At 50.1% G+C, this 70114-nt stretch overlaps 1 long non-coding RNA gene and 8 other non-coding genes across 9 annotated transcripts; 4 read left to right on the top strand and 5 right to left on the bottom strand.

The window, feature by feature from the left end:
• Window positions 1-31306: 31306 nt before the first annotated feature.
• On the bottom strand, window positions 31307-31379 carry TRNAF-GAA (transfer RNA phenylalanine (anticodon GAA)). Its single transcript has one exon. It is a non-coding gene; the product is annotated as a tRNA-Phe (tRNA).
• A 1511-nt stretch (window positions 31380-32890) lies between these two features.
• Window positions 32891-32978, top strand: TRNAY-GUA (transfer RNA tyrosine (anticodon GUA)). The gene is given in 2 exon segments: window positions 32891-32927; window positions 32943-32978. It is a non-coding gene; the product is annotated as a tRNA-Tyr (tRNA).
• A 270-nt stretch (window positions 32979-33248) lies between these two features.
• On the bottom strand, window positions 33249-33321 carry TRNAF-GAA (transfer RNA phenylalanine (anticodon GAA)). The gene has a single exon. It is a non-coding gene; the product is annotated as a tRNA-Phe (tRNA).
• Window positions 33322-34576: 1255 nt separating this feature from the next.
• TRNAF-GAA (transfer RNA phenylalanine (anticodon GAA)) lies at window positions 34577-34649 on the bottom strand. The gene has a single exon. It is a non-coding gene; the product is annotated as a tRNA-Phe (tRNA).
• Window positions 34650-36160: 1511 nt separating this feature from the next.
• On the top strand, window positions 36161-36248 carry TRNAY-GUA (transfer RNA tyrosine (anticodon GUA)). The gene is given in 2 exon segments: window positions 36161-36197; window positions 36213-36248. It is a non-coding gene; the product is annotated as a tRNA-Tyr (tRNA).
• Window positions 36249-36518: 270 nt separating this feature from the next.
• Window positions 36519-36591, bottom strand: TRNAF-GAA (transfer RNA phenylalanine (anticodon GAA)). The gene has a single exon. It is a non-coding gene; the product is annotated as a tRNA-Phe (tRNA).
• Window positions 36592-37856: 1265 nt separating this feature from the next.
• Window positions 37857-37929, bottom strand: TRNAF-GAA (transfer RNA phenylalanine (anticodon GAA)). The gene has a single exon. It is a non-coding gene; the product is annotated as a tRNA-Phe (tRNA).
• A 1511-nt stretch (window positions 37930-39440) lies between these two features.
• TRNAY-GUA (transfer RNA tyrosine (anticodon GUA)) lies at window positions 39441-39528 on the top strand. The gene is given in 2 exon segments: window positions 39441-39477; window positions 39493-39528. It is a non-coding gene; the product is annotated as a tRNA-Tyr (tRNA).
• Window positions 39529-61370: 21842 nt separating this feature from the next.
• Window positions 61371-65524, top strand: LOC132244842 (uncharacterized). The gene is made up of 6 exons (XR_009456693.1): window positions 61371-61459; window positions 62233-62286; window positions 63158-63238; window positions 64050-64103; window positions 64688-64778; window positions 65302-65524. It is a non-coding gene; the product is annotated as an uncharacterized LOC132244842 (long non-coding RNA).
• Window positions 65525-70114: the final 4590 nt, after the last annotated feature.

Here is a 70114-nt window from a genome sequence, read left to right as displayed (position 1 = left end):
AAACAAATGAAAACTAGGTCAATATTTCTGAAGTAGATGGGTTACAAAATGTAGAGCAGAACTGAAGGAACTTGATAGCTCATGCTTGTATATATTTCTGAGATTTGCGGCCAGTTGACAAGCAAATGACAAAGCTAAGTGTGCAATCTTTGCAGAGCACTTCAATCAAGACTGCTGAAGCGTGGTAATTACCATGCTCCAGCAGACTCCAGCATCACATGTATCCGTGTCCTGGTGCTGAAAAACATCGGAAGGGTGCCCATTCGATGAGCTTCAGTTCAAAGTCTCCTGGCGCCATTTTTCATCATGGGGATGCTGATACATGTGCTGCTCCAGGCGCTTTTGATTAGAGCAGCCTTTGGAGATGTGCAAATTAGAGTGCCCCCCACCCCCCTCTGTAGAAGCACATGTATAAATGCCCTATAATACTTGCTGTGTCTATGCTATATGTCCCTGGTAAAATGGAAATACAATGGCATGGCCTTTTTGCCTTCATAACTTCATGCTCAGCTACTTGTGGGTCAGACTCGGGCACTGACATTCATGAAATGATAGGATTTGAACATCTCCAATGATGGAGATTTCAAAACAGCTCTAATCAATCTAGTCCACTGCCCCATTGGTCCATCAGTGAAGACGTTCTCCTGATACCCAATCTGAACCTACTTCACTGGTGTTTTTGATTTTCTCTCTTCTCCCCTTCTGTACTCCCCTTTGTCCTGCTTCCCTCCAGCCCTTGCCCCCATTCCTTCAGATCTCCAATGTTAGCATGTATGTGGACATCATCCCACTTTTCCCCCAAGCTAAGATCAGTATGTGTCAGCCTCACCTGCTCGTCTACCACTTGCTACCATGTCATTGGTCCCTCTCTTTCTACCCATGCCTCCACCTGGGCTTGTGTGCTCTCCTCCACTGCAGTACTTAGGATGAAAGAGCAGACAATCCACTGAAAACTTCTCCATTTTCACAGACATGGGAAATGCATAAGGTTTAATAAGGGGGCATAACAAGGTCTCTGCAAAAGCACTAGGACAATACTTCTCCTGCCCACTTTTTGGATGCAATGTGATGATATTCTGAAGTGAGAAAAAAAAATCATGAAAAATGTAGTCACTTTAGAAACCCTTATCTTTCATCAGAAAACTGCCTTTCAATTGAAAATAAGGAGGCCCTCTAAAAATGAAGTTATGCACAATTGCAGACAGAAATAGTGGGGTTTTTCTCTTGTGTGCTCTTCTCCTGATACAGTCATTCCCTTTCCCCCCACAGGCATCCCAAAAGGCACTGTGGATGATGACGTCCAGTTGCACCGCGGTGACTGAGTTCCTGCTCCTGGGGTTCTCCGATGCCCTGGGATTGCAGATCTTGCACTTGGCCACTTTTCTTATAATATACCTGGCAGCCCTGATTGGCAATCTCCTTGTTATCACACTCATAGCTGTTGACAGCCACCTCCGCACCCCGATGTATTTCTTCCTCCTCAATCTGTCCATCCTCTATATCGGATCCATCTCTGTCATTGTCCCCAATCCATGGCCAATTCCATAATGAACACCAGGCTGATTTCCTATTCTGGATGTGTCACCCAAGTTTTTTTAGTCCACTTTTTCATTACAGCAGACCTCTTCATCCTCACCATTATGGCTTATGACCGATACATCGCCATCTGTAAACCACTGCACTATGCGACAGTGATGAACAGGAGAGCTTGTCTGCTAATGGCAGCCGTGGCCTGGAGCGCTGCTCTTCTGTACTCTGCCCTGCACACGGGGAACATCCTTAGGCTGCCCTTCTGCCACTCCAATATCATCAACCACTTCTTCTGTGAAGTTCCCCAGCTCCTTAGGATCTCTGGCTCGGAGGTGTTTACTAGTGAAATTCAGATTATTATCTTTAGTGCATGTTTAAGTGCTGGTTGCATTGTGTTTCTATTTGTGTCTTATATTCAGATATTCACTACTGTACTGAGAATCCCCTCTGAGCAGGGTCGGCACAAAGCAGTTTCCACCTGTCTTCCCCACCTCTTTGTTGTCTCATTGCTGGGAAGCACTGGGATGATTGCATATATGAAGCCCACATATGGGTGCCCATCAGTCCTCGACCTTGTGGTGTCTGTTCTCTATTCTATGATCCCACCAGTGATGAATCCGGTCATCTACAGAATGAGAAACAAGGACATCAAAGCAGCACTGTGCAAACTGGGGAGATGGAGGTGGTTTATTCCTAAGAAAATGTCAGTTATTCTCCAGTGACTGTGGTTTTACAGACCATTTATATAGGAACTTAGTTATTAATACAAATTAACTCCACCAATGTCAGTAGTGGAGCTTTAATAGAAACAATCAACTGCGTTATTAATACAGATTAATTGAACCAATGTCAGTTGTGCTTCTGTAGGTTTACACCATTTAAAATAATTTATCTAATTTTAAGCTTGTCTCCCTGAACTAGTTGGTCTCTAAGATATCACTCTGTCCTAGCTAATCTTGTCTCTGTTAAATTTTATCTATGATGCTGAGACTGTCATTTGTTACAGAGGTATTGCAACACCTTGTACATACCTTCAATGTTTGTAAGATTCCCTCGTGGAGAAGATCACTGGATCTTTCTCTTTTCTGGATTAAAAAGTTTTCTTGAGGTTTGACTATTTGGGTTCTGGAAGGACGGTATGAGAAGGTTTCAAAGGGAGCGATAATGGTTTTTAGATAGTAGGTGTCAGTCATTACTCAGAGGCTGGTTCTTTCAGTTATGTTTTCCTTGTATGGGTTTTGCAAGAGTGCTAATGGTTTTATTACCCACAACACTGAAGGGATGGAAATGATTTCCTGTAGGTGTGTACACACTAGCGCTCCTGTGCACGTCATGACTGCAGTGATGCTGGATTTTGGCTGTCCTTGTATTCCATTATAGGGAACCTGTAGATAAGTAAACCTGGGGATTTAGGCAGCTGATTTAAGTATATCAAGCCCAAATGATGTTCACGCTGCTAGTTCCTAAATTCTTTCAGGACCAGTAGCATCTACTTTCACCTTCCCAACAAACAGCCTATGCCAAGAACTTCAATAATGCAAATCGAAGATTGAGCAATTGGTGATGGACAGGGGGGACAAGGCTGAACTCCTCAACGAGTTCTTTGCCTCAGTCTTCCTAAGCGAGGGGCACGACAAGTCTCTCACAGGGGTTGTAGAGAGGCAGCAGCAAGGTGCCAGACTACCATGCGTAGACCCTGAGATGGTGCACAGTCACTTGGAAGAAGATGCCTTTAAGTCGGCAGGCCCAGATGAGCTCCATCTGAGGGTGCTGAAGGCACTGGCCGACATCATTGCAGAGCCACTGGCGGGATTATTTGAATGCTCGTGGCACACGGGCCAAGTCCCAGAGTACTGAAAAAGGGCCATGTGGTCTCCATTTTCAAGAAGGGGAGGAAGGAGGACCCGGGCAACTATAGGCCAGTCAGTCTCACCTCCATCCTTGGCAAAGTCTTTGAAAAAATTATCAAGGCTCACATTTGCGAGAGGCCGGCAGGACAAAATATGCCGAGGGGAAACCAGCACGGGTTCGTGGCAGGCAGATCGTGCCTGACCAATTTAGTCTCTCTTTATCACCAGATTACTAAACGCCTGGACACAGGAGGAGGGGTTGATGTCGTATACTTAGACTTCAGGAAGGCCTTCGATACGGTATCCCACCCCATACTGGTGAACAAGTTAAGAGGCTGTGACTTGGATGACTACACAGTCCGGTGGGTGGAGAATTGGCTGGAGGGTCGCACCCAGAGAGTCATGGTGGATGGGTCGGTTTTGACCTGGAAGGGTGTGGGCGGTGGGGTCCCACCGGGCTCGGTCCTTGGACCAATACTATTTAATGTCTTCATCAGCGACTTGGACGAGGGAGTGAAGTGTACTCTGTCCAAGTTTGTGGATGACACAAAGCTATGGGGAGAAGTGGACAAGCTGGAGGGCAGGGAACAGCTGCAAGCAGACCTGGACAGGTTGGACAAGTGGGCAGAAAACAACAGAATGCAGTTCAACAAGGAGAAATGCAAAGTGCTGCACCTAGGGAGGAAAAATGTCCAGCACAACTACAGCCTAGGGAATGACCTGCTGGGTGGCACGGAAGCAGAAAGGCATCTTGGAGTCCTAGTGGACTCCAAGATGAACATGAGTCGGCAGTGTGACGAAGCCATCAAAAAAGGCAATGGCACTTTATCGTGCATCAGCAGATGCATGACGAATAGGTCCAAGGAGGTGATACTTCCCCTCTATTGGGCGCTGGTCAGACCGCAGTTGGAGTACTGCGTGCAATTCTGGGCGCCGCACTTCAAGAGGGATGCGGATAACCTGGAGAGGGTCCAGAGAAGGGCCACTCGTATGATTAAGGGCTTGCAGGCCAAGCCCTATGAGGAGAGACTAGAGAACCTGGACCTTTTCAGCCTCCACAAGAGAAGGTTGAGAGGCGACCTTGTGGCTGCCTATAAGTTCATCACGTGGGCACAGAAGGGAATTGGTGAGTATTTATTCACCAAGGCGCCCCCGGGGGTTACAAGAAATAATGGCCACAAGCTAGCAGAGAGCAGATTTAGATTGGACATTAGGAAGAACTTCTTCACAGTTCGAGTGTCCAAGGTCTGGAATGGGCTCCCAAGGGAGGTGGTGCTCTCCCCTACCCTGGGGGTCTTCAAGAGGAGGTTAGATAGGCATCTAGCCGGGGTCATCTAGACCCAGCACTCTTTCCTGCCTATGCAGGGGGTCGGACTCGATGATCTATAGAGGTCCCTTCCGACCCTAACATCTATGAATCTGTGAATCTATGGAATAGTGTGGCTTTCTTTAGAATGGATATGAAAGGAAATTCAGTAGAGACCCCAATCTGTTACTGTACAACTGTATTGAAGTTGGGACTTGTATTCCTTGGGAGATCCGGTCAAGGTATGAAATGTGTTTTTCTTTCAAATCAGAAAGAATAATCCACATTTCCCAGAATGCCCCAGAGGACAGCATCCTAAAAAAAGAAAAAAGAGAGAGAAAAATATCAGCTCCAGTTAACTACTTCTGAGAGTTTAGGTAACTGTCCAGAATTGACACCCAAAAGCGAATTTTGAAAGGTATGAATCAGTTAGTTTGACTCATACTGACTCCTACTGTTGAGCAATTTGAAGCTAGTTCAGGCAACTTGCTTTTCATACAAGAAACAGAAGCAAGGAGAAATCTGCGTTGAGCTGAAAGACAGAGAGGTAGCACAATCTCCAACCTCGGAGGGTCTTAAGACTGGGCTAGACCAAGCCATGGTTGGCATGACCCAACTGGAGACAGTCTGTCTTTGACTGCAGGTATAGGGATTTGGCTGACCCAGAGTGGTGGGGCAAGACTCCCTAGCACATGATCTTGAGGCTTTAGTTTGAGCAGGAGCTTCGGCATATTATTCAAAATCCCCAACCTTGATTTCAGCCAACATCCGATGCTGGACTAGAAGACACCCTGAAGTCTCATCCATCCCTAATTATCTATGCTTCTATCATTATATGAGAGGAGTGGTGTTGGAAAACTCTGAGGGATTTTTTCCCTGTAGCTAATGCTGCTCTAAACCAATGACTAATCTTAGGGTCATAGAAAATAAGGGTTGGAACGGACCTCAGGAGATCATTATGTCCAACACACTCCTCAAAGCAGGGCTGCCCTAAACTTGATCATCTCACTCAAGGCTTTGTCTATCTGGGTGTTCAAAACTTCCAAGGATGGAGCTTCCACCACCCCTCTGGGTAGCCTGTTCCAGTGCTTTACCATCCTCCTGATAAGATTTTTTTTTCCTAATATCTAAACTGAACTTGAGACCATTGCCCCTTGTTCAATTATCTGCTACCATGGAGAACAATAGGGCTACATCCTCTTTGTAACCACCCCTGAGGGAGTTGTAGGCTGCTATTAAACATCATCTTGGTCTTCTCTTCACCAAACTAAAGAAGCCCAGTTCCTTCAGCCACTCCTTATACCTCATGCAACCTGGCCCCTTATCCATTTTTCCTGCCCTCCAGTAGACTCTCTCCAGTCTGTCTACATCCTTTCAGTAGTGGGAGGCCCAAAGCTGGACACAGTCCTCCAGATGTGTTCTCACCAGTGCCAAACGTGGGGGAAGAATCACTTCCTTTGATCTTGTGGTTATGCTCCTGGTAATGCAGCCAATTGCCATTGGCCTTCTTTGCAACAAGGGCACAGTGATCCACATTAACCCCTTGGTCCTGCTATTTAGACAGTCAGTCCCCAGTCTGTACCAGTGCATAGGACTGTTCCATGCTACATGCAGGATTTTGCGCTTGTAGTTGCTGAACCTCATGAAATTGCATTTGGTCCAATCCTCCCATTTGTCGAGGTCCCCCTGACTCATAGCCCTGCCCTCAAGCATATCTATTACTGCCCCCAGCTCGGTGTCATCTGCAGACTTGCTGAGGGTGCGCTGTATGACATCTTCCCAGTTATCAACAACGATATTGAAAATAAACTGGTTCTGGACCCAACCCCTGTAGCCACTCCACTTGATATTGGTTGCCAGATAGACATGGTGGAAGGGGAGGGGGATGGGGGGAAACCTGCTTCTTACCTTTCTAACCATAGGTTGAAATTCCTTCCTGATCCCAAGTACAGGGTTTTGTCTGACCTAGAGTGGTGGGGCACTGTCTAGCTCATGATCTTGGGGGTTTAGTCTGACAGGAGCATTCGCATATCAGTCAAAATCCCCAACCTTGATTTCAGTTAACACCCAATGCTTTTAAAGGTGGAAGAAACCCCCCACCCCATGATTCATGTAGCAAAAGGAGAGGGAAGAAAATCCTTCCTCAGCCTGTACAGCAAACAGCAAAGACCAGAGGAAGTGGAAATAACCAGAGACGAACATGGATGTAGCTATTCCTGGATCATGCCTGACCAATGCTCATTCATCCCCTTGAACACCTCCAATGATTGAGATTGCACAACATCCCTAATCAGTCTAGTCCACTGCCCCATTGGTCTATCAGTGAAGACATTCTCCTGATAACGAATCTGAACCTATTTTATTGGTGTTTTGGATTTTCTCTCTTCTCCCCGTCTCTACTTCCCTCTGTCCTTCTTCCCTCTGGCCCTTGCCCCATTCCTTCAGACCTCCTATGTTAACATATATGGAAATTATTGCACTTTTCCCTCAATCTAAGGTCAGTATGTGTCAGCCTCATCTGCTCGTCTACCACATGCTACCATGTCATTGGTCCCTCTCTTTCTACCTATGCACCCACCTGGGCTGGTGTGCTTTCCTCCATTGCAGTACTTAGGAAGAAAGAGCAGACAGGACTCTGAAGAGGCCAAGACTGGACATTAGGAAGAACTTCTTCACAGTTAGAGTGGCCAAGGTCTGGAAGGGGCTCCCAAGGGAGGTGGTGCTCTCCCCTACCCTGGGTGTCTTCAAGTGGAGGTTGGATATGCATCTGGCTGGGTTCATCTAAAGCCAGCACTCTTTCCTGCCTAAGCAGGTGGTCGAACTCGATGATCAATTGAGGTCCCTTCTGACCCTAGCATCTATGAATCTATGAGGAACGCAATCTTGCTTCCTAGGGAAGTCTTAGTTAGAGTCCAAACCTGGGAGCTGAGCAGGGGACGGACCGATGTACAAGAAAGAGCAGGCAAGACTGTAAAGATGAACACCATTTGGCTCCATGAGAAAGTCCTAGTTCGTCTGTCATTTATCACACTTGCCTTGAGCATGGGACTGTTCCCCAATCAGTTGCTCGGTTTGGACTCCAATAGAAAAATAGGACCGGAAGCAGCTTCTGGAGGTCCAGCCTCCTGCTCAGGGCACGATCTCACCTATCCAAACTATCACATATGTAACCTTGTTTGAACTGGTTCTAAAACTATGCAGTCACCCTATCCCACTATATTGCCCATAAGCAATATTGCCCACACTAAGCTATATTGCCCACAAGCGCTAAATCTACCAAATCTGCCGCAGGTAAAAGGAAGAGACAAAGCCTGTCAGTGTCCTGCTCCTGCAAGTGTTTATAAATGCATTCAGGATATACAAAGAACGCTGCTAGCCCCCACACTTACAGAGAAACGACGCTCCTTCCCCAACAAGTCTCTACGCACGTGTCTGTACAGTAAACTTCCTTCTGGCTCCTAAATGTGGTGATTGGCAGGTCCCTGCGGGGACAGAGAAAACCCTTTACCCTGGGCTGCAGCCAACCCCCCGTGCTGCTGTGGCTTGCAGGTTTGTCGGGAGATGGGGGTCCTGACAGCCTTAGCAACAGGAGGGGAAAAATTACTCCTATCCCACGTTGCGACTAGCAAAGCCTAGGCACATTGGCCCTCTGATAGACGCAGCCTGTTACAAGCCACAGAGAGATTCTCTGACATGTGGTCAGCAGTAGGTCTAATGGGAGGCTCTGGACAGTCCTTCTGGCTTCAATATCTGTGAATCCTGCATGTTTCCCATGGGCTGTGCTTCTGAGCTGTGCAGGGCTCTAGGGAAACAGTCCCACAAGACCTCCCAACATACACATACACAACTCACTGACTGCAACTTCAGTCTCTTCATTGCAGTAAAGCTCCAAGGCAGGTGCATGCCCAGCTCTTCTTCAGGGACTCATCATTTTGGATCTACTCCTCTCAGTTCTCCTGCAGAGTGAGGAGTGCACGCCGCCAAGAAACCTGTAACCCTGGCATCTAGATAGCACAGTGATGGGGGGCAAGAGATTGGAGGCAGGAGTAGATGGTCATCAATCAAAGTTTCCTGGAAAATGCATGCAAGCATTTAATGTAGGAAATGGAAGACAAATCCATTAAGATGAGCGCAGTAAGTAATATATTCAATAATTCAATAATGTTTGGGTTTTAAGAAAGATGAACATTTGGAACAGAATAATGAATTATAATTAAAATTATTTAAGATCTTTATCTTCCATTTAATAAAATACCTTCTTCAGGTATATTGGGAGCAAAAAAGAAAGGTCAGGATAGCATAGGACTTCTACAGGACAAACTTGGACAATTAGTGACAGATAGGGGGGACAAAACTGAGCTCTTCAATGAGATTTTTGCCTCTCTATGTCTCATCTCGGAGCAAGACAAATCTTCCCATTGGATCACAGACAGGAACAAAAGGGATACCAGCCCACCAACTCTTAGCACCCACTTAGTGAAAACACACTTGGAAGGGCTGGACGTGTTTAAGTCAGCAGCCCCGGGTGATTTTCATTGACGGGTGCTGAAGAGATTGGCAGTGTCATAGGAGAGCCACTGGCATGGCTGCTTGAGCACTCTTGGTGCTCAGGTCAGGTCCCAGAGGACTGGAAAAGGGCCAATGTGGGGCACAATTATCACATGAAAGGATAGGGATCAAATGCAGGCGGATCTGGACAGTTTGGGAAAGTGGGTGGAACAGAAGAGGATGCAGTTCAATAAGGTCACTTGCAAAGTGCTGCACCTAGGGAAAAGGATTCACCAACATGCTTCCCGGCTCGGGGATGACCTTCACAGCAGCAGAAAGGGATCTCGGAGCTGTTGTTGATACCAAGATGAACACGAGTTGACAATGTGAAGAAGCAATCAATGAAGCTACTCGCACTTTATCACGCATTAGCAGATGCATGACAAACAGGTCCAGGGAGGTGATACTTCCCCTTTATGCAGCATTGGTTAGGCTGCATTTGGAGCATTGGGTCCAGTGTTGGGCACCAAGTCACATGGACCTGCCATGGACCTACACCTCATGTGAGCTGGCATGGCCCCTTGGTCTAGAAAAGAGCTAGCCTAGTGTATGCCAGTGTGACAGTGCACTGATAATTTCTCCATTTTCACAGACGTGGGAAATGAATAAGGTTTAGTCAGGCATTGAAACAAGGTCTCTGGAAAAGTACTGGCAAAATACTTTTCCTGTCTGCTTTTTAGATGAAATGTCTCACTATTTGATTTTTTTAAAAAGGTTCACAAAAAATGTCATCACTTTAGGAACCCTGCTTTTTCATGATTTTCTTTTTTAGACAGCCACCTTATTTTTCATTGAAAGGCAGTTTTCACAAGTCCTGTATTACTGTGGGCAGAAATAGTGGGGTTTTTATCTTGCGTGCTCTTCTGCTGACCAGAGTCATTCCCTTTCCCTCCACAGGCATCCCAAAAGGCACTGTGGATGATGACGTCCAATTGCACCGCGGTGACTGAGTTCCTGCTCCTGGGGTTCTCCGATGCCCTGGGATTGCACATCTTGCACTTGGCCACTTTTCTAATAATATACCTGGCAGCCCTGATTGGCAATCTCCTTGTTATCATGCTCATAGCCATGGACAGCCGCCTCCACACCCCGATGTACTTCTTCCTCCTCAACCTGTCCATCCTTGACATCGGATCCATCTCTGCCATTGTCCCCAAATCCGTGGCCAATGCCATACTGAACACCAGGCTGATTTCCTATTCTGGATGTGTCATCCAAGTTTTTTTCTTCCTCTTCTTCATTACAGCAGACTTCACCATCCTCACCCTCATGGCTTACGACCGATACATCGCCATCTGCAAACCACTGCACTATGCGACAGTGATGAACAGGAGAGCTTGTCTGCTAATGGCAGCCACGGCCTGGAGCGCTGCTCTTCTGTACTCTGCCCTGCACACAGGGAACACCTTTAGGCTGCCCTTCTGCCACTCCAACGTCGTGAACCAGTTCTTCTGTGAAGTCCCCCAGCTCCTTAGGATTTCTTTCTCAGAAGTGTTTACTAGTGAAATTCAGATTCTTATATTTAGTATATGTTTAGGTCTTGTTTGCATTATGTTTATATTTGTGTCTTATATTCAGATATTCACTACTGTACTGAGAATCCCCTCTGAGCAGGGCCGGCATAAAGCAGTTTCCACCTGCCTTCCCCACCTCATTGTTGTCTCATTGCTGGGAAGCACTGGGATGATTGCCTACATGAAGCCCACATCTGGGTCCCCATCAGCTCTGGACCTCATGCTGTCTGTTCTTTATTCTATGATCCCTCCAATGATGAATCCGGTCATCTACAGCATGAGAAACAAGGACATCAAAGCAGCACTGTGCAAACTGGTGACATGGAGGTGGTTTGTTCCAAAGAAAATGTCAGTTATTCTCCAGTGACTGGTTTTACAGACCATTTATATAGGAACATAGTTATTAATACAAATTAACTCCACCAATGTCAGTACTGGAGCTTTCATAGAAACAATCAACTGTGTTATTAATACAGATTAAATGAACCAATGTCAGTTGTGCTTCTGTAGGTTTACACCATTTAAATAATTTATCTAATTTTAAGCTTGTCTCCCTGAACTAGTTGGTCTCTAAGATACCACTCTGTCCTAGCTAGTCTTCTTGTATCTGTTCAATTTTATCTTTGATGCTGAGACTGTCATTAGTTAGAGCAGTATAGCAACACCTTGTATATACCTTCAATGTTTGTAAGATTCCCTCATGGAGAAGATCACTGGATCTTTCTCTTTTCTGGATTAAAAAGTTTTCTTGAGGTTTGACTATTTGGGATCTGGAAGGAGCGTATAAGAAGGTTTAAAAGGGACTGATAATGGCTTTTAGATAGTAGGTTTCAGTCATTCATCAGGTGCTGGGGCTTTCAGTCATGCTTTCCTTGTACGGGTTGTAAAAGAGCGCTTAGGGTTTTCCTCCACACAGCGCTGAAGAGATGGAAATGATTTCCTGTAGGTGTGTACACACTATCGCTCCTGTGTACATCATGACTGCAGTGATGCTGGATTTTGGCTGTCCTTGTACTCCACTATAGGGAAGCTTTAGCTAGTTAGACCTGGGGATTTAGGGAGCTGATTTAAGTATGTCAAGCCCAAATGACGTTCATGCTCCTAGTCCCTAAATCCTTTCAGGACCAGTAGCATCTACTTTCGCCTTCCCAACAAGTGGCCTATGCCAGTAACTGCAGTAATGGAAATAGTGTGGCCTTGTTTAGCATGGATGTGAAAGGAAACTCAATAGAGACCACAATCTGTTACCGTACAACTGTATCAAAACTGGGACTTCTATTCCATGGGAGATCTTGCAAGGTATAAAATGTGTTTTTCTTTCAAATCATAAAGAATAATCCACATTTCCCAGAATTTCCCAGAAAATGGCATCTTCCAAAATTAAAAGATACTAAATAACTTGAGCTGATATTTTTCTCCTAATGAGAGTTCAGGAAACTGTCCAGAACTGACACCCAAAAAGGAAATTGTGAAAGTAATGAATAGGATTATTATAAGTGATAGTGATTCACACTGCTGGGCAATTTGAAGCTAGCTCGGTCAATGTGCTTTTTACACATGAAACAGAAGCAAGGAGAAGTCTGCATTGAGCTGAAAGGCAGAGAGGTAGCACAATCTCCTTCCATGGAGGGTCTTAAGACTGGGCTAGACCAAGCCATGTTTGGCATGATCCATCTGGACATGGTTTTGCTTTTAGTTTTGCTTTCAGTTGGATTTGGACTAGATGACCTCCCGAGGTTCCTTCCATCCCTAAATTTCTATGCTTCTATTATTGTATGAGAGGAGTGGTGTTGAAAAAATCTGAGGGATGTTTTCCCTGTAGCTAACACTGCTCTAAACCAATGACTAATGTTCGGGTCATAGAAAATTAGGGCTGGAATGGACCTCAGGAGATCATCTTGTCCAACACACTCCTCAAATCAAGGTCACTCACATCTTGATCATCTCACTTAAGGCTTTGTATAGCAGGGTCTTAAAAACCACCAAGGATGGAGCTTCCACCACCTCTGTGGGTAACCTTTTCCAGTGCATTACTACCCTCCGGATAAGATTTTTTTTCCTAACATCTAAGCTGAACCAGAGACCACTTCTCCTTGTTCTTTCATCTGCTACCATGAAGAACAATAGGACTCCATCGTCTTTGCAACCACCCTTGAGGGAGTTGCAGGCTGCTATTAAACATCATCTTGGTGTTCTCATGCCAAAATAAATAAGCCCATTTCATACATCCTCTCCTTATACATCATGCAACCTGGCCCCTTATCCATTTTTCCTGCCCTCCAGTAGACTCTCTCCAGTCTGCCTGCATCCTTTCTGTAGTGGGAGGACCAAAACTGGAAACAGTACTCCAGATGTGCTCTCACCAGTGCCAAACATGGGGGAAGAATCACTTCCTTTGATCTTGTGGTTATGCTCCTGCTAATGCAGCACAACTGCCATTGGCCTTCTTTGAACCAAGGGCACAGCATTGGCTCATATTCACCTTCTGATCCACTTTAACCCCTAGGTCCTGCTTCTTAGCCAGTCAGTCCCCAGTCTGTACCAGTGCATAGGATTGTTCCATGCTACATGCAGGATTTTGCACTTGTCCTTACTGAACCTCATGAAACTGCATTTGCTTCAATCCTCCAATTTGTTGAGGTCTCTCTGAATCATAGCCCTGCCCTCAAGCATATCTATTACTGCCCCCAGCTTGGTGTCACCTGCAGACTTGCTCAGGGTGCACTCTCTGCCATCTTCCCACCTGTTGACAAAGATATTGAACAAAACCGGATCCAACCCCTGGAGCACTCAATTCTGGCTGCCAGATAGATATTGAGCCATTGATTACTATCCCTTCACTTGTATCCTCAATCCAGTTTACTGTCTACCTCACAGTCCATTCATCACCCCCATACTTCCTTGACTTGCATGTGAAAATATTGTAGTTTACTGAACTGTCATATACCGTTATTAAAGGCCTTGTGAAGGAGACGATATATCATGTCCAGTGCTCTCTCTGCATGCACACTGGCACTCATGTTGGTCATGCAAGACTTGCCCTTGGTGAACCCATGCTGACTGTTCCTAATCACCTTTGTCTGCTCCAAGTCCTTAGAAAGGGATTCCTTGAGGACCTGCTCCACGATTGTTTTACAGACTGAGGTGTGGCTGACCTGTGTGTAATTTCCCAGATCCTCCTTCTCCCCTTCTTCACTTTCTTGAAGTTGGGCAGTATTTTTGGCCTTTTCAAATATCTTGGACATGCCCCAGTCACCATGAGTTTTCAAAGATAAAGGCCAGTGGCTCTGTATTCACACAGAGGGATTACTGGGACTCATCCAGCCCTCTCACTACTACCTCATATAGTTCATCTGTGTGGACCAGAATGATACGGCCGGGGGTGATCCTGAGCAGAACAAATGGGATTACAGGGCTCTGGGTGCAATGGTGAAGGGTTAAGGGTCTCGGGTGGTGTTTTCCTTCATCGTCCCAGTCAAGGGGAAGGGCCCAGGCAGGAGCAGATACATCCTGCAGATCAATGCATGGCTGTGCAGAAACTGTCCCCAGCAGAGTTTGGATTCAGTGACCATGGGATGTTGCACCAATAAAAAGATAGCAAGGCAGAGATGGGATCTCCCTGACAAAAAGAGGGAAGAGCATCATTGCAGACAGACTACCTAACCTAGTGAGGAGGGCTTGAAACTAGCTATGCCCTGCAATGCGAACCAAAGCTATGATGTAAATGTGGAAGTGGATGAACTGGAGGAAGCACAAGCAGAAGGGAACAAAAGGGGAAGCCTTCTAATTCCCTTTTGAGAAAGTAGGATAATCAGATAGTTATCTCACGTGTCTGTACATGACTGCATGGAGGCTGGGAAAGAAGCAGGAACAACTGGAAGTCTTCACTCAGTCATGGCACCATGACATGATTGGAATAACAGAGACTTGGTGGGAGTTCACATGACTAGAGAACTGTCATGGACGGGTACAAACTGTTCAGGGAGGGCAGGCAGGAGAGAAGAGGAGGAGGAGTTGTGCTATATGGTAAAGAGCCCCCTGATTGCTCAGAGCTCCAGTATGAAACTGGAGACCAGGCCTGTTGAAAGTCTCTGGGTTAGGGTTGGCAGGGATCAAGAAGGGTGATGTCATGGTGGGGGTCTGCTACAACCCACCAGGCCATGAGCAGGAGGTGCATGACGTTTTCTTCAGACACCTAAGAGAAGTTTCCTGATCACAAGCCCTGGTTCTCATGGGGAACTTCTTTCACCCTGACATCTGCTCGGAGGGCAATACAGTAGCACACAGGCAATTCAGGAAGGTTTTGGAAAATGTTGCTGAGAACTTCCTGGAGCAAGGGTTGGAGAGACCAAGTAGGGGCTGTGTTCTTCCTGAAATGCCACTCAGACACAGGGAAGAAGTGGTGGGGAATTTAGTAGAGGATTGCAAATGGGGCTGCAGTGCCTATGAGGTGATTGAGGGTAGGATCCTGAGGAAATGAAGGATGGAGAGAAGCGGGATAGGGAAAACAGACTTTGACTCCATCAGGGAACTCCTGGCTGGATGTACTGGGAGGCCAGTCCTGAAGGAGTCCAGGAGAGCTGGCTTTGTTTTAAGGAAACTTTACTGAGGACACCGAAGCAAAACACCCCAATGTACATGGTAGCTGGCAGGCATGGCAGAAGACCAGCATGGCTCAGCAGGGAACTCTTCAGCGTCCACCAAAGGAAGCTGCAAGAAGAGGACACTTAGATCAATGACTAGGGAGGAGTATGAGAGTACTTCTCAGGCCTGCAGGGATGATATCAGGAAGGTCAAAGAGAGCTGAAGTTTCTGCTAGTTCGGGACATGAGGGGTAACAAGAAGGCTTGTCCAAGTATGCCAGCAACAAGAGGAAGAGGAAGGGAAGTATGGGTTCCTACCTGGATGGGGGAGGCAAGCTTGTGACCAATGATGTGGAAATGGCTGAAGGACTCAATGCCTTTTCTACCTCAGCCTTCACAGGGGAGGTCAGCTCCCAGACTACTGCACCGGGCAGCGCAGTTTGGGGAGCAAGTGAGCAGCCAACACTGGCAAGAGATCAGTTTAAGATCTACTTAGAAAAGCTGCATGTATGCAAGTCCGAGGGGCTGGACAGGAGGCACCTGAAGTGTGGCGGGGAGCTGGCTGATATCCAGAGGTGTGCAGAAAAGACCAAGCTTCCTCAGGTATATGAACAAGGGGGGGGAAGTCCCAAACTTGTAGTTGTAGAAAGCACCCAGACCACAAATGTTAGAAGCTGGAGAAGGAGACGGCCCTCCTCACTTCTCACAGAATCAGGGGAAGTAGACCTGGAAGGGACACTGGGATGTCATGTACTCCGGGTCTAAGGGCGGAAAAGATGGCACACAATCAGTGGAAGCAAAGGGCTGTCATCAAGGAGGATGACACCTCCATTGCTTGTGATTGCAGCAAGGTGGTTAGGAAGGCCAAGGCAGAGGTGGAGCTAGGGCTGGCAACCAGAATTAAGGATGACAAAAAGTCCCTTTCCAAGTGCATAGGGAGTGAGAAGAAGGCACCGGGTAACGTGGGGCTCCTACAGGACAAGCTTGGAAATCGCAACCCAGTAACAGACCAGGGGATGGCCCCTTGTACAACACAAATGTGATAAATTGTAGACTAAGAGAAAATTAGCGCTGGGAGCAGCTTCTGGTGATGTAGCCCCCTGTACAAGGCACGGTTATCCCTTTGCAAACTACCCCATACAAAACCCTTTTCTAACCTTTTTCTGAAAGTATGCAGTCACCCTGTCACACCACGACAACACAGGATGTACAAAGAAGGCGGCACCACCGCCCCATTACAGAGAAAGGACCCTCATCCCCCACAAGTCTGGACCCATGTGTCCGTACTGTAAACTTCCTTCCTTCTCCCAAATGTGGTGATTCGCAGGTCCCTGGGGGGACAGGGAAAACCCTTTATCCTGGGCTGCAGCCAACACCCTGTGCTGCTGAGGAAGGCAGGGTTGTCGGGAGAGGGGGGCCCTGGCACAGTTAGCAACAGGAGGGGAAAAAATTCCTCCCGTCTCCACCTTGTAATTAGGAAAGCCGAGACACATTGGCCCAATGATAGAAGCAGCCTGTTACAAACCACAGCGAGATCTTCTGACATGTGATCAGCAGTAGGGCCAATGAGAGACTACGGACAGTCCTTCTGGCTTCACAATCTGTGAATCCTGCGTGTTTGCCCATGGGCTCTGCTTCTGAACTGTTCAGGGATCTAGGGAAACAGTCCCACAAGACCTCCCAACATACACATAGACAACTCACTGACTGCGACTTCAGTGCCTTCACTGCAGTACAGCTCCAAGGCAGCTGCACGCCCAGCTCTTCTTCAGGGACTCGTCGTTTTGGATCAACTCCTCTCATTTCTCCCGCACAGTGAGGAGTGCACGCCCCCGAGAAACCTGCACCCCTGGCATCTAGATAGCACAGTGATGGGGGCACAAGAGATTGGAGGCAGGAGTAGATGATCAGTAATCAAGCTGCCCTAGGATTTAGCATAGGAAACTGAAGACAAAAGCATTTAAAAGAGTGCAGTAAGTAATATATTCAATTCCATAATGTTTGGATTTTAATAGAGAGGATCTTTTATACAAATTATAATGAATTAAATTTAAAATTATTTAAGAATTTATTTTCCATTTAATAACATTTTGACAGTTGTCATAAAAATTATGCATATCGGTATTCATGTGAAAAAAGGGATATTTCTGTCGTGAAATTTTTACCAATTATACCATAATTTAACTGCGTGGGGAACCAGGACAGCAGCCCAGGGCACTGCCTTTGTGGAGCGGGGAAATAGCCATGACCACAGGTCGGCAGCATGGCAGGCAGAGCTGCCCTGTGCATCACAGCCTGCCCTGGCCTTGGAGCTGCCGTGCTAGCATGTCTCCGTCTTTATCAATAACCACGAGTGCCAAGAGTTATCTAGTTTGCTGGCCACCGAAGATTTTCAGACTAAACAAATAAAGAAAAGGTCAAATAGCTTTGAAGCAGATGAGTTACAAAATATTGGGAACATTAAGGGATGTTGACAGATCATGCTTATCTATATTTCTGAGACTTGAAGCCAGTTTGAACACACAGCCTTGTGCACATCCTGCCAGCCATTTGATTGCAATCTTCCCAGGTGACTTAGAGCCCCCACACAGCCAGCATCTTAAGCTCTATGTCCCTAGGAAAATGGAAATACTATAGGATGACCTTTTTGACTTCTAATTTCATGCTCAGCTGCCCGTGGGTAAGATTCAGGAACTGGCATTCATAAAATGATTGGATCTGGGGTTGTAATGATTCCCTTTTCCCACGTCACATGGACTTACAATGGACCTGCACCTCATGTGAACTGACATGGCCACTTGGACTAGAAAGGAGCTGGAGCGGTGCACTGACACCTTCTCCACTTTCACAGACATGGGAAATGTATGAGCACTAGTGAGTGGCAGTGACAGGGTGTCGGCAAAAGCTCTGATAAAATACTTTTCCTGCCCACTTTCTCAATAAAATGCTGCAATTATACAATTTTTCTTTTTAATGAATCATGAAAAACATTGTCCTTTGGGAACCCTGATTTTTATCAGAAAACTCCTTTTCAACTGAAAATCAGGTGACCTCTAAAACAATCAAGTCAAGGAGAATTGTGGCCAGGAAAATGGTGTTTTTTTCTGACACATTCATTCCCTTTCCCTCCACAGGCATCCCAAAAGGCACTGTGGATGATGACGTCCAATTGCACCGCGGTGACTGAGTTCCTGCTCCTGGGGTTCTCCGATGCCCTGGGATTGCACATCTTGCACTTGGCCACTTTTTTAACAATATACCTGGCAGCCCTGATTGGCAATCTCCTTGTTATCACGCTCATAGCCGTTGACACCCACCTCCACACCCCAATATACTTCTTCCTCCTCAATCTGTCCGTCCTCGACATCAGATCTATCTCTGTCATTGTTCCCAAATCCATGGCCAATTCCATACTGAACACCAGGCTGATTTCCTATTCTGGATGTGTCACCCAAGTTTTTCTCGTCCTCTTTTTCATTGCAGCAGACCTCGCCATCCTCATCATCATGGCTTACGACTGGTACATTGCCATCTGCAAACCACTGCACTACGCGACAGTGATGAACAGGAGAGCTTGTCTGCTAATGGCAGCCGCGGGCTGGAGCGCCGCTCTTCTGTACTCTGCCCTGCACACGGGGAACACCTTTAGGCTGCCCTTCTGCCACTCCAACATCGTCAACCAGTTCTTCTGTGAAATCCCCCAGCTCCTTAGGATCTCTGGCTCGGAGGTGTTTACTAGTGAAATTCAGATTCTTATCTTTAGTGCATGTTTATGTCTTGTTTGCACTGCGCTTATATTTGTGTCTTATATTCAGATATTCACTACTGTACTGAGAATCCCCTCTGAGCAGGGCCGGCATAAAGCAGTTTCCACCTGTCTTCCCCACCTCATTGTTGTCTCCTTGCTGGGAAGCACTGGGATGATTGCCTACATGAAGCCTGCATCTGGGTCCCCATCAGCTCTGGACCTCATGTTGTCTGTTCTCTATTCCATGATCCCTCCAATGATGAATCCGGTCATCTACAGCATGAGAAACAAGGACATCAAAGCAGCACTGTGCAAACTGGGGAGATGGAGGTGGTTTATTCCAAAGAAAATTTCAGTTATTCTGCAGTGACTGTGGTTTTAAAGACCATTTATATAGGAACAGAGTTATTAATACAAATTAACTCCACCAATGTCAGTAGTGGAGCTTTCATAGAAACAATCAACTGTGTTATTAATACAGATTAATTGAACCAATGTCAGTTGTGCTTCTGTAGATTTACACCATTTAAAATAATTTATCTAATTTTAAGCTTGTCTCCCTGAACTAGTTGGTCTCTAAGATACCACTCTGTCCTAGCTAATCTTGTCTCTGTTAAATTTTATCTATGATGCTGAGACTGTCATTAGTTAGAGCGGTATTGCAACACCTTGTATATACCTTCAATGTTTGTAAGATTCCCTCGTGGAGAAGATCACTGGATCTTTCTCTTTTCTGGATTAAAACGTTTTCTTGAGGTTTGACTATTTGGGTTCTGGAAGGACGGTATGAGAAGGTTTAAAAGGGAGTGATAATGGTTTTTAGATAGTAGATGTCAGTCATTACTCAGGTGCTGGGGCTTTCAGTCATGCTTTCCTTGTACGGGTTGTAAAAGAGCACTGAGGGTTTTCCTCCACACAGCGCTGAAAAGATGGAAATGATTTCCTGTAAGTGTGTACACACTAGAGCTCCTGTGCACGTCATGAGTGCAGTGATGCTGGATTTTGTCTGTCCTTGTATTCCACTATAGGGAAGCTTTAGATAGGTAAACCTGGGGATGTTGGCATCTGATTTAAGTATATCAAGGCCAAATGATGTTCACGCTGCTAGTCCCTAAATTCTTTCAGGACCAGTAGCATCTACTTTTCCCTTCGCAACAAGTGGCCTATGCCAGTAACTCCAGTAATGGAAATAGTGTGGCCTTGTTTAGCATGGATGTAAAAGGAATCTCAATAGTGACCGCAATCTGTTACCGTACAACTGCATCAAAAATGGAATTTCTATTCCATGGGAGATCTTGCAAGATATAAAATGTGTTTTTCTTTCAAACTGAAAAGAATAATCAATATTTCCCAGAATTTCCCAGAAAACAGCATCTTCCAAAAGAAAAAGATAGGAGAAAAATATCAGCTCAAGTTATTTACTAATGAGAGTTTAGGAAACTGTCCAGAACTGACACCTAAAAGGTAAATATTGGAAGTAATGAATAGGATTATTTTAAGTGATAGTGACTCATACTGTTGGGCAATTTGAAGCTAGCTCAGTCAATGTGCTTTTCACACAAGAAACAGAAGCAAGGAGAAGTCTGCATCGAGCCAAAAGGCAGAGAGGTGGCACAATCTCCTTCCTTGGAGGTTCTTAAGACTGGGCTAGACCAAGCCATGGTTGGCATGATCCAACTGGAGATGATTTTGCTTTTAGTTTTGCTTTTAGTTGGGGTTGGACTAGATGACCTCCCAAGGTTCCCTCCACCCCTAATTTTCTATACTTCTATTATTGTATGAGAGGAGTGGTGTTGTAAAAATCTGAGGGATGTTTTCCCTGCACCTAACGCTGCTCTAAACCAATGACTAATCTTAGGGTCATAGAAAATTAGGGTTGGAATGGACCTCAGGAGATCATTTTCTCCAACACACTCCTCAGAGCAGGACCTCTCTCAACTTGATCATCTCACTCAAGGCTCTGTATAGCAGGGTCTTAAATACCACCTAGAATGGAGCTTCCACCACCTCTCTGCGTAGCCTGTTCCACTGCGTTACTACCCTCCTGATAAGATTTTTTTTCCTAATATCTAGACTGAACCAGAGACCACTTCTCCTTGTTCATTCATCTGCTACCATGGAGAACAATAGGACTCCATCGTCTTTGTAACCACCCTTGAGGGAGATGCAGGCTGCTTTTAAACATCATCTTGGTCTTCTCTTGGCAAAATAAATAAGCCCTTTTCCTTCAGCCTCTCCTTATACCTCATGTAACCTGGCCCCTTATCCATTTTTCCTGCCCTCCAGTAGACTCTCTCCAGTCTGCCTGCATCCTTTCAGTAGTGGGAGGCCCAAAGCTGGACACAGTACTCCAGATGTGCTCTCACCAGTGCCAAACATGGGGGAAGAATCACTTCCTTTGATCTTGTGGTTATGCTCCTGGTAAGGCAGCACAATTACCATTGGTCTTCTTTGCAACAAGGGCACAGCATTGGCTCATTTTCACCTTCTGATTCACTTTAACCCCTAGGTCCTGCTACTTAGCCAGTCAGTCCCCAATCTCTACCAGTGCATAGGATTGTTCCATGCTACGTGCAGGATTTTGCACTTGTCGTTACTGAACCTCATGGAACCGCGTTTGGTCCAATCCTCCAAATTGCTGAGGTCTCTCTGAATCATAGCCCTGCCCTCAAGTACATCTATTACTGCCCCCAGCTTGGTGTCACCTGCAGACTTGCTCAGGGTGCACTCTCTGCCATCTTCCCTGCTGTTGACAAAGATATTGAACAAAACTGGTTCCAGATCCAACTCCTGGAGCACTCCACTTAATTCTGGCTGCCGGATAGATATTGAGCCATTGACTACTATCCCTTCACTTGTATACTCAAGCCAGTTTACTGTCTACCTCACAGTCCATTCATCGCCCCCATAATTTGTTGACTTGCTTGTGAGAATATTGTAGTATACCAAACTGTCATAGACCGTTATTAAAGGCCTTGTGAAGGAGATGATATATCATGCCCAGTGCTCTTTTGCATGCACAGTGGCACTCATGTTGGTCACGCGTGACTTGCCCTTGGTGAACCCATGCTGACTGTTCCTAATCACCTTTGTCTGCTCCAAGTCCTTAGAAAGGGATTCCTTGAGGACCTGCTCCATGATTGTTTTACAGACTGAGGTGTGGCTGACCTGTGTGTAACTTCCCAGATCCTCCTTCTCCCCTTCTTTACATTCTTGAAGTTGGGCAGTATTTTTGGCCTTTTCAAATACCTTGGACATGCCCCAGGCACTATGAGTTTTCAAAGATAAAGGCCAGTGGCTCTGTAGTCACACAGAGGGTTTACTGGGACTCATCCAGCCCTCTGACTACTACCTCATGTAGCTCATCTGTGTGGATAAGAATGATACAGCCGGGGATGATCCTGAGCAGAACAAATGGGATTACAGGGCTCTGGGTGCAATGGTGAAGGGTTAAGGGTCTCGGGTGGTGTTTTCCTTCATCGTCCCAGTCAAGGGGAAGGGCCCAGGCAGGAGCACATGCATCCTGCAGATCAATGCATGGCCGTGCAGATACTGCCCCAGCAGGGTTTGCATTCAGTGACCATGGGATATTTCACCAATAAAAAAGATTGCAAGGCAGAGATGGGATTTCCCTGATAAAAGAGGGAAGAGCATCATTGCAGACAGACTACCTAACCTAGTGAGGAAGGCTTTAAACTAGCTATGCCTTGGGATGGGAACCAAAGCTATGATGTAAATGTGGAAGTGGGTGAACTGGAGGAAGCACAAGCAGAAGGGGACAACAGGGGAAGCCTTCTAATTCCCTTTTGAGAAAGTAGGATAATCAGATAGTTATCTCACGTGTCTCTACATGACTGCATGGAGGCTGGGAAAGAAGCAGGAACAACTGGAAGTCTTCACTCAGTCATGGCACCGTGACATGATTGGAATAACAGAGACTTGGTGGGAGTTCACATGACTGGAGCACTGTCATGGACGGGTACAAGCTGTTCAGGGAGGGCAGGCAGGAGAGAAGAGGAGGAGGAGTTGTGCTACATGGTAAAGAGCCCCCTGATTGCTCAGAGCTCCAGTATGAAACTGGAGACCAGGCCTGTTGAAAGTCTCTGGGTTAGGGTTGGCAGGGATCAAGAAGGGTGATGTCATCGTGGGGGTCTGCTATAAACCACCAGGCCATGAGCAGGAGGTGCATGATGTTTTCTTCAGACACCTAAGAGAAGTTTCCTGATCACAAGCCCTGGTTCTCATGGGGAACTTCTATCACCCTGACATCTGCTCGGAGGGCAATACAGTAGCACACAGGCAATTCAGGAAATTTTTGGAAAATGTTGCTGAGAACTTCCTGGAGCAAGGGTTGGAGACCAACTAGGCGCTCTGTTCTTCCTGATATGCCACTCAGACACAGGGAAGAAGTGGTGGGGAATTTAGTAGAGGATGGCAACTGGGGCAGCAGTGCCTATGAGGTGATTGAGGGTGGGATCCTGAGGAAAGGAAGGATGGAGAGAAGCGGGATAGGGAAAACAGACTTTGACTCCATCAGGGACCTCCTGGCTGGATGTACTGGGAGGCCAGTCTGAGGAGAAGGGGCCCAGGAATGCTGGCTTTATTTTAAGGAAACAAATCACCCCAATGTACATGGAAGCTGGCAGGCATGGCAGAAGACCAGCATGGCTCAGCAGTGAACTCTTCAGCAACCACCAAAGGAAGCTGCAAGAAGAGTACACTTAGATCAATGACTAGGGAGGAGTATGAGAGTACTTCTCAGGCCTGCAGGGATGATATCAGGAAGGTCAAAGAGAGCTGAAGTTTCTGCTAGTTCGGGACATGAGGGGTAACAAGAAGGCTTGTCCAAGTATGCCAGCAACAAGAGGAAGAGGAAGGGAAGTATGGGTTCCTAGCTGAATGGGGGAGGCAAGCTTGTGACCGATGATGTGGAAATGGCTGAAGTGCTCAATGCCTTTTCTACCTGTCTTTACAGGGGAGGTCAGCTCCCAGACTACTGCACCGGGCAGCACAGTTTGGAGAGCAAGTGAGCAGCCAACACTGGCAAGAGATCAGTTTAAGATCTACTTAGAAAAGTTGCATGTGTACAAGTCCGAGGGGCTGGAAACGAGGCACCTGAAGTATGGCAGAGCGCTGGCTGATATCCAGAGGTGTGCAGAAAAGACCAGGCTTCCTCAGGTGTTTGAACAAGGTGGGGGAAGTCCCAAACTTGTAGTTGTAGAAAGCGCCCAGACCACAAATGTTAGAAGCTGGAGAAGGAGACGGCCCTCCTCCCTTCTCACAGAATCAGGGGAAGTAGACCTGGAAGGGACACTAGGATGTCATCTACTCCAGGCCTAAGGGCGGAAAAGATGCTACAAAATCAGTGGAAGTTAGGGGCTGTCATCAAGGAGGATGGCACCTCCGTTGCTTGTGATTGCAGGCAGTTGGCTCGGAAGGCCAAGGCAGAGATGGAGCTAGGGCCGGCGACCAGAATTAAGGATAACGAAAAGTCCCTTTTCAAGTCCATAGGGAGTGAGAAGAAGGTGCTGGGTAACGTGGGGCTCCTACAGGACAGACTTGGCAATCGAGACCTGGAATCGGACCAGGGGATGGCCCCATATATAACACAACTGTGATAAATTGTAGACTAATAGTAAATTAGGGCTGGAAGCAGCGTCTGGAGGTCTAGCCCCCTGTACAAGGCGTGATTATCCATATCCAAACTACCCCATACAAAACGTTTTTCTAAATTGTTTCTAAAAGTATGCAGTCACCCTGTCACACCACCACAACACAGGATGTACAAAGAAGGCGGCACCCCCGCCCCATTACAGAGAAAGGACCCTCATCCCCCACAAGTCTCTACCCATGTGTCTGTACAGTAAACTTCCTTCCTGCTCCCAAATGTGGTGATTCACAGGTCCCTGGGCAAACAAGGAAAACCCTTTATCCTGGGCTGCAGCCAACACCCTGTGCTGCTGAGGAAGGCAGGGTTGTCGGGAGAGGGGGGCCCTGACACTGTTAGCAACAGGAGGGGAAAAAATTCCTCCCGTCTCCACCTTGTAATTAGGAAAGCCTAGACACATTGCCCACTGATAGATGCAGCCTGTTACAAGCCACAGCAAGATCCTCTGACATGTGGTCAGCAGTAGGTCCAATGAGAGACTACGGACAGTCCTTCTGGCTTCACAATCTGTGAATCCTGCGTGTTTGCCCATGGACTCTGCTTCTGAAGTGCTCAGGGATCTAGGGAAACAGTCCCACAAGACCTCCCAACATACACGTAGACAACTCACTGACTGCTACTTCAGTCCCTTCATTGCAGTAAAGCTCCAAGGCAGCTGCACGCCCAGCTCTTCTTCAGGGACTCATCGTTTTGGATCTACTCCTCTCAGTTCTCCTGCAGAGTGAGGAGTGCACGCCGCCAAGAAACCTGCACCCCTGGCATCTAGATAGCACAGTGATGGGGGGCACAAGAGAGGGGAGGCAGGAGTAGATGATCAGTAATCAAGCTGCCCTAGGATTTAGCATAGAAAACTGATGACAAAACCATTAAAAAGAGCACAGTAAGTAATATATTCAATTCCATAATGTTTGGGTTTTATTAGAGAGGATCTTTTATACAAATTATATTGAATTAAATTTAAAATTATTTCAGAACTTTATACTCCATTTAATAAAATATCTACACTTGTCATAAAAAGTATGCATATATGTATTCATATGAAAAATGGCATATTTCTGTCCTGAAATTTTTACCTATTCAACAATAATGTAACTGAGCAGGGAACCAGGACAGCTGCCCAGGGCATTGCCTTTGTGGAGGGGCGAAAATAGCCATGACCACAGGTTGGCAGCATGGCAGGCAGAGCTGCCCTGTGCATCACAACCTGCCCCGGGCTTGGAGCTCCCCTGCTAGCATGTCTCCATCTTTATCAGTAACCAAGAATGCCAAGTGCAAAAAGTCATCTAGTTTGCTGGCCACTGAAGATTTTCAGACTAAACAAATAAAGAAAAGGTCAAATATCTTTGAAGCAGATGAGTTACAAAATGTAGGGAACATTAAGGGACGATGACAGCCCATGCTTATATATATTTCTGAGACTTGAAGCCAGTTTGAACACACAGCCTTGTGCACATCCTGCCAGCCATTTGATTGCAATCTTCCCAGGTGACTTAGAGCCCAGACACAGCCAGCATCTTAAGCTCTATGTCCCTAGGAAAATGGAAATACTATAGGATGACCTTTTTGACTTCTCCTTTCTTGCTCAGCTGCCTGTGGGTAAGATTCAGGAACCAACATTGTTGAAATAATTGGATCTGGGGTTCTAATTATTCCATTTTCCCATGTCACATGGACTTGCAATGGATCTGGACCTGATGTGAATGGACATGGCCACTTGGACTAGAAAGGAGCTGGAGCCAGTGTGACAGTGCACTGACACCTTCTCCACTTTCACAGACGTGGGAAATGTATGAGCACTAGTGAGTGGCAGTGACAAGGTGTCGGCAAAAGCCCTGATAAAATACTTTTCCTACCCACTTTTTTGGTGAAATGCCACAATTATCCAAAAAATGTTTTAAAATGTATCATTAAAAATATGGTCACTTTGGGAACCCTGATTTCTATCAGAAAACTCCTTTTCAACTGAAAATCAGGTGACATCTAAAACAATCAAGTCAAGGAGAATTGTGGCCAGGAAAATGGTGTTACTTCTCCTACTTCCTCTTCTCCTGACAGTCATTCCCTTTCCCTCCACAGGCATCCCAAAAGGCACTGTGGATGATGACGTCCAATTGCACCGCGGTGACTGAGTTCCTGCTCCTGGGGTTCTCCGATGCCCTGAGATTGCAAATCTTGCACTTGGCCACTTTTCTAACAATATACCTGGCAGCCCTGATTGGCAATCTCCTTGTTATCATGCTCATAGCCGTTGACACCCACCTCCACACCCCGATGTACTTCTTCCTCCTCAACCTGTCCATCCTAGACATCGGATCCATCTCTGTCATTGTCCCCAAATCCATGGCCAATTCCATAATGAACACCAGGCTGATTTCCTATTCTGGATGTGTCACCCAAGTTTTTCTCGTCATCTTTTTCATTGCAGCAGACCTCTCCATCCTCACCATCATGGCTTACGACCGATACATCGCCATCTGCAAACCACTGCACTATGCGACAGCGATGAACAGGAGAGCTTGTCTGCAAATGGCAGCCACGGCCTGGAGCGCTGCTCTTCTGTACTCTGCCCTGCACACGGGGAACACCTTTAGGCTGCCCTTCTGCCACTCCAACATTGTCAACCAGTTCTTCTGTGAAATCCCCCAGCTCCTTAGGATTTCTTTCTCAGAGGTGCTTACTAGTGAAATTCAGATTCTTATATTTAGTATATGTTTAGGTCTTGTTTGCATTACGTTTATTTTTGTGTCTTATATTCAGATATTCACTACTGTACTGAGAATCCCCTCTGAGCAGGGCCGGCATAAAGCAGTTTCCACCTGCCTTCCCCACCTCATTGTTGTCTCCTTGATGGGAAGCACTGGGATGATTGCCCATATGAAGCCCACATCTGGGTCCCCATCAGCTCTGGACCTCATGCTGTCTGTTCTCTATTCTATGATCCCTCCAATGATGAATCCGGTCATCTACAGCATGAGAAACAAGGACATTAAAGCAGCTCTGTGGAAACTGCTGAGATGGAGGTGATTTATTGTGATGAAGATGTCAGTTATTGTCCAGTGACTGTCGTTTCATTGAACATTTTTATAGTAACTGAGCTGTTTTAATAAAAATCAACTCCACCGGTGTCAGTAGTGGAGATTTATAGAAACAACCAACTGTGTTATTCATACAGATTTAGTTAACTAATGTCACTTGTGTTTCATTAGGTTTACACGATTTTAAATAACCTCTCTATCTAATTTTCACCCTATATCTCACTGAACTAGTTAGTCTCTAAGATACCACTCTGTTCTTGGTAATCTTTTTGTATGTGTTAAATTATATCTTTGATGCTGATATTGTCATTTCTTAGTGCACTGTTGCAACAGCTTTTACATACCTTAAATATTTATTAAATGCCTTGGTGGAGAATATCACTGGATCTTTCTCTCTTCTGGATTTCAAATAAAAAAGAATAATCCACATTTTACAGAATGCCCCGGGGGGACACCATCCTCCAAAAGAAAAAACAATAATAGCTGAAGTTAATTACTCCTGAGAGTTTAGGTAACTGTCCAGAATTGACACCCAAAAGCGAATTTTGAAAGGTATGAATTAGTTTGACTCATACTGACTCCTACTGTTGGGCAATTTGAAGCTAGTTCAGGCAACAAGGTTTTAATACAAGAAACAGAAGCAAGGATAAGTCTGCATTGAGCTGAAAGGCAGAGAGGTGGCACAATCTCCTTCCTCGGAGGGTCTTAAGACTGGGCTAGACCAAGCCATGGTTGGCATGACCCAACTGGAGACAGTCTGTCTTTGACTGCAGGTATAGGGATTTGTCTGACCCAGAGTGGTAGGGAAAGACTCCCTAGCTCATGATCTTGGGGCTTTAGTTTGAGCAGGAGCTTCGGCATACCATTCAAAATCCCCAACCTTGATTTCAGCCAACACCCGATGCTGGACTAGAAGACACCCTGAAGTCCCATCCATCCCTTATTTTCTATGCTTCTATCATTATATGAGAGGAGTGGTGTTGTAAAACTCGGAGGGATGTTTCCCCTGTAGCTAACACTGCTCTAAACCAATGACTAATCTTAGGGTCATAGAAAATAAGGGTTGGAACAGACCTTGGGAGATCATCTTGTCCAACACATTCCTCAAAGCAGGGCTGCTCTAAACTTGATCATGTCACTCAAGGTTTTGTCTATCTGGGTGTTCAAAACCTCCAAGGATGGAGCTTCCACCACCCCTCCGGGTAGCCTGTTCCAGTGCTTTACCACCCTCCTGGTAAGATTTCTGTTCCTAATATCTAAACTGAACTTGAGACCATTGGTCCTTGTTCAATCATCTGCTACCATGGAGAACAATGGCGCTCCATCCTCTTTGTAACCGCCCCTGAGGGAGTTGCAGGCTGCTATTAAACACCATCTTGGTCTTCTCTTCTCCAAACTAAATAAGGCCAGTTCCTTCAGCCTCTCTTCATTACTCATGTAACCTGGCCCCTTAACCATTTTTCCTGCCCTCCAGTAGACTCTCTCCAGTCTGTCTGCATCCTATCAGTAGTGGGAGGCCCAAAGCTGGACACAGTGTTGCAGATGTGCTCTCACCAGTGCCAATCAGGGGGGAAGAATCATTTCCTTTGATCTTGTGGTTATGATCCTGCTAATGCAGCACAATTGCCATTGGCCTTCTTTGCAACAAGGGCACAGTGTTGGCTCTTATTCACCTTCTGATCCACTTTAACCCCTAGGTCCTGCTACTTATCCAGTCAGTCCCCAGTCTGTACCAGTGCATAGGATTGTTCCGTGCTACATGCAGGATTTTGCACTTGTTGTTACTGAACCTCATGAGATTGCATTTGGTACAATCGTCCAATTTGTCGAGGTCCCTCTGAATCATAGCCCTGCCCTCAAACATACCTATTACTGCCCCCAGCTTGGTGTCATCAGCAGACTTGCTGAGGGTGGGCTGTATGCCATTTTCCCAGTTGTTGACAAAGATATTAAAAATAAACTGGTTCTGGACCCAACCCCTGGAGCACTGCCACTCCAACATGGTCAAACAGTTCTTCTGTGAAGTCCCCCAGCTCCTTAGGATTTCTGTCTCAGAGGTGTTTATTAGTGAAATTCAGATTCTTATCTTAGGTTCATGTTTAAGTCTTGGTTGCATTGTGTTTATATTTGTGTCTTATATTCAGATATTCACTACTGTACTGAGAATCCCCTCTGAGCAGGGCCGGCATAAAGCAGTTTCCACCTGCCTTTCCCACCTCATTGTTGTCTCCTTGCTGGGTAGTACTGGGATGATTGCCCATATGAAGCCCACATCTGGGTCCCCATCAGCTCTGGACCTCATGGTGTCTGTTCTCTATTCCACGATCCCACCAATGATGAATCCGGTCATCTACAGCATGAGAAACAAGGACATCAAAGCAGCTCTGTGGAAACTAATGAGATGGAAGTAGTTTATTCAAAAGAAGATCTCTGTTGTTCTCTAATGACTGTGGTTTCAGTGAATGTGTTTATCGAAACAATCATTTGTGTTATTAATACAGATTAACTGAGCCAATGTCAGTTTTATTTTTTTAGGATTACACCATTTCAAATAACTTCTCTGTCTAATTTTAAACTTGTATATCCCTGAATTAGTTAGTCTCTGATACCACTCTGCCCTAGCTAATGATTTTGTATCTGTTAAATTTTATCTTTCATGCTGATGTTGTCATTTGTTACTGCACTATTGCCACAGCTTCATTATCTCTAATAATCCCTCCTGGAGAAAATCATTAGATTTTTCTCCTTTCTGTGTTATAAAGTTTTCTTGAAGTTTGATTATTTGGGATGCGGAACGAGTGTGTGACACTGTTCGGGAAAAGCCGAAAGGGGAATGTAAGGGGAGAGGTAGGCGGCCCAGCTGCAGCCCTGGGTTGGGGTGGGGTGGGGTGGGGTGGGCCGCCCAGTGGGATGTGCAGCCCAGCGGGCCCTGCACCTGGCCTTCCTGGGGCTGGTGCCTGTGGCGGGTGTTAGCTGGGCGAGAGCAGCGCCTGGCTGGCAGGTGCGAGTGCCAAAGAGCTCAGGGCTCACCGGGTGGCAGGGCAAGGAGCAGAGGGCCGAGCGGGAGGGGACGGTGATGGTGGCAGGAGTGCTGGGTCCTGGGTGGGTGAGCCAGGTACTTTTGGGCGTGTGTTACCTGATGCTGCAAGAGCGAGGGGGTGTTTTTCTTTCGGTAGCTCAGCTGGTAGAGCAGAGGACTGTAGAGCGTTGGGCAAGACATCCTTAGGTGGTTGATTTGAGTCCGGCTCGAAGGAACGCCTCCCTTTTGGGGCTTGCATAGGAAAGCTCTGCACCTGAGGGTGGCAGGGGCAGCTTGCGTGGAAGGTGAGCGCTGCTGAGTTGTGCAAGGGCACACCAAAAGGGCCTACTGCCTGCCTGGGAGGCGCTGCCCCTGCGAAAAAGTCTTCCTCTCTGCGAGCGCAAGGGGATTAGGCAGCAGGGGTGAGGCTGGCCCACGGGTGGCCAGGAAGCAAAGGGGGAGCAGGCTTGGGTAGCCAGCAGCAGCCAAAGGAAGACCTGAGGGCTGCCGAAGCCCGGGATCGATCCAGGGACCTTTAGATCTTCAGTCTAACGCTCTCCCAACTGAGCTACTCCGGCTGCCAGGGGGCCTGTGGTGGCTCTGGCTGGGCCTTCCTCCCCAGGCCCTGAGCCCAAGGTGGAAGGCTGGGCTTGGGGCTCTGGGCTGCAGGCGCCTGGGCCTCTTGCCTGGCTCCGGGACCTGCGGCTGCTTGGCCAGTGCCCGTGCTTGACAAGGGGAGCCAAGAAGTGGCAAGGCCTGTGGCACAATTGCCACCGTCTGTGTCCCTCTCCAGAAATCTGTCTCTGCCAGCGTGAGAGGCTTTTGTTGAATTCCTCAGGGCGGGGGATCACAAAAGCCTGGTGCCTCCGAAGAGGATTCTCTGGTCGGTGGGGAGGGGGAGGGAAAAAGCCCCTTCAGGGGCCCAGGTGACCCGTGATGCTTTGTAAGTTGGTTGGCTAGTGGCCAGCACTGGCAGCTTCGATTGGCCTGAGCTGCTGAGGTCAGAAAGGTTATTTAAAGGCCCGGTCCAGGAAGAAGGCAGCCATTAGCCATGCGGTCATCGAGATGCATCTGAAACTGGCAGAGGAGCTTCACCATCTGAAACTGGCTTTCTCCTCAAAGAGTGACCTGCCTCCAGAGCAAAACTGCAACCAGCTCTGGATGATGCGGGTGAGTAAGCTACTCGACATCCAACTAGATCCGTAGCTTACAGTAACTCAGATGCGTGATCAAAAGGCTACCTCAGCCGTGCTGGTTTGCTCTATGGGATTGATCCCTGTGATATTTCCATGACGCTGCTCTACCTTTTACCCTGTTTTCACCCTACCCCCTGTAATCAATAACGTTCTCCTTTGTGACCGGTGTGGGAGACTTATTGAGGGGTGGGTCTAAGTTATGCCGAGGTGGCCCCTTAGGTCTGTGGACTAAGGGACACTTTCCTATTAAGGCCCTGACTTGGGAAAGTGCCCCAAGTGCCTGTATTGGGTGTAGTGCCAAGTGGACGATCAGGCCTGTGTTTTCCAAGGTGCGCAGAGCCAGAATTGAGTCCAGAGCCTTGGGTGGGTGGTGGCAGCGGGAAGCCCAGGCTAGCGGGTGTGCTGCAGGGAAGGGGTCGGCCGGACGTGAGGCACCCCAGGGAGGCACTCGGAGCCTGGAAGGTGGTCGGGCGCAGTGAGGAGGGCGGCTCAAGGCAGGAGCGCCCCCTACTGGCCCGCCACACGGCCTGGGGAGCCTGCGGCTGCCAGGCTCCGGGCCGGCTACATGGCAGGGGCTGGGCTTGATGGCCAGCAGCTGTGGCCTCCTTTGGGAGGGCACTGGCTGGCCTTGTGTGGGATGTGCGACCTGGCGGGCCCTGCACCTGGCCTTCCTGGGGCTGGTGCATGTGGCGGGTGGTAGTTGGGCGAGAGCAGCGCGAGGCTGGCAGGTGCGAGTGCCAAAGAGCCCAGGGCTCGCCGGGAGGCAGGGCAGGGAGCAGAGGGCCGAGCGGGAGGGGACGGTGATGGTGGCAGGAGTGCTGGGTCCCTGGTGGGTGAGCCAGGTGCTTTTGGGTGAGTGTTACCTGACGCCCCAAAAGAAGGGGGCTGCGTTTCCTTCGGTAGCTCAGCTGGTAGAGCGGAGGACTGTAGAGGGTTGGGCAAGACATCCTTAGGTGGCTGGTTCGAGTCCGGCTCGAAGGAGCGCCTCCCTTTTGGGGCTTGTACAGGAAAGCTCTGCACCTGGGGGTGGCAGGGACAGCTTGTGTGCAAGGTGAGCACTGGAGAGTTGTGCAAGGGCACACCAAAAGGGCCTACTGCCTGCCTGGGAGGCGCTGCCCATGGCAAAAAGAACCTGTCTCTGGGAGTGCAAGTGGGTTAGGCGGCAGGGGTGAGGCTGGCCCACGGGTGGCCAGGAAGCAAAGAAGGGGCAGGCTGGAGTAGGCAGCGACAGCCAAAGGAAGACCTGAGAGCTGCCGAAACCCGGGATTGATCCAGGGACCTTTAGATCTTCAGTCTAACGCTCTCCCAACTGAGCTACTCCGGCTGGGCCTATCTCCCCAGGCCCTGAGCCCAAGGTGGAAGGCTGGGCTTGGGGCTCTGGGCGTCTTGCTTGGCTCCCGGACCTGCGGTTGCTTGGCCAGCACCCGTGCTTGACAAGGGAGGCCCAAGAAGTGGCACGGCGTGGGCAGCCTGCGGCTGCCAGGCTCCGGGCCGGCTACAGGGCAGGTGCTGGGCTTGATGGCCAGCAGCTGTGGCCTCCTTTGGGAGGGCACTGGCTGGCCTTGTGTGGCCAGGGCTGGAGGCAATGCAGCCGTGCCAGGCAGGCGAGACCAAGCCTAGACGGCTAAGCCCAGCCAAACCCTGCCCAGGTCGGCTGCGGGCGAGACCCGTTTGGGGTGGGCAGCGAGCGCGTTCCCTGCGCGCTCAGGCCGTGGGACGCGGCAGCTGGTGCGTCTCCTTCTTCAGACAGGCGTCTCTGGAGCCGGGCTGGTGTCAGGCAGGCTGTCGAAGGCAAGGCATGTGGAACCTGTGGAGGCCTGACCCAGAGGGACAGGCGTGTGGTCTTGGCGGTGAGTGGGGCCTGCGGGGAAAGCCGAATGGGGAATGTAAGGGGAGAGGTAGGCGGCCCAGCCGCAGCCCTGGGTTGGGTTGGGGTGGGGTGGGGTGGGGTGGGCCGCCCAGTGGGATGTGCAACCTGGCGGGCCCTCACCTGGCCTTCCTGGGGCTGGTGCATGTGGCGGGTGTTAGCTGGGCGAGAGCAGCGCCTGGCTGGCAGGTGCGAGTGCCAAAGAGCTCAGGGCTCACCGGGTGGCAGGGCAAGGAGCAGAGGGCCGAGCGGGAGGGGACGGTGATGGTGGCAGGAGTGCTGGGTCCTGGGTGGGTGAGCCAGGTACTTTTGGGCGTGTGTTACCTGATGCTGCAAGAGCGAGGGGGTGTTTTTCTTTCGGTAGCTCAGCTGGTAGAGCAGAGGACTGTAGAGCGTTGGGCAAGACATCCTTAGGTGGCTGATTTGAGTCCGGCTCGAAGGAACGCCTCCCTTTTGGGGCTTGCATAGGAAAGCTCTGCACCTGAGGGTGGCAGGGGCAGCTTGCGTGGAAGGTGAGCGCTGCTGAGTTGTGCAAGGGCACACCAAAAGGGCCTACTGCCTGCCTGGGAGGCGCTGCCCCTGCGAAAAAGTCTTCCTCTCTGCGAGCGCAAGGGGATTAGGCAGCAGGGGTGAGGCTGGCCCACGGGTGGCCAGGAAGCAAAGGGGGAGCAGGCTTGGGTAGCCAGCAGCAGCCAAAGGAAGACCCGAGGGCTGCCGAAGCCCGGGATCGATCCAGGGACCTTTAGATCTTCAGTCTAACGCTCTCCCAACTGAGCTACTCCGGCTGCCAGGGGGCCTGTGGTGGCTCTGGCTGGGCCTTCCTCCCCAGGCCCTGAGCCCAAGGTGGAAGGCTGGGCTTGGGGCTCTGGGCTGCAGGCGCCTGGGCCTCTTGCCTGGCTCCGGGACCTGCGGCTGCTTGGCCAGTGCCCGTGCTTGACAAGGGGAGCCAAGAAGTGGCAAGGCCTGTGGCACAATTGCCACCGTCTGTGTCCCTCTCCAGAAATCTGTCTCTGCCAGCCTGAGAGGCTGGTGTTGAATTCCTCAGGGCGGGGGATCACAAAAGCCTGGTGCCTCCGAAGAGGATTCTCTGGTCGGTGGGGAGGGGGAGGGAAAAAGCCCCTTCAGGGGCCCAGGTGACCCGTGATGCTTTGTAAGTTGGTTGGCTAGTGGCCAGCACTGGCAGCTTCGATTGGCCCGGGCTGCTGAGGTCAGAAAGGTTATTTAAAGGCCCGGTCCAGGAAGAAGGCAGCCATTAGCCATGCGGTCATCGAGATGCATCTGAAACTGGCAGAGGAGCTTCACCATCTGAAACTGGCTTTCTCCTCAAAGAGTGACCTGCCTCCAGAGCAAAACTGCAACCAGCTCTGGATGATGCGGGTGAGTAAGCTACTCGACATCCAACTAGATCCGTAGCTTACAGTAACTCAGATGCGTGATCAAAAGGCTACCTCAGCCGTGCTGGTTTGCTCTATGGGATTGATCCCTGTGATATTTCCATGACGCTGCTCTACCTTTTACCCTGTTTTCACCCTACCCCCTGTAATCAATAACGTTCTCCTTTGTGACCGGTGTGGGAGACTTGTTGAGGGGTGGGTCTAAGTTATGCCGAGGTGGCCCCTTAGGTCTGTGGACTAAGGGACACTTTCCTATTAAGGCCCTGACTTGGGAAAGTGCCCCAAGTGCCTGTATTGGGTGTAGTGCCAAGTGGACGATCAGGCCTGTGTTTTCCAAGGTGCGCAGAGCCAGAATTGAGTCCAGAGCCTTGGGTGGGTGGTGGCAGCGGGAAGCCCAGGCTAGCGGGTGTGCTGCAGGGAAGGGGTCGGCCGGACGTGAGGCACCCCAGGGAGGCACTCGGAGCCTGGAAGGTGGTCGGGCGCAGTGAGGAGGGCGGCTCAAGGCAGGAGCGCCCCCTACTGGCCCGCCACACGGCCTGGGGAGCCTGCGGCTGCCAGGCTCCGGGCCGGCTACATGGCAGGGGCTGGGCTTGATGGCCAGCAGCTGTGGCCTCCTTTGGGAGGGCACTGGCTGGCCTTGTGTGGGATGTGCGACCTGGCGGGCCCTGCACCTGGCCTTCCTGGGGCTGGTGCATGTGGCGGGTGGTAGTTGGGCGAGAGCAGCGCGAGGCTGGCAGGTGCGAGTGCCAAAGAGCCCAGGGCTCGCCGGGAGGCAGGGCAGGGAGCAGAGGGCCGAGCGGGAGGGGACGGTGATGGTGGCAGGAGTGCTGGGTCCCTGGTGGGTGAGCCAGGTGCTTTTGGGTGAGTGTTACCTGACGCTACAAAAGAAGGGGGCTGCGTTTCCTTCGGTAGCTCAGCTGGTAGAGCGGAGGACTGTAGAGGGTTGGGCAAGACATCCTTAGGTGGCTGGTTCGAGTCCGGCTCGAAGGAGCGCCTCCCTTTTGGGGCTTGTACAGGAAAGCTCTGCACCTGGGGGTGGCAGGGACAGCTTGTGTGCAAGGTGAGCACTGGAGAGTTGTGCAAGGGCACACCAAAAGGGCCTACTGCCTGCCTGGGAGGCGCTGCCCATGGCAAAAAGAACCTGTCTCTGGGAGTGCAAGTGGGTTAGGCGGCAGGGGTGAGGCTGGCCCACGGGTGGCCAGGAAGCAAAGAAGGGTCAGGCTGGAGTAGGCAGCGACAGCCAAAGGAAGACCTGAGAGCTGCCGAAACCCGGGATTGATCCAGGGACCTTTAGATCTTCAGTCTAACGCTCTCCCAACTGAGCTACTCCGGCTGGGCCTATCTCCCCAGGCCCTGAGCCCAAGGTGGAAGGCTGGGCTTGGGGCTCTGGGCGTCTTGCTTGGCTCCCGGACCTGCGGTTGCTTGGCCAGCACCCGTGCTTGACAAGGGAGGCCCAAGAAGTGGCACGGCGTGGGCAGCCTGCGGCTGCCAGGCTCCGGGCCGGCTACAGGGCAGGTGCTGGGCTTGATGGCCAGCAGCTGTGGCCTCCTTTGGGAGGGCACTGGCTGGCCTTGTGTGGCCAGGGCTGGAGGCAATGCAGCCGTGCCAGGCAGGCGAGACCAAGCCTAGACGGCTAAGCCCAGCCAAACCCTGCCCAGGTCGGCTGCGGGCGAGACCCGTTTGGGGTGGGCAGCGAGCGCGTTCCCTGCGCGCTCAGGCCGTGGGACGCGGCAGCTGGTGCGTCTCCTTCTTCAGACAGGCGTCTCTGGAGCCGGGCTGGTGTCAGGCAGGCTGTCGAAGGCAAGGCATGTGGAACCTGTGGAGGCCTGACCCAGAGGGACAGGCGTGTGGTCTTGGCGGTGAGTGGGGCCTGCGGGGAAAGCCGAATGGGGAATGTAAGGGGAGAGGTAGGCGGCCCAGCCGCAGCCCTGGGTTGGGTTGGGTTGGGGTGGGGTGGGGTGGGGTGGGGTGGGCCGCCCAGTGGGATGTGCAACCTGGCGGGCCCTCACCTGGCCTTCCTGGGGCTGGTGCATGTGGCGGGTGTTAGCTGGGCGAGAGCAGCGCCTGGCTGGCAGGTGCGAGTGCCAAAGAGCTCAGGGCTCACCGGGTGGCAGGGCAAGGAGCAGAGGGCCGAGCGGGAGGGGACGGTGATGGTGGCAGGAGTGCTGGGTCCTGGGTGGGTGAGCCAGGTACTTTTGGGCGTGTGTTACCTGATGCTGCAAGAGCGAGGGGGTGTTTTTCTTTCGGTAGCTCAGCTGGTAGAGCAGAGGACTGTAGAGCGTTGGGCAAGACATCCTTAGGTGGCTGATTCGAGTCCGGCTCGAAGGAACGCCTCCCTTTTGGGGCTTGCATAGGAAAGCTCTGCACCTGAGGGTGGCAGGGGCAGCTTGCGTGGAAGGTGAGCGCTGCTGAGTTGTGCAAGGGCACACCAAAAGGGCCTACTGCCTGCCTGGGAGGCGCTGCCCCTGCGAAAAAGTCTTCCTCTCTGCGAGCGCAAGGGGATTAGGCAGCAGGGGTGAGGCTGGCCCACGGGTGGCCAGGAAGCAAAGGGGGAGCAGGCTTGGGTAGCCAGCAGCAGCCAAAGGAAGACCCGAGGGCTGCCGAAGCCCGGGATCGATCCAGGGACCTTTAGATCTTCAGTCTAACGCTCTCCCAACTGAGCTACTCCGGCTGCCAGGGGGCCTGTGGTGGCTCTGGCTGGGCCTTCCTCCCCAGGCCCTGAGCCCAAGGTGGAAGGCTGGGCTTGGGGCTCTGGGCTGCAGGCGCCTGGGCCTCTTGCCTGGCTCCGGGACCTGCGGCTGCTTGGCCAGTGCCCGTGCTTGACAAGGGGAGCCAAGAAGTGGCAAGGCCTGTGGCACAATTGCCACCGTCTGTGTCCCTCTCCAGAAATCTGTCTCTGCCAGCCTGAGAGGCTGGTGTTGAATTCCTCAGGGCGGGGGATCACAAAAGCCTGGTGCCTCCGAAGAGGATTCTCTGGTCGGTGGGGAGGGGGAGGGAAAAAGCCCCTTCAGGGGCCCAGGTGACCCGTGATGCTTTGTAAGTTGGTTGGCTAGTGGCCAGCACTGGCAGCTTCGATTGGCCCGGGCTGCTGAGGTCAGAAAGGTTATTTAAAGGCCCGGTCCAGGAAGAAGGCAGCCATTAGCCATGCGGTCATCGAGATGCATCTGAAACTGGCAGAGGAGCTTCACCATCTGAAACTGGCTTTCTCCTCAAAGAGTGACCTGCCTCCAGAGCAAAACTGCAACCAGCTCTGGATGATGCGGGTGAGTAAGCTACTCGACATCCAACTAGATCCGTAGCTTACAGTAACTCAGATGCGTGATCAAAAGGCTACCTCAGCCGTGCTGGTTTGCTCTATGGGATTGATCCCTGTGATATTTCCATGACGCTGCTCTACCTTTTACCCTGTTTTCACCCTACCCCCTGTAATCAATAACGTTCTCCTTTGTGACCGGTGTGGGAGACTTGTTGAGGGGTGGGTCTAAGTTATGCCGAGGTGGCCCCTTAGGTCTGTGGACTAAGGGACACTTTCCTATTAAGGCCCTGACTTGGGAAAGTGCCCCAAGTGCCTGTATTGGGTGTAGTGCCAAGTGGACGATCAGGCCTGTGTTTTCCAAGGTGCGCAGAGCCAGAATTGAGTCCAGAGCCTTGGGTGGGTGGTGGCAGCGGGAAGCCCAGGCTAGCGGGTGTGCTGCAGGGAAGGGGTCGGCCGGACGTGAGGCACCCCAGGGAGGCACTCGGAGCCTGGAAGGTGGTCGGGCGCAGTGAGGAGGGCGGCTCAAGGCAGGAGCGCCCCCTACTGGCCCGCCACACGGCCTGGGGAGCCTGCGGCTGCCAGGCTCCGGGCCGGCTACATGGCAGGGGCTGGGCTTGATGGCCAGCAGCTGTGGCCTCCTTTGGGAGGGCACTGGCTGGCCTTGTGTGGGATGTGCGACCTGGCGGGCCCTGCACCTGGCCTTCCTGGGGCTGGTGCATGTGGCGGGTGGTAGTTGGGCGAGAGCAGCGCGAGGCTGGCAGGTGCGAGTGCCAAAGAGCCCAGGGCTCGCCGGGAGGCAGGGCAGGGAGCAGAGGGCCGAGCGGGAGGGGACGGTGATGGTGGCAGGAGTGCTGGGTCCCTGGTGGGTGAGCCAGGTGCTTTTGGGTGAGTGTTACCTGACGCTACAAAAGAAGGGGGCTGCGTTTCCTTCGGTAGCTCAGCTGGTAGAGCGGAGGACTGTAGAGGGTTGGGCAAGACATCCTTAGGTGGCTGGTTCGAGTCCGGCTCGAAGGAGCGCCTCCCTTTTGGGGCTTGTACAGGAAAGCTCTGCACCTGGGGGTGGCAGGGACAGCTTGTGTGCAAGGTGAGCACTGGAGAGTTGTGCAAGGGCACACCAAAAGGGCCTACTGCCTGCCTGGGAGGCGCTGCCCATGGCAAAAAGAACCTGTCTCTGGGAGTGCAAGTGGGTTAGGCGGCAGGGGTGAGGCTGGCCCACGGGTGGCCAGGAAGCAAAGAAGGGGCAGGCTGGAGTAGGCAGCGACAGCCAAAGGAAGACCCGAGAGCTGCCGAAACCCGGGATTGATCCAGGGATCTTTAGATCTTCACTCAATGCTCTCCCAACTGAGCTACTCCGGCTATTAGAGGGGGAGTGGTGGCTCTGGCTGGGCTTTCCTCCCCAGGAACACATGCTTTTGGGCATGTGTTATCTGAAGGTCCAAGAGGGGGTGGGTGTTTTGCCTTTGGTAGCTCAGCTGGTAGAGTGGAGTTATCTGGTTGCTTTTGCTTTTGCTATGTGAATTGCTGGAGTCTGTGTGTCCTGGACCATGGGATTCCCCAAGGATCCAAATTTGGTGGTTAGGGAGTACTGGCAATAAACTGCATGGGACAAGGGGTATTGATCTCAAAGAACAGGAGGTCACAGTGATCGGGTATCAGACCCTTAAGGAAGCTTTCTCCTTTGGAACAATGGATGTCTGTGTCCTGTCGTGGAAACACACACAGAGTACTTTTGGGTCAGGTCAGCAGAAGCTTTTATTCAAAAGAAACTACAGCTGTAGGGGGAGTTCCAAAGTGACATGGATTTCCCAAGCACTTGGAAGGGGTCCCCCCCCAAGAGCAAAATCAGGAGGCTTATATACTTTTTAACAGTCGCTTACAACTCACGTGATCATATAGTGAAATTAGCATGAAAAGCGGCTATAATATTACTTCATTATTTCTTTGCTGTTATCAGGATGGGAATTATGGGGGAGATAGGGTTAGTTCACAAACCTCCTTCTTGCACCTGGAAATCTACTTTGTACATACTTTTTTTTTTTTTCTACCTTCAAGGCCGCGGTGAGCGAAGCATTTGCAGAAGAGTTACAAAGAACAAACACTTGCCCTTATCTGTTCTACTGTACCGAGCCAGCAATTCTACACAAAGCGGTTATGTCATCTTATAACTAAAATAATCAAAGTTTAAGGCATATATTTTTTCTGATTCCACAGTCCCACAAAAAAACCAGTGGTAGAAAAAAAGAAAACTCTCATAGGCTCCTTCCCAGTGGTCAAGCTAGCATACTTGTATCCTCTCTTAAGGAGCAACTGTGGCCTTTGGCTCAATCTTCTCCCAAAAAATTAAGCTGCCAGAGAACTAACAGGGATTATCTGGAGAAGGAAGGGAACAAGCTGAGGGAGGAGATAAAAAAAAATAGGCTTTCAGAGAGCTTTTGTTGGGTCTGATCAAGCCAGCAGGGCCAGATCAATTTAATCTCAGGACACTGCAGGAATGGGCAGAGGAGATTTCGGGTTCCTTGGCAATGATCTTTATGAAGTTGGGGAAGTTTGGTCAGGGACCAGAGGAGTGGAAAAGAGGCAGTGTAGGTGAGGAATAAGATATGCTAGTACTTTCTCCTAGGCCATTATGAATTCTGTCTGTATAATTGTCCTTGCATACCATCCCAGGGCAAGCCGGCCCTGCAGTCCTCCAGGCATCCCACAGTGTCCTGTTCCTGCCCCAGCCTCAGCCGCTCTTGTACTTGCCAGTCTAGCATGGGAGGAAGACATCTAATACCCCAAGCTAACTAGTCACAGGTGGCTTTTCCCACCTATTTATGGCCTACCCTGACAACTTCCCAGTCATGATGTGCTCACCAGCCACACCCTTGAAATCAGTATTGGAACTGAGTTGTGAAAGTGAGCCACTCCCAGGACATCCATCAGGGACATCAGAAACACAAGCCATGGCCCCACTATCCATGTTTACTGTTGTTTCCAAGTGGAGAAACAGCTGGAACCGAAAGGAGGTTTGGGGTGGGGGCGGCGGTGTGGTGCTCTGCGAAGCTGGAAGTGAGTGCTGACTGCTGAGTGACTGTTCATTGTTGATTGCTGTGTGATTGCTGCCTGGGCCTGAGTTAGCCCAGGCCTAGAAGGGTATGAATGGAGACTCCCCAGGTGACCAGGGAGCTAGTGAACAGGGACTGCCAACAGGGGAGCAGTTTGCAGGCCAGTTCATAGGTAGTAGTACACACCATGTAGGAGTAAATGGGAGCTTGGCAGAGACTTCAGTTAAGTGAATGAGGAGAGGGGCTACTACGGGGGGGGGGGCGGGGGGTGACACAGCCAAGGACCCTGCCCTGCTGCTGCCTCTGGCCTGGAGCTTCTGCGAGGCCTCCACCCAGACAGACCCCTTGGATGGGTTGGCAGTGCCCTAGCCCCCTGTCTGTGGGGGTTGCCTGGTAGGACCTCTGAGGCCTGGGGGGTAACATAGGGGGTGGGGGTCCCCACACTTGTCCCACATGTGCCTGGATTGAGGCCCTGGAAGGGCAGGTGAGGGAACTTAAGGCAGAGGTGAGCAGGCTGCGGGGGATCAGGGCTGCAGAGGATGAGCGGGCAGTGGGGTCCTGCATGGCTCGGTCCTTGGACCGATACTCTTCAATGTCTTCATCAGAGACTTGGACAAGGGACTGAAGTGTACTCTGTCCAAGTTTGTGGATGACACAAAACTGTGGGGAGAAGTGGACACGCTGGAAGACAGGGAACATCTACAAGCAGACCTGGACAGGTTGGACATATGGGCAGAAAACAACAGAATGCAATTCAACAAGGAGAAATGCAAAGTGCTGCACCTAGGGAGGAAAAATGTCCAGCATACCTACTGCCTAGGAAATGACCTGCTTGGTGGCATGGAAGTGGAAAGGATCTTGGAGTCCCAGTGGACTCCAAGATGAGCATGAATCGTCAGTGTGACAAAGTTATCAGAAAAGCTAATGGCACTTTATCGTGCATCAGCAGATGCATGACGAACAGAACCAAGGACGTGATACTTCCCCTCTAGCGGGTGCTGGTCAGACCGCAGTTGGAATACTGCGTACAGTTTTGGGCGCCGCACTTCAAGAGGGATGTGGATAACCTGGAGAGGGTCCAAAGAAGGGCCACACGTATGGTTAAGGGCTTGCAGGCCAAGCCCTATGAGGAGAGACTAGGGCACCTGGACCTCTTCAGCCTCCGCAAGAGAAGGTTGAGAGGCGACCTTGTGGCTGCCTATAAGTTCGTTATGGGGGCACAGAAGGGAATTGGTGAGGCTTTACTCACCAAGGTGCCCCTGGGGGTTACAAGAAATAATGGCCACAAGCTAGCAGAGAGCAGAATTAGACTAGACATTAGGAAGAACTTCACACCTAGAGTGGCCAAAGTCTGCAATGGGCTCCCAAGGGAGGTGGTGCTCTCCCCTACCCTGGGGGTCTTCAAGAGGAGGTTAGATAGGCATCTAGCTGGGGTCATCTATACCCAGCACTCTTTCCTGCCTATGCAGGGGGCGGACTTGATGATCTATTGAGGTCCCTTCCGACCCTAACATCTCTGACAGCTGAATGGAGGACGGTCACCTCCAGAGCTAGGCAGCGTGCGGCTGTGACTGCTTCCCCAATGCAACTGGGGAACAGAAACAAAGCCCTGGCAGCACTGGAGGATGATGCAGCAGAGGAGCACAGGTGGTCTTCTCATCCATCCATCCTTCCAGGTCAGCAGTCGCCGTCAGCAGTTGCCATCAGCAGTAGGATGCCTGCATCAGGGAAGTCAAGTAGTATGAGGATGTCTCTCTCAACTTCCTGGTTCATGTCATAGTGCAGCCCCCTATATTATGGACATCACCTGCATCATCCACTTTAATGGCACTGGTTCTTGTTTGGCTGTACACAGCTATCCCAACTCACCCCCATACAGACCCAAGAAATAGACCAAGCTGGAGCTGGTCCAAGTTGAAGACTCCTTGCCTCTCCTGGACATGGACAGCAGCCATCCCCAGAAAGTAACATCCCAGATGCCACTAGTCAGCATCCCAGTGCTGGGAACTGTGCCCAGCAGTGGGAAGCGCTTCCCCCAGCCGGCCTCGGTTCCCCAGCACTGGGTCCCAGGCAGCAGAAGCAGCCTCCTGTGATCCAGCAGGCAAATTGGGGGCCCACCTGCACCCCTGGGAGGGCTGCGGGGGCTCTGCCAGACTCCTTCCGAGAGTGCAGGCCCCCGATCTGCCTGCTGGATCACAGGATGCTGCTCCTGCTTGTCAGCAGCTTGAGGTGCAGTTTCCTAGAAACCCCTGCACCTATGTCCTTGAAGCTTGGCAAGCTTCATGCCCTCAGAAGGGGCTACCACCCCTGCAAGTTTCATCAGAATCAGGCAAGAAATGACAAAGTTATAGGCTGTTTTGTGCTTCCTCATTATAGCCTATGGCAAAATGTCAAAACAGCGAAACCATTGCAAGGAAACGGAATGGAACAGTCCTTCTGAAATGAAATGAAACTCGAAACAAAACACTGTTCCATAGAAATGGAAGTCGAAGCAGAATGCTGCTGTTTTGCACAGCACTAACATGCATCACTACAGACTAACTAAATAAGAGCGGGGTGAGAGAGATCACATACAAGTCTGTTTTGCAGACTTGGCAGTAGGAGCAGACTAGTAGTGGTAGGAACAGTAAGTTATGGTAACAATGGAACTGATGGGCATTCACTCCTAGTCACTCCCACCCAGCTGACCACCCAGTCAGTGCTTTCTGCCATGATGGGGAAACCCTGGGAATTCCCAGACACTGGACCATTATAAATAGGGATTCAGTTTTCTATTTGCCATGGAAAAATCTGGAAAAACACCTATTTTCTCATTTTGAGGAGAAACGTGCATTTTCTTCTTTAAAGGAGCAAAACAGGAAATAGAAGGAGGAATGTGATCAAGCAAGGGGTGCTACATGTATGTGCTCATGCTCACATGCACATGGCAGCCAGCCAGCATGGAGAGCAGTTCCCACAGCTCCCCACAGGTAGGTTTGGGTGTGGAGGGATTAATGCCCTTGCCATGAGGGAGGGAGGGATTTGGGCAGTCCTGGAGGCGCTGCCCAGCCGGGTTGGTTTACATGGGGCCTGGGCCTTGGGGTGGAAATGCAGAGCCCCAGGACCCTGGGCAGGAAGTGGGACAGAGTTGCAGGTGGCAGCCTGACTCCCTCACCGCTGCACACGCCCCCAAGGGAAGGCATGGGGGGCACATGCTCCCCATATTTTTGCATGGAGTAGATATGAGTTGCCTGCTGTGGGCTCAGGGCTGCCCCGCCAGGGGGCCTCCATGGGAGAGAAGGTGGGACCCAGCATGGTGGCAAGGCAGAGTGGGGTAGTGAGGCTCTGCTTCCACTGGGACTTGTGCACTGCCATAGCAAGGTACCCCAGTCTGCCCAGCAGCAGCGGGGTGACAGCATGGAGTTGTGCCTGCTGCTGCTGCAGGGCAAGCAGGAGGCGTCGGGCTCCAGACAGTGGCACTAAGCCTCCCTACCCAGCCCACTCTACCCTCCCATGCTGGGTCTTCCCTGCTGTACCACAGAGGCCCCCGGGGGAAGGCAGCAGGGTGGGGCACCAGAATGGCAGGGCTGCTCAGCACCACAAAGTGGGGGGACAGCCACAGCTGGACCCATGTCCGAGTGAGCAAAGGGGACAGGGTGAGCTCTGATTATTCCATGGTAAAACCCCTCAAACGACCAAAACGCTGCCTTGCATCCATAGATGCTTCTCAAGCAAATCCCGGGACGTCATTCTCCCCTTGTACTCGGCCTTGGTGAGGCAGCAGCTGGAGCACTGCGTCCAGTTTTGGGCTCCACAATTCAAAAAGGATGTGGAAAAGCTTGAGAGAGTCCAGAGAAGAGCCACACGCATGATCAGAGGTCAGGGAAGCAGACCCTACGATGACAGGTTGAGAGCCATGGGGCTCTTTAGCATGGAAAAGCTCAGGCTCAGGGGTGACCTGATGGCCACCTATAAGTTTATCAGGGGTGACCACCAGTATCTGGGGGAACGTTTGTTCACCAGAGCTCCCCAAGTGATGACGACGAGGTCAAACGGTCATAAACTACTACAAGACCGTTTCAGGCTGGACATAAGGAAGAATTTCTTTACTGTCTGAGCCCCCAAGGTCTGGAACAGCCTGCCACCAGAGGTGGTTCAAGCACCTACATTGAACACCTTGAAGAGCAAACTGGATGCTTATCTTGCTGGGATCCTATGACCCCAGCTGACTTCCTGCCCTTTGGGCAGGGGGCTGGACTTGATGATCTTCCAAGGTCCCTTCCAGCCCTAATGTCTATGAAATCTATGAAATTCAGTGCCAAAATGTAAAGGTACTTAGAATCTATTTCCTTATAGTGGTTGAGGCACTGGTAGGCTTCCAAAGTACTTTAAAATTGTAAAGGGGTGTAGGTTGTAGCGGTGTTGGTCTAAGGACATAGGCAGACAAGGTTCCTTGGGTGAATTTGATATCTTTTATTAGACCAACCCAAATAGTTGGAGAATAGTTATTAAGCAAGCTTTCGGGTTCAAAAACCTTTTGTCAGGCTAAGGAAGTTTCAGCAGTTGGTGTGTGCTCTTCCTTGATGGAATGAAAAGTAAAGCAGCCAGGCGCTGGGCTGGGCAGGGGAGTCAGTTGCCAGGCAGATTATAATGTGTCAAAAATCCAATGTCTATATTTAGTCCATGATCTCTAGTATCCAGGAGGTTGATGAAATGGAGCTCACAGGCTCGTCTCTGGGAAGTGTTGTGTAAATTTCCCTTGAGGATCAGGACTGAGAGATTGGAGAGAGAGTGGCCCTCCCATGAGAAATGTGCCCCCACCGGTAATTGGGTGTTTCTGTCTTCGATAGATTTCCAGTGTGCATTCATTCTGGTGCGCAGTTGTTGTTTGGTCTCTCCTACGTATTTTCCATCAGGGCATTTGGTGCATTGGATGAGGTATATTACATTTCTGGAGGTGCAGCTGTAAGATCCTGGGATGCTGATGGCTTTGTTGTGGGTGTAGTAATAGCGGGGGTGGTGGAGATGTGTTGGCAGGTTTTGCATTTCTTGTCCTGGCACGGTCTGGATCCTTTTGGTGTGTTCTGGGCTTGAGGAAGTTTGCTTCTGGTGATGAGGTTGGCGAGGTTCGGTGCTTTTTTGAAGGCTAGGATGGGTGGCTCTGGGAAGATCTTTTTAAGAATAGGGTCTCTTTGTAGTATGGGTTGCAGTTGTTTGAGGATTTTTCATATAGGTTCAAGAGAGGGGTGATATGTCATAACCAGCGGTGTGCGATTTGTGGGGTGGGGCTGTACTGCAGCAGTTCTTCACGTGGTATCCGGGTGGCTCTTTCAAACGTGTGATCTGTCTCTCTGGAGGAGTGTCCTTGCTGGGTGAAAGCCTTTTTAAGATTGGTGAGGTGGCGATCCCAGGTGTTCTCTTCAGTACCAATGCGGTGGTATCTGAAGGCTTGGCTGTATATCACAGCTTTTTTGGTTTGTTTGGGGTGATTGCTGGTTCTGCGCAGATATGTATGTTGGTCTGTGGGTTTCTTGTATAACGTGGTCTGTATTTTATCATTCTGGATACTGATCATCGTGTCTAAAAAGGAGATGCTGGTGTTGGAGTATTCTAGAGAAAGTTGGATGGAGGGATGTTGATTGTTGAATTTCTGATGGAACTCAATCAGAGATTGTAGGTTTTCAGTCCAAATGATGAAGATGTCATCGATATATCTGAAGTATAGCAAGGGTTTGATGGGGCAGTTCTTGAGGAAGTCTTCTTCCAGGTGGCTCATAAAAAGGTTAGCATACTGTGGGGCCATTTTAGTGCCCATAGCTGTTCCCATCATCTGGAGGAAGTGTTGATTATTAAAAGTGCCATTGTTGTGTATGAGGATGAAGTGTATAAGGTCAGTAATATCTTTGGGTCTGTATTCTGAGTTGTAATCTTGTTCCTGTAGATATGTAAGGCAGGCTTGGATGCCATCCTGGTGTGGGATGTTGGTATATAGGCTGGTAACGTCCATGGTGGCTAGGAGTGTGTTGCTGGGAAGGTGGCCTATGTTTTTAAGTTTCTGTAGAAAGTCTGCAGTGTTTTGTACAAAACTTGCTCTGTGGGTGACGAGCGGTTTTAGGATTGATTCAACGAAACCTGATATTTCCTCAGTTAGGGTCCCATGGTTGGATATGATAGGTCTGCCAGGGTTCCCTTGTTTGTGGATTTTAAGAAGCATGTAAAAAGTCCCCGGGTTAGGTAGTGTGGGGATCAAGGTCTGTAGTTTCTCTTGTAGTCTTGATGGAAATGATTTGATGGTATTGTTGAGTTTTTTGGTGAAAAAGGATCTTCTTGTACTTCTTTCTAGTAGGTGGTGTCAGAGAGCTGTCTTTTGGATTCCTTTATGTAATCCTCAGAGTTTAGGATAACTATGGCTCTTCCTTTATCTGCTGGTTTTATTACTATTTGGTGGTTACATCTTAGAGATTCTATGGCCTTTTTCTCTGGTAGAGAGAGGTTGTTGTTGTGGCGTGTGTTGCCGATTATTTCATTATTCATTCTTTCCCTGAAGCAGTCAATGTAGCGGTCAAGGTTAGGGTTTCGTCTACTGTGAGGTGTCCAATCTGATGTTTTTTTGGACTTTTTGGCGTTGATCTTTTCCTGAATGTTGTCAGAGGTATATTTAAAATTGTAATTATGTCTATAAAACATTATGTTCAACTGAAACCTACATATATAGTGGTGTTTCATTGAAATAATGGAAAAACACAGATCTGGGGGAGTTTCATCAGAGAATTTGCAAATTTGAAACAGTTTGAGAAAACCAGGATCCCTGAATGAGGCATGCTGGAATTTGTGCTCTCACTGTCTACCTACTAATGGAGAAGCAGCAATGCTGTGGGACGATGCTTGGAAGAGTGATGTGTGTACACAATGGTGCCACAACTTATTTGATCCAGGACAAATACCAGGATAATCTGGACCACGTCAGATGCTACTTTTGTTCATGCCCTAGGTTTTTCCCAGGACAATGCTTTCCCTGCTCAGCCTTGGGTCCTTTCTTAATGACAGAGACCTTATTGACTAGGAGCTGAAGCCTTGTGGAGGTAACAGTTTGAGATTTCTCCATGGCAGGCACTTGATGTTCTGCTTCTTTCATACAACACCATAACCCCAACAGCTTTAAAAAGGAGATGTTTACTGGCAGAGCTGACCCTAGCGGGGTGCAGGGCCTGGGGTAAATCCAGTGCTGTAGCACTGCCCTGCATGCCCTGGACAGCACACAATCTTTAGCATGGGAGGGGGTTGAGTGGCTGGATGCGAAGCTGGCAGTGCGGGGAAATGGTGTGCGGTGGCGGCGCAGAGTGGGGCTAGGAGGGGCTGTGGCCACTGCACCCGGCTCTGTGGGGTCCCCCGAAGTGCAGGGCCTGGGATGGTTGCCCTGATTCCCCCTCCCACCCCCCCACCCCCCCGGGATGGCTCTGTTAACTGGTATAGTAAACTTCAGAGGCAGTACAGCAGGGTTCCCAGGTTCTTATAAACATAGAAAAGTAGAGAACATGTAGTTCAACCCCTTGCTTGAACCAGGATCATCCCTATCTAAGCCATTTTAGGTAAGTCTTTTCCTAAACTATTCTTGAAGACTTAAGAAACAACCCTCACACACAACTGTCAGGCATAATCATTCTTTCACCTATCCTAGGGAAAGCTGAGGGCAAGGGTACTGTAAGTGTCTTGTTACTACAAGGACAGAAAGTAGTTTCTTAAACAATTTTTAAGTTATCCAAGGAAGAGGATCATTCCCCCGATACAGAAGAAGGCCAAACCCCTCATATTCCATTCAATATGACCAAGGGCTAGAAGTCCTTTCTGATCCTAATTGTGATGATTGGTCTGACCCTGAGTACAGTAGCAAGAGTCTCAGAGCATCAACTTCAGCTCCAGAAGAAGCATCAGCACAACCAAGTCAAAACCCACAACCCAGGTTGTAGACAACACCCATTGCTTCTGAGGAAAGTGACATAAAAAATTAAGAAACTGACACCTGTAGCCAGACAAGAGAAAAAATCCTTCTTAACTCCATGTGGCAGCCAGAAACATGAGAAAACCAAACAAGTTCATTCTGCATTGCAACCTGCAGACTGCAACTACCCCCTCACCCCGCCAATATATCACACACCCAAACTCAGGAGTGGGCAAAATATGGCCCATGGACCAGATCCAACCTCCCAAGAGATGGTATCTGTTGCAGGGATGTGCAGAGAATGGATCATGGGTCTTTCCCGGGACCTGGACCCCAGGCCCAGGCTGTCACCATCCTATGGCCCTGGCCCTGGCTCTGAATGCCCGACCTGCTCCCAGATGCCACTCCCCACCTTCCCATAACCCCATCCCATCCTCCCAGCTGAGCACGCTCTGCCCGTGAGACTCCTAGGCCAGTCTGCATTGAGATGCTGCCCACCGGGTCTGTCTGGTACCCCTGGTGGTGGGTGCCAGACGAATAGCCCCAGGGCCTCATAGGATCAATTGGCATCTCCCGGACCCCAGACTCCCCCCTTCTGCTAGGCTGGACAGTGTGATGGGGGTCCAAGTCCTCACCCCCCCACCATGGCCCTCAGCAGCTCACCAAAACTCCTGAAGTGGCCCTCTAGCCCAAATAATGATCAGCCCTGCTCTAACTGGAAACTCATTTTTATCTTCCTATTCCATAAACGTATACTGTCTCCTTTTTCCCAGCCAATCTGGTTGTGGAGCTTTGCTTCATTCTCCTAGTGCTGAACATCATCTTCAGTTTTTATCTGCTCTGGATTGCAGAGACATTCTCGTGGTCCCAGAGAGATGTGTGTGTGGATCACCTGGGATTCCCTTCAGAACGTAATCCAGGCATTGCTACTCCTCAGCCGGCGCTCATCTAACCCTTCCTGAGCACTTCCTATGAAGGAGATTCTACAACATCACTAGGCAGTCTATTCCACTAGGAAGTATTTTCCTGATACACACTCTAAACCTAATTTGCTGCACTTTAAAGTCATGGCTACCTTCCCTACTCTCTGCACTGTGGGAGAAAGTTCTTCTCCCTCCTCTTTAGGGTAGCACTTCAAATATTTGAAGACTGTTATCATACCCCCACCTTACTCATCTTTTTCTGCAAGAAAAATATGCCCATTTCTTTCAGCTTCTCCTCATCTAAGTTGCCTTCCTTTTATCATTTGTGTTGCTCACCTTTAGCCCATCTCTCATTTCTCCCCATCCCTTTTAAATTGAAGTGGCCAGATCTCAGGGTAATTTTGAACTACTCACAGAGCTTTATGGTCAGAAGGCTCCAAATACTTTTAATGAATTACATGTTAGGGATTATTTTCCTGGTCTTAGAAGAAAATAACAAATATCTGAGTCTTCCCCTGGTAACTCAGCACTAACCCCATGCTCAGCTGAGCAGCGTTGAGACTCCCAAGGGATAGAGGTTTACAATTCTTACCCAGCCGTCCAAAGGACGGTGCTTCTCCATGGGAGGGATCGCTTTCAGAATGCCAGCTAAGTCACCGACTATGACCCACACTCAAAGCTGGAGAGCAGGCCCATAGGATCCATGCTGGCGTTTGGATTCTGTGTCTCATCTCCTTGTTTTAACACCTATACAATGCATGTCAACACTTTTGGTTGACATGCATTGTATAGGACGGACCACGTTCGGCTGCTATCCAGCCAAACTCAGGATGGCAGCCAAAGTCTTTCTTCGTCCTCTGGGCTCAGGTTACCTAAAGGACTGATAACATTGGCTCTTGGTCTTGATCGAGGTGGTGATCTTCCGAATGGGAGCATTTACTTTCTTTGAGGCCGGAGATGATATCTTTGTTCTTTAACTGATGAATCCGGCTGGGCTGAGGTGTTGGGTGCAGGGGAGAGGTTACTAGCACTTGCACCCTGATGCTCCTCACTTGCCTGAGTGAGGTCCTGAGGGTCTTTGTCCTTGGCCTCAGGGAAAGGCCCCAACCTTGGTTGGAATTCAGCTGCTTTGGGGTCCAATGGAGGTGATACCTTCTTGCAGTGCAAGGCGTGAGTTCACGTTTGGTGACCTTGGCAACGAACAGCAGTATTAGTTGTCAGAAGTACCTGGAAAGGTCCCTTCCATCTGGGTTGAAGTGCGTTTTTCTGTTGATGGACCTTTACATAGACTTAATCTCCTGGTTCGAGGTTGTGACAGGGAACATCCGGTGGTTGAGGTAAGGCTTCTTGGACCTGTGAATGAACAGACCTGGCATACTTCATTAATGCCTTGCAATAATTTAGTACAGTTTCATCAGTTAATTGTAGGTCTGTTTGGTGTGGGGCAACAGGTGGTGTGGCTGGCATCCTCATGGGTCGTGCCATGAGTATTTCATAAGGGGTTAGGCCATGTTTTCTGTTAACAGTGTTTCTAATGTCCATAAGAGCAATGGGCAGGGCATCAGGCCATTTGAGGCCTGTTTCAGCACAAATTTTCAAAATGCGCATTTTTAAATCAGAGTTCTTACGTTCTACAGCACCACTTGATTGTGGATGATAACTACCGTGTAGGTGTTGCTGTATGTTGAGTGCTTGGCAAATGTTTTTTACTATCTGTCCTGTGAAATGGGTGCCTCAGTTGCTATCTATTGTGAGGGGCAATCTAAATCTAGAGATTAATTCTTTGAGCAATTTCTTTGCTACAGTGATGGAATCAGCATGTACACGTGGGTAGGCTTCTACCCATCCAGAGAACACATCAATAATAACAAGAATGTACTCATAAGAACAGCACTTAGGTAGCTGCACAAAATCAATTTGCAGATTTAGAAACAGTCCCCGTGGAGGGGGATGGGCTGCGGGTGTCGTTTTTACCCGTTGCTCAATATTGTGAGCTAGACAGATGGGACAGGAGCTACAGTACTGTTGTGCCATGGAAGGAAAATTTGGGGCAAACCAATCTCTTTGTACTGTAGCAATCATTCCCCCTTTGCTCATATGGGCCACAGAGTGGGTTAAACGAGCAAGATGTGGCAAAAGCTCTCCAGGCACCACCAGGCGGCCATCCGGGGAGCGCCAGAGAGAGTCGGGGTGCAGTGAACATCCTGCACGCAGCCAGTCATCCTTTCCTTTTTTTAGGGCCTGTTTTTGAAGAAGGGCCAGACTTGAAAGGCTAGCCAAAGGAGACTGGTCTGCTGAAAAACAAACAAGACCAGAGTTAGGAGCCTGTGGGCCAGAAAGGGCCGCGTTTCTGGCAGAACGGTCTGCCCGATCATTTTCTCGTGTGACATCATCAAAGGGTTTCTCATGAGCTTTACATTTAACAATAGCAATAGCAGAAGGCAGTTGAACAGCTTCTAAGAGCACTTTTACATAACAACCATGACTGATTTGGGTCCCTGATGAAGTGAGGAACCCTCTTTGTTTCCAGATTTGTCCAAAATCATGAACAACACCAAAAGCACACTTAGAGTCAGTATAAATGGTTGTGGTTTGATTTTTTGCAAGAATGCAAGCTCGTGTTAAAGCAATGAGTTCAGCAACTTGAGCAGAACGAGCTTGGGGTAAAGAATAGGCTTCTAAAACAGCATACTGACTGCATACTGCATATCCCCCAACTAATTTGCCTGCATAATTTTTAAGACCAGAACCATCAACAAACAAAACAAGGTCAGAGTTTGGGATAGGCATGTCCTTGAGGTCAGTTCGAGGGGTTAACAATTGAGTTGTGACAGACAGGCAATCATGAGGCTCACCATCATAGGCGATTGGCAGAAGTGAGGCAGGATTCAGAATTGAACAGCGATTTAAGGTTACATTTGCAGCTGACAGTAGAAGTTTTCATATTTAGTAAGACGGGAATCGGAAATGTGCTTAGTTTTTCTCTAAATAGTGTACTTTAGAATTACAGAGCTGCAATTTAGATTTTGAGGCCCTGTGGCTTTTTTTTTTTTTTTTTTTTTTTTTGAGCTAAAGCTGTGAGGAGTGTCAAAGTATCTTGCTTAGAGGCCTCTAAAGTGGGTGAGGCCAACAACAGATCATCATTATACTGAACAAGGGTGGACCCCACCTTTGAACATGATAGGATCCAAATCCTTCTTCAGGATCTGGGAAAACAGAGTGGGGGACTCTGCATATCCCTGAGGGAGTCTTGTCCAGGTATATTGGAATCCCTGATAAGTAAATGCAAACAGATACTGGCTATCCTCATGAACGGGGATAGAGGAAAAGGAGAACAAAGGTCCACTACTGTGAAATATGTAGCATCTGAAGGGATACAGGAAAGAAAAGTGGTGGGGTTAGGGACCACGGGGAAAAGCAGGTAAAACAGCAGCATTTACAGCTCGATGGTCTTGCACAAAGCGATTGTCATAACCCAAAGGTATGATTTTGTGTGTGCTTCGGCACTAGAATTATCCCCGTTAAATTACAGCTTCATTGCGCGGTAGAGTTTTGCTGCATAGAGAACCCACGTGCAAGAGAAAAGTTCCCGCCAATTTGCAACTCTATTTGCGGGGTGCATTTCTCAAGTTGCAACAGAAATGCACGGTGCAAAGGAGTTCCCGCCACCCGTATGCAAGTTTGTTCCCCGCTATTGGCTAGTTCTAAAATTATTCCCACGTGGTGGCTAGCGATTGGGCCGCTAGCCCTATAAGAGGCTTGAGCGGTTTCCGCCCAAACCGAGGAGGACTCCACACCGATCTCGTGGGGACTCTGGGTACACGGCAGGGCAATAGAAACCTTGTGTGAGATTCAGAGGAGTCTGGTGGCCTGATCCACTGCCCACCTCTTCCCATCTTCGAACGATAAAATTTTATAAGACGTATCTACAAGTTTCCATTTCGGTGGTGCGCTTGTCCAAGGCATCCGGAGCTCTGTTTACGTGGAGCCTAGCAAACTCCACATGATTGTTCGTGTCGTGTTGTCTTTAACCGCAACTCAAGCAAGTTTTCCAGCCTGCACCGCGACCATCTCCGGTGTAAGTAAACAATCTTCAAATCTACCATTACGCGTCTGTGCCTAATCCTAGCTCGTCGCCCGTCCTCTCCAACCCGACATGCCCGGGCTGCTGGCAACAGCCCGCGTGCAGCATGAAAAGGGCCCGGATCACAGCCGGCCCGCACAGCGATAAGTATCTTTACCAGGTTTCTTGACAGGTAGGATAGGTGTGTTACAAGGGGAGCATGTTGGGACAATAATCCCTTGCTCAAGGTGTGAGGAAATGACAGGCTTGATCCTTTCCTCAGCTTCCTTTGAGATGAGGTACTGTGGGACACGAGGAAGTGGCTTGGCAGGGTTCAGGGTGATACGCACTGGTTCAGCACTTAGCATGTGCCCCACTTCATTCGCATGGGTGGACCACAGCTGTGGAGGTACTCGTGCCAACAGTTCCTCTTGCAAGTAGGAAGTGTCAGGATCAGAGTACTCCTGGGTTAGCAAAGCCACAAGCTCGGTTTCCCTCTGTTCTGGTACCTCAAGGTAAACACCATCTGGGCTACAATAAATCACGCATCCCAGTTTACACAGCAAATCCTTTCCAAGAAGGTTGACAGGTGCACAAGGGCTAAGAAGGAAGGCATGATTTTCAGACAAAGGGCCAATAGAGATGGAGACAGGTTCAGAGACGGGATGTGGGATAGGCTGTCCGCCTATACCGACAGCATTTACAGATTCAGGGGAATGAGGTAGGAAAGGAAATTCAGTAGCCTTTAGCATGGAGCGGGAAGCTTCAGTATCAACAAGACGGGAGACAGGTTTACCAGAAATAAGGCATTCAACAAAGGGACCAGATTGGTCAGTAGCAAGCAAAGGAGCGATGATGTCACTGTCCCTCAGGCTGTCCTATTCAACACTGGGAAAACTGACAGGAAGAGGAGGTGGGGGCTGGGGGCTGGGTCCTTGGCCGGGGCGGTTGGGGCATTCTGATTTCCAATGTCCTTCTTGCTTGCAATAATGACATTGGTTCCCATAGCCTGGGTTTTGTGGGCCTGAGGATCTAGCTCTTCCCCTGAATCTACTGGGGCCTCTCCTTCCCCGTCCTCGTCCCCTTCCTCTACCTGGACCCTGCAACTGAGAAATCTGTAAGGCCATTAACTTAAACTCAGCATTGTCTTTGAACCATTCCAATTTGTTATGAAAATGGTTAGCTGCAGCAAGGACTTCAGTCAAATCTTTAGTTTCCCAGCCAATAATAACTGTTTGAATTTTCTCAGCAATTTTAGGGTTAAGTCCCTGGACGAATGCTGCCACTATTGCTTGTTTAGCATTTTCGACTGGGTCATCCAGTCCTGAATATCGTTCAAATGCCTGTTTGAGGAGTTCCAAATAGTCACTGGGGTGTTCATTTTTGTTTTGTTTACAGGTATTTATTTTGGTTCAGTCTGCCTTTTTTGGGCAAATTGTGAGAACTGCCCGAACCAAAGCATTTCTCTTGTCAATAAAGTCTTGGCCAGTCCCTGGGTTTTGATCTGGCCAAGTACTGGCAGCGTACAGACTCAGCATAGTTTCCTTGGGCAAAATGGATCGCATGAGCTGATTAATGTCAGCCCATGTTGGATTATAACAATTTATAACAGTCTGCAATTCTTCCTGAAATTTTTCTGGGTCTTCCCTGATTTTGGGGAATTTTTGAGTTAAATTGTAGAGATCACCTGAAGTCCAGGGTGCATGCATGGTTACTATATTTTGTCCATTGGTGCCAATGCCTGGCATTTGTCTTAGGGGGAGAATTTGTACATCCCGGGATCTAAGATTAATGGCAGATCTTTCCGTGCCTATTCTCATTCTTCTAAATACACCTGTGGTGGGTTGTGACCCAGGAGTAAATTGCCACACTGGTGATGATTGAGTGGCAGGTATGGTGGATGAGTTTGGACTATTAAGCTCCGTAGATGAGTTTACCAAAGGAGCTTCAGCTAATGGGTTACTAGCCTGGGCTGCAGCCTGATGTTGAACCGGTTGTTGCTGATGTGGGAGTTTCAGGAGAGCAGGGTTCGAACAAAAGTTAAGGATATTCTTTGCTGGCTTTGGCAGTGGGGGCACCCCTGGCAATGCTGGATACATTGGTGCGGTGGCTGGCGTGTAATTTGGGGGAGCAGCCAATTTTTCCCGAACAGCTTTTAACTGCTGTTTTAATTTTTTTTGAGAGTCTTTTAGACTTTTAGTTTGAGATTTTGTTCGCCTTTTGGACATCTCATCATACTAATAAAAGAACACGTCCCACTGGTTTTATGGTGTTTTGGATTCACGCCAGGTTTCAACCTTGGCCAGTTTGCTGCAGGGATTGATGTCCCTCACACAGCTTCATCCCACTCAAAAACCCAGAAAGCAGAGGGAGAGAACAGAGGTCTCAAGCCCTGAGAGATTTTCTCTTGCTGTTCCTGAGGCTTGTCCTGCACATTGCTTCAGTTTGCTTCATCGGTGAAGAGCATGGGTGCCCCCCCGCCGCCCCCCGCCCATGGGTATCAGGCTTTCCTGGCTCCCAAATCAGCATTCAGACTTCAGCACCCCAGGAACAAGAAGAGGGATCAGGCCAAGTGGCCGCAACTTTAAATAACTTTTCTGACCTCATCCAGGGCCCCAGCCAGAAAGCAGCTTCATTGCACCACCGTTAATGCCATCCAAGGCGGTCGGCCCTCCAGGACTTGGCCAGAGTCACTGAGCTGGGTTCTAAATAGAGCGGGTCAGAGCATGTGCATAGGCACCCAGTGGGTGACACTCCCAAACAGCGAGGAGGCTTTTGTCGGCTGGGTAAAGCTGTAGAGGTGGCTGGAATTGTTTCTAGTGAATCCCCTTGGTTTAATGGCACAATCTCACCTGAGTTGATGGAGCAGAGATGGAGCCATTCCTGTGGGAGCAGGTTTTGGAAACTGCTTTACCAGTTACAACCCCCCTGAGGGAAACAGCCTGGGGAACGTGCTGTGCCCACAGAGGCGTTCCCTAGGAAGGACTGACATCTGGCTGTGCCCGCTCTTTACTGCTGGCTTACTCCTTCTCTCCTTACAGAGCAAACAGAACCGACTGTCTCTGGCTTTGCTTCAGTGTATTATGTGTGATTTACTTGTGTTCTGTGTTTGACTGATGCTGAGTTTTGCTGGAGCCACAAAACCCTTGGAAGACTGTCTGACTACCTGGGTTTCCTTTTTTCAGACTCTGGCAAAACAAGAGCCTGCTTCCAAAGATGGCCAGGCCACTCCATCAACTCCTTCCCAGGTATCCCGGCCGCCCTTTCAGGCGACAGCTGCCTGCTGCTCTCACTTAGTCGGCAGAATCTCTTTCTGCCCGTGGGGACTGCTTGTCTCCAGGCGTACGGAGAATCCATAGTGTGGCGAGCTCCCTTTTTAACTATGCCCCTCCTTTCAGGGTGCGATGCACAATCCCTTATTTGTGGGCATCATCTGATTTTTAGCCCCTACCTGGGCTGTTCTCTTCCTTAGCATTTATACTGGTCTTCTGGGAATGTTGCCTGGAAAGGAAGCTGAGCAGCAGGTGTCTGGGGATATGGAGACCTTGAACTAGAGGAGATGCTACTTCCTCTGAGGGAAATAATCCCATTTCTGTTCAGCTGTGAAGTGAAATCTCACCCCTGTGACCATGGCAAGTGTCTGAGGATTTGGTTTTTCAGGCAGTAGCCAAGGCAAGCTAAGAAGGCAACGAATGTTTTGCTTGAAGGAGGCAGACAAGGTTCCTTGAGTGAATTTGATATCTTTTATTAGACCAACCCAAATAGTTGGAGAATAGTTATTAAGCAAGCTTTCAAGTTCAAAAACCCTTCGTCAGGCTAAGGAAGTTTCAGCAGTTGGTGTGTACTTGAAGCATTTCATTTGAATTTGGGGAGATGCATTTCAAAACAAATACATTCAGGTAAAGACTGAAACAGAAATATAGTTTGCAGGTATAGTGTGAACCATCTCACTTCAAAAATACCAAAGGGAGGCTTTACTTCTGTTTTTTCCTTTTCCCCAGTTTCTTAGGCCATGCAAGTGGAGGATTTCGAAATGCCATCGCAAACTGCTTTGCTTAGCCCTAATAGGCACTGTTTGGCAACAAAGCTTAGTGCCAAGAAATCGGTCATGCCATCCTGCCTGTAACAGCCTTGATTTCACATGCACGTGACAATTAGCTCCATCTCCATGTGAAAGCATTGACTTGCAACTCTAGTAGTCTGAAATACAGACCCCTGCGCTGCCTTCTGCCCGAGTCCAGTCTCACACAGCTAACCCCCTCTCTCCACTCAGGGCCTGCCAGTGGCACAGGAGACGAGCTCGGAGAGCAATTTGTTTGCTACCTTGTGGGCGTTTTGGATCAGCCCTGAGAGGGAGCCTGGCTGAGTCCCCCAAAACATCTGTTGAGGTAAGAGAAATGTTTAGGGAAAATACCACGTTACATTTTTCCAGAGAGAGCAGTGAGAGAAATGTGGGGCTTTTCCTACCTTCGCTGCCTCTCCTTAGAGGTGGACGGCTGGGACTGTTTTCCATGGGGCCCCAGGCAGCCGTGTCCAGGACCCCTGGGCTTCTGGTCAGTACGATTCACAGAAGAGAGACCACCACTGGCAAAACAGTTGCTTCGCAGAGTGCAGCTGAATTCACGTGGTAGTAGTGGAGACCTCCTCGGCTTGGGTATGGGAATAAGAAGGGCCCATCGCTGGCAGTGCTGGACCCCAGGGCTGTGTGACCCTCTGCTGAGAGGCGGCCAGCCCTCCTCTCCTCTCCTCTCCTCTCCTCTCCTCTCCTCTCCTCTGTGTTCCCAACATTTTGCTCCTCCATTGTCAGACTGGATCTTTCTCCAGCTCATCTTCCTGGTCAGAGAATAAATCATCAGGTCAGAGGGAACGCCCTCGGCACCCGTTTCCTGTGTGGATCAATGGCGTGGCAGGAAGCCAGAGGCTCCTGTCACTTTAATGAGGGTGCAGCGGGCCAAGTGGGCTGTGTGCAGCTGCAGCAGGAGAGCACGTGCTGGCCATGGGGAAAAGGGGAAACCCCTGTGTGTGGCTGGTGAGCCACATGACCGGAAGGGGTGCGGCTTAGAGGTATATAAGCCCAGGGCCTGTGGCAAAAGGGGCAGTCTTGCCCTGCATGCTGGGGAGAAGGAGCTCCTGGAAGAGAGAGGCCTCATGGAACAGTGCCATGGACACCCGAGCTACCCAGGGGTGCTAGACAGAGCAGCTAAAGGAAGGGTGACCACCTGGCCTGGTTTGCCGAGACAGTCCCAGATTAAAGAGGTCAGCCTGGCTGGCTGAGAAGAATTATAATGGGTGCCTCGGGAATGCAGGGGTGCAGGGTAGGGAGTCAGAACAGCACTGAGTGGCACAACCCAGCTAGCAGGCAGCAGCCAGGAACGGCTGCCCACCTAAAAGCGACCCAGCCCCCTGCCAGCTTGTGAGAGTGCGGGAGGAGAGGTTTGGGGCAATGTCCCGGATGTCCATGATCTTGTTATGGTCAGCCTAGCTAAAGGGAGGTATGCCTTGTGGTGGGGCATTGACCCAGAGTGAGGGTAAAGTTTAGCTTGGGAAGCTGCTTGCTTATACTTGTGTTACACTGAAGTCTAAGACTGGAGGACTGGATTGTGGCTATGGGGGTGGTATGGAAGTCACGGGGGCACCTGCAAGACACCCAGCATAGAGCTGTGCTGAGGGGAGAGACCTTAAAGGGCCTGAGCAGCATGAGAGCAGCCCAGCCTGGGTCAGGGACCCTGGGGGTGGGGATGCAAGGCAGCAGCTTTGCCAGGTCTAGGGCCAGGGGACCAAGCAGCTCAAGGTGGTTGAGAGCAGGGCCAGGGGCCCAAGTAGCCCAAGATGGGCAAGACCAGGGTCAGGGGCCTAAGGAGCCTGAGAAGGACAGGACGGGATTGAAGTCCAGAACCTGAAGTCCAAGGCCATGGACCTTGGCTGATGGAGCACAGCCAGAGAAAAGGGACCAAAGCCAGGAAAGCTGAAGCCCCAACAAAGATTTGAGGCCTGAGCAGTCCAAGTGTTGTGATGGAGCCAGGGACCCCCTGAAGTGATATGAAGTACCACCTGCAAGGCATGGGTATGGCTACAGGGACAGATGGAGCCACTTATGCCTCTCAGGAGATATAGTGGCTAAGGACAAGACTGGTAGCAGTTGGGCGCATGGAGCACTAGACAGCTGAGGACTGAGGCTCACTCTGGGTGTCAGGGGCAGCCTTCTGCAATACTATCAATCCAAACAAGACATAACTGGTTTTAAATAGCCTCTGTCCTACTCCTTAAATCCCATGCATCAGGTGAGTGACAAGGTTTTTCCTCAGGTGAGTGGGACGCAGCCCCGTGGCCAGGATTGCAGGGTCTAAACAGAAATGCTTTGTTTGTGAAGTTACAAAATGCAGCAAATGAGCACCCTGCAGGCTAAGTACCCCCACTTCAGGCTGGAAAGGTGCCATGAATACATCCCATGGCATCTCGCTAGCAGGTAGGAAAACACTTTGGAGCTAGGAGTTATCCTTGTCTAAGGGCTTTGCTGAATCTGACCTGTAAGATCCCCTCAGAGCTATTCCCAGTGAAAGGGCACAGGGCTCTTCCTGCCTGGGGTGGCTGTGGCCTGGATCAGGAGCATCAGTAACCTTGAGGTGGTGGGAGACGTACTTGAGGTACTGATAGCAGATGCATGAGGTTTAGGAGGACCAGGAAGTGAAGGACTGGATGGAAATGCTCATTAGCAACAGTCAGCAGCTTTGACTACGTTTTACTTGAGAGCTGTCTCAGTGCTCACCCAGGCGCATCCAGGGGCATTGCTAGGGGTGCCTGTCACTGGGAGTGGGGTTGTGGCTTGGGCATTGCATTGGTTTTAATCAAATGCTTCATCTTCTCCGTCACTGACATCATGTCACCATGTCTTTCACTGCAGACACTTAAGATGCTTCTGGGGGCTGTACCATGGCAGTACCCACGTCCTCCCAGGAAAAGGATTTTGGACAGACGACCTCCCGGTGCCCTCCCGGTAAGACACAATAACAGTAAGACATCAACAGCTGCTTGGTGGCAGAGCACAGGTTCAAGAGGACCTAGGGGCTTGGTGTGTGCCTCCTTTTTGCATCTTGGGAAATCTTTGCTGTCGCGTCGGATACCTTTCTGTCTCACTACTTTGAGATTGCAATGTCTCAAGGTCCAACTAGTAATACAATGTTCAAGGTGCATCTGGCAGCGTCCAGCAGGGCCAACCCGCTGCAGGGGAGCGTGGCAGGGTGGAACAGGTGTTTTGGCACCCTTCAAAAGTGAGCAGCTGTGGCAGCTGGAGACACCAGCACTGGTTAGTTCTTTTCGTCCTCCATCCCAACCTGAAAGGGCTGGTGTGGTCCTAGTGTCTGCCCTCAGACTAGGCTTGTGTTGCTCCTCAGCCAGATCTCTTGGTACTTAGAAGCTGCACTGCTTCCAGCAAATGAGCCCTTTGCACGGATGTGCTGCTGTTCTGCTGCTGGGACAGCTGCTGCCTGAGCACCCAGTTTCCCCCCAGACACCATGTGTGCGTAAGCCCTCTCTTGTGCTGAGAGAGGCAGGGCTGGGGCTCCCCTGCCGTGCTGAGGACCTGGGCTGAGCTCAGGTGGAGACCAAGGCAGAACCAGAAGATCACTTGGCCCTGGGCAGAATCTGCAAACTCAAGGGGTATTCCTCAGGGAAAAGCGGAAGGCCTGGAGGTGGAGGGACCCCTTGTTTAATCAGCAATCACCTTAGCTTGTGGAAAGTACCTTTTGCTTATGGCCTTGATCTTTTCAGAGGGCATGGACCAAGGATGATGCCATGTCTGGGAAGAAGCCAGGGCAGGCAGAGGTGAGTTTTTCTCCCAGCTGTCCACTTGTGCCTTTGAACCCAGGCTAGGATCCCTTCAGGCCACTACCCATGGGGACACTTCACACTGCTTGAAGCTAGATTTCCAACATGTGTCTCTAGCAGGCAGCACCTATCAGTGCTGTGGGAACAGAAACCCAAGCGACCCACCCTGTCTCTCTGAGAGGAGTTTCTGATTCTTGGGATGCTTATAGTATCCCAAGTATCAACTTCTAGCCAAATGGACAGGATGGACAGAGAGAGAAGGTGATGGAAATACAATGTGCCCTCCAATTCCCATATGACACCATGCCAGTGCTATCACTCACCCTGGCCCCACTGCCAGGGAAGCCAACCTTGTGATGCAAGATCAGACGTTTGGTACTGCTGGAAGCAGAGGTTTGTGCCCCAGCCTCCTCTAGACTCATGATGCAGGAACCTTTGTCCATGAATGTCTCTTTGCAGCCTTTTTGCCTTTCTCAGAGGTTCCCACTGAGATAATTCATGTTTTGTACAGACATGTAGAAAACCCCATTCTGCCTAGGGGCTATTGGCCAATGTCTCCAAGCCTGGAACCTGCAAGATCAGGTGGCAGAGCATGGCAGCCTTAATGGGTAGGCGAGACTGCCGAGCAACTGGGAGGCTTTTGTCAGCTGTTTATCATACAATTGGAACAGAAATCCTAAAGCTCCTGTGGAGAAGTTCTTCATGCAGTAGCTCCTGTATTTTTCCACCTTTCCCAATTGCATCCCTTGGAAGTGGAAGTGCTGGGTTGCTGCACAGTCTTCTCTTGCCCGAGTCCTAACACAGCGGGCCTCCTGGGCACCTCTTGGACTTCACAGTTCTGCCAGTAACATCATGCTAAACTTTCCAGACAGGAAAAACTTGGAGTCCTGGTCAGCTTTGACCCACTGGGAAGGGGAGGATCCAGCATGTCTTGGAGCCAATGCAAAAGGTATCATGTCTGTTAGTGGTAACAGATTTTCCAGTTCTGCACTCCAGTAATGGCCCGTGTGGTAAGGATGTATTTGAAATTGCCCTTTCATGTGCTGGGCTGGAATATGTTTACATGTCATCTCAGCTTCAAGTGTATTGCAAGGGAATTGAATTAGCTTGAGGCCACTCAGATTGTTCTTCCTCTTTATGACGTCAGGGGAGACAGGCCGGTGAAGGTGTTATGTTTTTGGGACATATGTGCCTTGAGGGTGTTATGGCTGGGGACCTTGACTGTGCTGTGCCAATGCTTCTGCTGGGACCAAAGCCAGAGGCTCCTGGCTAGAGGGTCTTACCCATCTGCCTAGGATCAGACCAACGCCACATTTGGGGTCAGGAAAGAATTTTACCCCATGGTGAGATTGGTATGGTCTGTCGGGGTGCGGGGTTCCTTCCTCTGTAGTGGGGAGTGTGACTTGTATGCAAGATCTCTCAAGTGTATATTGATAACATTTCATAGAAGCAGGACGTTGGCTGCCATGGTTCTCCTGCTTCACCTGTGGCAGGTGAGGGTGTTAGGTCTTGCGTCATGTCAGGGTTGAGGGCAGTCTGATGTAGAGTTTAGATGATGGGTTGTATGGGATGGTTTGGATAGGGATGTTCCTTTCTCAGGCAGGGGCTGGACTGGCTGTGACCTCTGGTGGTCCCTTCTTCCAGCCCCACTTCTCTACGATTTTATGTTTTAAGTTGTTCACGTGAAGTTACTAGTGAATGTTTCTTTTCACTTTTGAGAACTGGTAGTCCATCGGAAATAATTTGTATTTTATTTCCAGATTCCAGGCAAGAACTGTGCAGCTTGGTGCAGCATCCGAAATCTGCTTTCTATGGTTGGTCTCCTCTTAAGTTTCCCAGTATCCCCTTACAGCAACTGCTTTGTGCAGCCTCTGGCCTGTACAGAGATTATCTCCAGAAGCGCATGCATTGGGGGCTTCCAAGCCCTGAAATTATTTACAGTGATGGGAACTTTGTGTAAAGCAGAAGTGGCTGCGCTCACACAAGATGGCTGAGTTTTGGAGGCAGCTCCATCACCTCTCCCCTCAGACATGTCTTGTGTTACTCACCAGAGATATCTCTTGACACCTAGGAGCCCCACAGCTGGGACTCAGAGGAAGTCTTCTAGGACACATCTTCTAGGGAAGGGGCCCTGGGCAGGAATTGATAGCAGCAGTGAGAGGTTTAGGGAGACTAACCCTGGAATAGGGACCGGGAACGAATAGCTGGATGCAAGTGAGGGTTAGCAACAGACAGCAGCTTTCACTGGCAGCAGTGCAGTCACCCAGGCACAGCCATGGGCATTGCCGGGGGTGCCGCCCCGTTGGGATCAGGGTGTGGCCATGGTTTTGTATTGGTTTTAATCCCATGAGTTTTCTTCTCTCTCACTGATGCCATGTCACGATGCCTTTCACTGCAGCCACTGAAGATGATTCTACGGCTGTACTATGGCAGTTCCCACGCCTCTCTGGGAACACGGACTGTGACCCGCGGCCCCCAGCTCCCTCCTGGTAAGATGCGAGAACAGTAGAGCCCCAGTGGCTGCTGGGTAGAGCTCAGTGGGGAGAGGGCCTAGGGTTTGGTGCCTGCCTCTTCTTGGCACCGTGGGCAAGCTTCCTCACTGCATGGGGGCATTGTTTGCCCTACCCCTGGGGACAGTTCCCACTGCTAGAGACTGGATTTCCAACATATGTCCCACGCAAGCAGCAGGTGTCAGTGCTGTGGGAACCCCAGCACACTGTGGGGTCCACCCTGTCTCCTTGGTAGAAGTTTCTACTCTTGTGACTCAGCTGATGTTAGTCAGGACGAACTTCTAGGCAGCTGGGCAGGATGGATGGGTGAAGACAGCTCTGATGAGCTGCTGCCCTGTGGGACAGCAAGGCTGTGCTCAGAGTATTTGCTAAGGGTCCTGACAATTGATTCCAGCTGTGTGGTGGTCTCTGCACACCCCTATAAATCACCCTTTCTTTTTTCTCCTTCCTCTGCCACCTGGGAAGTTGCTGAAAGTTTCTCTGTTGCCTTTTTGTATTTCAGGACCTGGTCTGCAGGACATCAAGCATGAAGGAGTGGATTTGGGGGCTGTATGATGTAGGGCAGAAAATCAGCACCAGAAAGCTACTCCCTCTGTTCTGCCCCTTCCCTTTCCAGCCCTCACCACCCTCCCTGCCTCTCCTTTCCCCCTATATATGATGTTAGGTTAGGCTAGGTTAAGTTATATTATATTGTTTTATTTCCTATTATATTGTATTGTGGTGAACTGCCTTGTAGTATATATTAGATGCTGGTTATTTATGTGCCTCGGTGCTTCTTTAGACAGAAGCAGCTATTTGTTGTAGCCTGCCCATAACATGCAACTGTGCTGACATCCATCTGGGACAACTGGGTACAAAGCAGCAGTTGTTCCATCCTGCTCCCTCTGTGTTGGGCTGTGCAGTGCATGTAGCTACACTGGACAAGCCTTGATTCCCTGTCCCACCCCAGTGCTGGTGCACAGCTCCTTCAGGCCTGGGCACATTCTGGAAGGCAGGAGGGGAAATACACTGGGAACAAGCAGACCAGAGGCACAGCCTGTGCGTGGTCATGCAGGGGAGGACGCTGCCCTGCTTTCCTGCTTTGTAGACCTAAAAAAGCTCCTGGTGGGTGCTACCCTGGCATGGTCTGATCTCAATTCCTGCCCGGATTCAGAAGAAGACCAAGGCATCTGGGCAGCAGGGAACCAGTGTCACCAGCCTGTGAGCTATGTGACCACACAACGGCACCCCCCGGAAGGCCCGAGAGTGTCTGCAGCAACGAGAGGCCAGGCTCCTCTCCTAACCCTGCAGCACCCGCCATACTGTTGTCTCTCTCCCCTGGCTCCCTTTTATCTCTCAGCACCGGGGCTGAGCCCCATAGCATAGCAAAGCCAGGTCATACAGCTCTCCCTGCTGCTCTGTGGAGCTGGCCTGGGAGAGGGCTTCTTTCCTGGCTGATTGCTGCTCCCCTGCAGTGAGTGCTGAGAAAACCTACGTGAGTGGAGTGGAAACTCCTGTCTCTTGAGCTTTCATTTTCCCAAAGACTCCCTGGGTCCCCAGTCCAAGGTATTGGGGTAACCCCTCTGCTTTAGTTGTGGCCGGTTTGCGTGTTACGTCCAGTGTAGTGTCAGGGTTGACTGTAGTGTTGCTAAGAGGCCAGTCAGTGGATGTGCCTGGCATGGGTTGGCCAGGGCTGGTCCTGCCTCAGGCAGGGGTTAGATGTGAGCTCTGGAGGTCCCTCCCAGCCCCACTGCTCTGGGATCCTGTCATCTGACTGGATCAGTGCTCAGCCCTGCTGCCTGGGGCTGTGCCTGGGCTGCCCAGGGGGACTGCAGCGTGAGGGGAGCAGCGGGTGCTTAGCTTTTGGGGTAGTCAAGGCCGAAGTGAAACCTGGCTTTTCCTTCCAGTGAGTCCCCAGGAGCTGGGACGAAGAGACGCGGTCTGTTCTGCTCTCAGCATCAAGAAAGGAAGCAGGGCCGAGTGACACAAGAGCTGTGCCTGGCTGGAGAGGCAGGAGGGGTTTAGCACAGTGGTGGATGAGGTGATGTGCTGAGTTTTCACAGAAGGGCTTTTGCTCCCCTGGTCTGTGACTTTCTCAGTCAAATAAGAGCCAGGAGCCGCTGGCAGCTCCGTGTGTGCAGGGGTAGCAGGGAGACACCAGGCTGCTGAGGAGACACGTTCTTTTGCGGGGAGATTTGCGGCACCTGGCCCCGGTACTGCACAAGCTCCAACAGGAGACACAGTGCGCCTCTTCCGCACAGTCACGTCCCTCCCAGCACACAGATGCAGCCACTGCTGGGTGGGCGGCTGTGTTTACAGACCGGTCAGACAGGACAGACAAGATATGGGGACACCCCACGCACAGATCCCCTAATGAGATTTACATGGCCACCTGCAGTTTTAAATATGGATATTTCAAATGTTTGCATTTCTGGACCTGAGAATTGAACTGACTAAATCAGGGGGCTGAGTTCAAGCCAGGAGGTTCCTGCTCCCATTGCAGGTGATGTGGGGCTACCTTGTGCGATGTGTGGTGCATTAGCCCTTCTGTATCATCTCTTCCCTTAACCACTGTGATGCTGTGCGCCTCCTTAGGCACCTTGGGCATTTATCCACATATATTTGTCTGCTGTAATGGGCCAGAGATGCCGTGTGTTGGAGCAGACTCAATTAATCGAGTCTTCTCCATACACGAGCTGATGTGTCCGGTGCTGCGTCGCCTGCATTCATATAAACAGTGAAATGTGCATCAGTGCTGAGAAAATGGCAGCCGTGTGGTTTTGAACTAAAACGTTTTTGATGTGTTTTACTTCGAAAGTGCACCACCACTGTTTTCTCAGCGCTGACATGCGTTTCACTGTTTATACAAATGTACGTAATGCAGCACTGGGTGCTTTTAAAAGTGCCTGGCACTGCAGCACAAACATATGTAAAAAGTGTCCCATGTCTGCTCATAGCTCAGAACAAAGTTCCTGCCCCGTGAGCTGTGTGGGGCCCTCTCTCCGGGCTAGTCTGATCTCCTCAGCATTTCAGAGTCACGCCATGTAACACCTCGGCCTGGGATTTCCTATTTTGCTGCTGAAGTGCAGCAGGAAACAGTGGAGCTGCCTGTGCACCAAGTGCTGCTCAGCAGCCCCGGTCACGACTCCTCCGTGGGGTTTCAACCTTGGCTCTCAGCAGTACAAGCAGAGGGCTCAGCTGTCCCACCGGTCAGAGCAAGACCGTTTGCTGTGGTCAGAGCAGGCTCCATCCTCCCTGGGATCCAGCCAGTTGAGCCAGCTTGGCCCACTACCCCACGCATGGGACAACACTGGGGAAGCACAGCCTCTTCACCCAGCACCTTGCAGGGTTTAACCCCTCAGCCTTTCCTCACAGCTATGGTAGCTCTAACACAGCAGAGAAGTGTCACCTGCATGTCAGAAGTGCTCTCCCCAGCAGCGGGGAAGGCTGAGCTGGATAAATCCCCAGGGCTCGTGATTTGGAAGCTTTTCGAATCTCTTGGGGCTACGAACCGTGGTTCGAAATGGCCCCTGAGGTTTCTGGCTCCCCGGGTGCCTGGCTCAGCCTGGAGCATTGCAAGGATGGTGTGTGCGGGGATATCTGTGCTTGGGGCCTCTGTTCCAGGTCGCAGAGGCATAGGCAGGCTGGGGAAAGGATGGGAAATCACTGGTTTGCAGGGAGGCTCTGGCATCTGGGACCCTTCCTGCTTCACGTTCAGGTTAGTGGATGTTCGTCCCAGGTGGGCCATCAGCGCTGGGCCTCATGCACATCCTGGAGCTGGTTGGGTAAGTGCTGGGGGCTGGAGCAAGGCCCAGAGTGACACATTAGAGTCTGGACTTGATTCCTTTGCATATCTCTCAGACAGACCCACGGGAACCCCCTGCAAAGAGATAGCAGAAATGTAACCCCCCAACCTTGCTGCTCCTGCACTCAAGGGCCCTCTGCCCATCCCTGCCCACCCCACTCACTGCCCCTGCATGTTCTGCAGCAGCGATACCTTCTCCCCTGTGCTGTGCTCCCCAGCCCCAAGGTCCTCTGGTGACTGAATTCCAGGTGAAGGGCCACGTGCCCTCTTTGACCAACCCTAAGAGCAATGCTTATGGGAACGTTCCCCTCTTGTGACCTGTGTGTGACTCAGGTACAATCTCTTGACACCTGGCACAGCCCAGGCTGCTCAGCCACACGTCACTGCTGCTGGCCTGTGGCACCAAGTGCAGGGCAGGAGGGAGCTGGTACCCTCTGCGCTGTGAAGCACTGCTCGTGTTGAAGAAGGGCTCAGGAGAGCAAACCAGCGCAGCCCAATGAGTTTGCTGCTGAGATCTCTAGGACCGCCACCTCGGTAAGGCCTGGGGTCCTGCACAGCTCCCCTCAAAGGATGGCAACGGCCCCCGGGGGGAAGGAGCGAGCACATCCCACAACCATCGTCCCTCACTTCAGACTCTGCTTGTTTCTCACCTCCGGAACCTGCCTTGAGTTGGCGCATTTCTGATCTAGGTCACATACAGCTGCACCCCGGGGGCAGACAGACTTCACTGGCGCGGGAACACCATCCCCTTGTCTGTGGATACCAGGAACTGGCTTTTGGGCTGGGACTAGATATGGAAATGCTTCTTGGGCCACCCCACGCCATGCTTCTGTGGCACCAGAGGACTCTCCCGGACACCCCTGATCAGAGTTTAGCCTGGCCCAGAGCGCGGTTTCTTCATGCCAGGCTGTTAACTGGCAGCCCCCCATGCCCACTGCACTAAGTATACAGGCTTGAGTAAGGAATTTCTTTTGGACTGCAGGTGGTCCCTGGATGGCAGCCGTGGGTGAGACTCGCTTCCCCAGTGACTCAGCTAGGCGGGAGCTCCCTAGGTTGGTTTTCCACTGACTGTGACTGTGATCCATTTTTAGTTACAATTGAAGGCTAATAGTTAAGGTTTTGCTCTGGGAGTACCACTGTTCCCCTTCTCCCTTGTAATAAACTTGTTCTAATTTAATGTTTGCTAGTGAGTGAGCAGGTTGCTTTAAATTTCAACACCCAGCTTTAAGTTACTTTACCAAGCTTCTGGGTGGCAGCTGGAGGTAAGTGTGAAAAGCTGTTGAAAAATCCCTAGGGGCCTCTATATACATGCTCTGGGGTGGAGAGAGGGCCTGCTTTAAACAGAACGGCTCTGAGAGCCACTCTAATTAAGTCGGCTGCAGCGTTACATGTATTCAGCATCCTGTGCTTCAAAATGGCGGCAGGGGCGCTTTAACAAAGCTTGTTAGAAGAGCTTTAGTTAAAGTGCTGGCGCTGCCATTTTAAACCACGGGGACAGTCAACTGAATACACGATGCAGAGGCTGCTGGAG

Source organism: Alligator mississippiensis, chromosome 14, assembly GCF_030867095.1.
Source record: "Alligator mississippiensis isolate rAllMis1 chromosome 14, rAllMis1, whole genome shotgun sequence".
Taxonomy (NCBI): Eukaryota; Metazoa; Chordata; order Crocodylia; family Alligatoridae; genus Alligator; species Alligator mississippiensis.
Note: the sequence above shows the minus strand (reverse complement) of the source record. Positions and strands in the feature narration are given on the sequence as shown.